At 46.4% G+C, this 70,003-nt stretch overlaps 3 protein-coding genes and 2 long non-coding RNA genes across 16 annotated transcripts; 1 reads left to right on the forward strand and 4 right to left on the reverse strand.

Moving 5' to 3' along the window:
• Window positions 1–618: 618 nt before the first annotated feature.
• CCDC122 (coiled-coil domain containing 122) lies at window positions 619–32,600 on the reverse strand. Of its 9 annotated transcripts, none has more exons than XM_079950014.1 (5): window positions 32,583–32,600; window positions 8,281–8,396; window positions 4,706–5,086; window positions 3,202–3,318; window positions 619–1,563 (listed from the first exon to the last, which is right to left on the reverse strand). In XM_079950014.1, exons 2-5 carry the CDS (start codon window positions 8,392–8,394, stop codon window positions 1,414–1,416), a joined length of 762 nt encoding a protein of 253 aa, XP_079806140.1. In that variant the 5' UTR covers window positions 8,395–8,396; window positions 32,583–32,600; the 3' UTR covers window positions 619–1,413. The 9 variants fall into 9 exon arrangements, with proteins under 9 accessions (XP_079806140.1, XP_079806139.1, XP_079806137.1 ...); XM_079950013.1 differs by lacking the exon at window positions 32,583–32,600 and adding an exon at window positions 10,585–10,628; XM_079950011.1 differs by lacking the exon at window positions 32,583–32,600 and adding an exon at window positions 10,362–10,525.
• LACC1 (laccase domain containing 1) lies at window positions 11,684–24,800 on the forward strand. Of its 2 annotated transcripts, none has more exons than XM_079949827.1 (6): window positions 11,684–12,032; window positions 15,206–15,809; window positions 17,310–17,491; window positions 20,380–20,545; window positions 22,626–22,851; window positions 24,429–24,800. In XM_079949827.1, the coding sequence occupies exons 2-6, from the start codon at window positions 15,254–15,256 to the stop codon at window positions 24,601–24,603; spliced, it is 1,305 nt and encodes a 434-aa protein (XP_079805953.1). In that variant the 5' UTR covers window positions 11,684–12,032; window positions 15,206–15,253; the 3' UTR covers window positions 24,604–24,800. The 2 variants fall into 2 exon arrangements, with proteins under 2 accessions (XP_079805953.1, XP_079805954.1); XM_079949828.1 differs by lacking the exon at window positions 11,684–12,032 and adding an exon at window positions 14,059–14,169.
• A 2,084-nt stretch (window positions 32,601–34,684) lies between the features above and the next one.
• On the reverse strand, window positions 34,685–38,703 carry LOC307201091. 2 transcript variants are annotated; one of them, XR_013832520.1, is made up of 3 exons: window positions 37,988–38,703; window positions 36,897–37,367; window positions 34,685–36,812 (listed from the first exon to the last, which is right to left on the reverse strand). It is a non-coding gene; the product is annotated as an uncharacterized lncRNA (long non-coding RNA). The 2 variants fall into 2 exon arrangements; XR_013832521.1 differs by having other exon boundaries at window positions 36,897–36,973; window positions 37,072–38,703.
• Window positions 38,704–48,453: 9,750 nt separating this feature from the next.
• On the reverse strand, window positions 48,454–50,234 carry LOC307201350. Of its 2 annotated transcripts, XR_013832683.1 has the most exons (5): window positions 49,972–50,234; window positions 49,390–49,837; window positions 49,209–49,285; window positions 48,977–49,031; window positions 48,454–48,761 (listed from the first exon to the last, which is right to left on the reverse strand). It is a non-coding gene; the product is annotated as an uncharacterized lncRNA (long non-coding RNA). The 2 variants fall into 2 exon arrangements; XR_013832684.1 differs by having other exon boundaries at window positions 49,390–50,234.
• A 7,511-nt stretch (window positions 50,235–57,745) lies between these two features.
• Window positions 57,746–64,193, reverse strand: CCR10 (C-C motif chemokine receptor 10). The gene is made up of 2 exons (XM_079949915.1): window positions 64,127–64,193; window positions 57,746–58,881 (listed from the first exon to the last, which is right to left on the reverse strand). The coding sequence occupies exons 1-2, from the start codon at window positions 64,157–64,159 to the stop codon at window positions 57,814–57,816; spliced, it is 1,101 nt and encodes a 366-aa protein (XP_079806041.1). The 5' UTR covers window positions 64,160–64,193; the 3' UTR covers window positions 57,746–57,813.
• Window positions 64,194–70,003: the final 5,810 nt, after the last annotated feature.

The raw sequence follows: 70,003 nt of genomic DNA on the forward strand, positions 1-70,003 counted from the left end.
TTCACTGCCTGCCTCTTCCATGCAGGAGAGATTGCATGCAGTGGCATGAAATCCTTGGAGATCCTTTCTGCTTTGAACTAGTATGATTGACAGTCTAAAGATGCAGTGAAGTTGCTGCTAGGTCAAGTGGCTTTAAAAAGAGGCAAGAGGCATGCAGACATGGTGGTGGGTTGCGGGGAGGGGGGGCGGTCCTAGCAAGAGCTGTTAGATGGCCCTAACTGAAATAGAGTCCCCAACTTCAGGGGCAGTCTACCTCTGAATACCAGATGGGGGCACCATTTTCTGGTTCACCTCAGGTGGCAGAATGTCTTGGGCCAGTCGTGCCTTGGAAGAAAAACCCTTTCAAAAAACCCTGCGTAGCTTGGAAGAAAAACCCTTTCAAAATTTTTATTCCACTTTTTAAAGGTTCTTTGGCATTTAGTTAGCCCTTACATAGAAAGTAGTGCAAAACTTCACAGTCCAGGCAGCATCTCTCAAACAGCCTCTGCTATACAGGGCCTAAAACTTATGTGGTTGAAAAATATGTTTGATAGACTGAACCACATGAAAAATATTTTACAGACAGAGAGGGCACATGAGTGTCCCAGCTACAGTAATGAAACAGGGAACCCCCTCATATTCCATTCTGCTTAAGTCTTCTTTTAATACTGGAATAGCAAAGAAACAGGTACTGTAGTAACAATTCAGTCCCTCAGAAGGGAAACAGAAAGTAACAGATTGTTCAGAGATACTGGAACCCCAAATATTTAAGTGCAGGTCCTCCTATCTAATGCCTATAACACCACCTCTGTCCTCTTTTTCTTCAGAGAAGGGGCAAGTTTGAGTACCAAACGGTAGTACTACCATGCACCAGTTTGTCCCATAGTGTTCCAAACATATAATAACCCTCATGGTTCAGTTACATGCATTTGTGTATAACCTGTATTTAGGCCCCCAATTTCAGTGATTTTGCTGAGATTTAAGGTAAACATCCTTAGCATTGCAGCCATGCACTTCACCTTTTTTGTCCATCTGGATGAATTCAATATTTTGCTTTATGGATTTCCCAGATTCAGACTAGGTATAGCTTTGCATGTCACAGAATTACCCCAGAATCAGATCTATCTGGTGGTGTCTTTAAACTATATTTGTGGGGCCTAAATTCAATTAGCACAACCAAATTTTATAAGAACAGCAAATCAGAGAGTAAAATCAGAGAGTGGTGTGAACTTCTGTTTTCCCCCTAGTTCAATGCTTCTCTGCATCACAGTGACTCCTGTGTAGGTAACAAGTGCATTTGTAACTGGGGAAAAGACAGTATCAGAAAGAAAACGTTGAGGAGATAGGAAAGCTCCATGAACGGTAAGTATAAGACAAACTTAATGGTTTATTACATAAAGACCATATCCTTAAAATGAGCATATAGTCAGTCTATCAATCAGTTGCTTCGAGGAGATTCCGTAGTTCTGCCACTTTTTCTTCCATTTGCTGAAGGTTACAGTGCCGCTGTCTTTTGCTGGATTGAAATTTGTTCACTTGACAATGCAAACGCTTTAGTATAGCTTCATATCTTTTATTCTGCACCTGTTACAATAAGAATACACACAGCTGAGAAATGCTTGAGCACAACAGACGTATAGCAAACAGATATAAGGTCACAAAGGTTTTTTAGGATGCAGTTCTCTCCCACAGTGGGTTTTATTTCTGAGTTGACATGTATGGGATTAAATACTGCCCCTTCCATCATCTCTAACCATTGGTCATTCTGACTGTGTAGAGAGAAAGACCATGAGGCCAGAAGAGAGTTAGAGTGGGTGTTGTCAGCATATTGCTAGCAGACTACTCCAAAACTTCACACCAGAGTGGACAAGGAAGACTCCTGTTGGACTTCACAGGGAGATCTTGAGATACCTACCACAACTTTTTTGAGCTTCATTAAAATCTCTTTGCATGCAGTTATTAAACCCTCATTTGCATTGCTCATGTTATCTATTACAGTGGTACCTCAGGTTACATACGCTTCAGGTTACATACGCTTCAGGTTACAGACTCCGCTAACCCAGAAATAGTGCTTCAGGTTAAGAACTTTGCTTCAGGATGAGAACAGAAATCAGGCTTCAGCGGCATGGCAGCAGCAGCAGGAGGCCCCATTAGCGAAAGTGGTGCTTCAGGTTAAGAACAGTTTCAGGTTAAGTACGGACCTCTGGAACGAATTAAGTACTTAACCTGAGGTACCACTGTATTATTATTTCCTGCCCTTCCCCAGAAGGTCTCAGGGCAGGTCACAGTGCTATAACCAGTGTGGAGAGGACCCACACACAAGGTTTGTTTGACTCACGGATGTACCATTTTAGGAATCAATATGTTGTAGTCATTTGCGCAAAGATCAATTAGCTCCTCTGTCAGGGAACTGCCATCAGCTCAGAGGCGAGAGGTGGAAGGGCAGTTGGGTTACAGGGAGCCTCCGAAGATGAAGATCGATGCAGGGCTCGGAGAATGCAAGAGCCTGAGCAAAGTGGGGGGCGGGGGGAGGCAGGTCCCCCTTTGCCCACGCCCTCTCTGCGCAGTCGGTTTACGCGCAGAGAGGGGAGGCGTAGGATGGGGGTCAAAAGACTGCTCTGCTGGAGAAAGTTTAAGGACCGCCCACTCCCAGATTCTGCTAGTGACTGAGCAGACATGGAATTGGGACGTTCTGCACTGTGAAAGTTTTGCACCGATAATAAAGCTTTGAAAAGACCAGTGGGGGTCTTGCCTGTTCGCTCTCGAGCAACCACGCCGGCACACATAACATCCTCTATGTGCTGGTCTATAGTACACAGTGAAACAGAGGACACAACCATCAGAGTCTATGTTGAGAGTCAATAACACCCAAATATTCACAACATTGGTACCCAACATTTGATTCTGTAACATAGCAATATTTTTCCAGCTCATCATGTGCTTCTGATACAAATTGTCAAGCAAGTGGTTCATGTGACAAATAAATAACAATAAACAGACTATCATAACTATTCCACATTGCAATAAAGTAAAATACCAGCTTTTGTTGTTCTGTGATTGTGGAATGGAGGTGGGAGAGAACCCCAGGAATACTGATTTGTTTTTATTCATATTCCTGGACTACTGGGATTTTTCAAAAATGTATAAGCTTTAGAATTAAGAGTTCTTTTTCTAGAAGACATGAACCACAACACATATTCTATTCTAATGAATGAAAATCACCTGAATTTCTTTTTGAAGCCTAGAGTGCACATTTCTTTCATCTCTAAGTGCATTTTCCTTTCCACTGATAGCTTCTTTCAACGCATTAATTTCAGCTTCCAAATATGCGATGTCATCCTACAGATAGATAAAAGAATACGAAAATATTTTTATGTTCACAGATCTTTTTGGAATTTAAATGACAATTGGGATTGTTTCAAGATTCAGTGCTAGAAGATTTAAGTAAATGCCAAAATGGAATCTAAATAGTAATTGGCAAATGAACGACAACAAAAGGAGAAATGAAAAACAAAATAAACATAGAATGGGTAGGATACATGATCCTCACATGATCTCCCGAGATCAACTGGCTCTTAAAAGTAATATCCAAATTTGTTGAATACCCAAATTTCATCAGAAACAGAACTTTGGCTTTTCAAGCATGCAATAATGTGCTTAGCAACTAATGTGGTTTTCCATGTCCAAGCATGTTGATTCTTAGACCCAAATTAGATGTGATAGAGGAGAAACATAATTGGACCTCCCAATATTTTCTCTTTGTTTTAAAGCAGTTATGGGATGCTCCTGATCTCATAAGCTAAGCAGCTCTGAGGGGCATTTAATCCTAATTCATTTCCTGATCGAAATGACACCCAAAGCTGCTACTACAGAAAGTGTCATCACTTGAGGTCAGATTGCAGAAACAGGACATTATAAGTATGTACAGTTACTACTTCTCACTGCTGAAGCCATGGGTACTGTTGCTATTCTTGATTTCTTCATGGACTTGGACATGTCTGTGATACCCATGTAGGACATGTATATTGAAATTAGTTAAGCAGTTTTAATTTTTGCTTTAGATATGCTCTGTATAGTTCATACTTTGTTCCTACTGTGTATTCTACATTGCTAAGTCAAAAGGTTGCCAGCCACCAGTTGGCTATTCACTTTTGCTGTTGTTTTGGGCTACTTCTACAACATCCAAACACATACACTGACATACACAGAGAAGTGTCCAGGGCAGCTGTCTACTAGCTCTACCTGCTATTCCAGCTGAGACCCTACCTGCCTGTACACTGTCTCGCCAGAGTGGTACACTCTTGGACTACTGCAATGTGCTCTACATGGGGCTACCTTTGAAGGTGAGTCAGAAACTACAACGAATCCAGAATGCGGCAGCTGGACTGGTGACTGGGAGCGGCCACCAGGACCATATAATTCCAGTCCTGAAAGACCTACGCTGGCTCCCAGTACGTTTCTGAGCACAATTCTAAGTGTTGGTGCTGACCTTTAAAGCCCTAAATGACCTCAGCCCAGTATGCCTGAAGGAATGTCTCCACCTCCATCCCAGACCCTGAGGTTCAGCTCCCAGGGCTTTCTGGTGGCTCCCTCACTGTGTAAAGTTACAGGGGACGAGGCAGAGGGCCTTCTCAGTGGTGGTGCCCACCCTGTGGAATGCCCTCCCCCCCAGATGTCAAGGAGAATTGCCAATTAATTGGACCTGAGACTGGTTTGTAGTATTTACCGGTACTTCAGGATTCTGAAGAACAGACATTAATTCCTCCTTGTTTGTAATCATCTCTTTGACCGCAGCTCTTTTCTTAGTGAGCTCAGTCATGAGTGGCAATTTGTTTTCTGCCTCCACAAAGTGGTCTCTATGAGCAGCCATTTTTGCATAGTAGGCACTGTTTCTTTGAAGCATCAGTTTATACTCTTCTTGCAGTGTTTCCGTATCAAATGCAAGCTTTAGATTCTCAACATACAAGGCTGTGATCTGAACCTCCAGATTTTCACAGTGATCTTTTGTACTTATTATGGCTTCATCTTGATGATACATTTGCCTTTCTGTTGCCTTTCTGTCTGCCATAACAAGTTTCATTTGTGCCTCAAGATCCTGAAGCTGAGTCTATGGGAAAATATAGTAATATACAGTGAAAAGTTAATACTTTTGGTGGATAGCATTAAATTATTTATACAATGGTGTAATTGCTTGAGGTTTAGTTAACTAGTTATTTTCATTTATTTAAAAGAAAACAAAATTGTGAAAGCATTATAATTAGTAGTATAAAAATTTATAGCACTGTAAAAAAGTACATATGACTCTGCTTTATCTCGAAATTTGGCTTTCTAATTTATTAAATTGAAAAGAATAATTTTATTGTTTTGCTGTTGGCCTTTCCTGATTAAAATGAGCTGTGATGTCACAATACCCAATCAACATGACTAGTTCTGTACATTCAAGGGAAGCTTGGAATTGTCATCCTCAAACAGCATCTGCTTCCCCTCCCCTACCACATGACAGACTTCTTTTCTAGGTAGCCTAAATGACTCTAGAACAGCAAGGAAGGCAATTTATTCCAGTCCTTGGCTCAGAAGCCACAAAATGTGTGTGCACACATGCCGGTAGGAGAAAAAACTATCTTCACCTGCCCACATTTGTTCAAATTGACTTTTATACTGCAGATCATGGGACGCAGGTGGCGCTGTGGGTTAAAGCCTCAGCGCCTAGGACTTGCCGATCGAAAGGTCGGCGGTTCGAATCCCTGCGGCGGGGTGCGCTCCCGCTGCTCGGTCCCAGCGCCTGCCAACCTAGCAGTTCGAAAGCACCTCCAGGTGCAAGTAGATAAATAGGGACCGCTTACCAGCGGGAAGGTAAACGGCGTTTCCGTGTGCGGCTCTGGCTCGCCAGAGCAGCGATGTCACGCTGGCCACGTGACCCGGAAGTGTCTCCGGACAGCGCTGGCCCCTGGCCTCTTAAGTGAGATGGGCGCACAACCCCAGAGTCTGTCAAGACTGGCCCGTATGGGCAGGGGTACCTTTACCTTTACCTTTACTGCAGATCATCTAATTGTTATTACTTTAATAACTAAAAACTTTCCACCAATTTGCTGTATTTCAAGTCTTCTTCTAGGGTGCTGGGGCAAGGAGACTGCAGGAAATCATACGACTTTTCCCACTTGTCATTAGGGCAGAAGACATAGGACATATCCTTGTGCCTGAACTAATGTACGCAGGAAGAGAGAGAGTCCAAGGAACTGGGGCAAATAGTGTTGACAAGAGGTGAGGTTCCAGGCCTTAATGGCAAAAGAAATCTGACAAGTTGGTGGGTCCAAGTAGCATCCACCCAATAATTCTTAAAGAACTCAAATGTGAAATTGCTGCTCTTCTAAGAAAAAAATATGTAACTTGTCCCTAAAATCATCCTCCATATGGTACAGACAACTCTGTTGTTGTTGTTTAGTCATGTCCGACTCTTCGTGACTCCATGGACCAGAGCACGCCAGGCACTCCTGTCTTCCACTGTCTCCCACAGTTTGGTCAAACTCATGTTTATAGCTTCAAGAACACTATCCAACCATCTCGTCCTCTGTCGTCCCCTTCCCCTTGTGCCCTCAATCTTTCCCAACATCAGGGTCTTTTCCAGGGGGTCTTCTCTTCCCATGAGGTGGCCAACGTATTGGAGCCACAGCTTCAGGATCTGTCCTTCCAGTGAGCACTCAGGGCTGATTTCCTTAAGAATGGATCGGTTTGATCTTCTTGCAGTCCATGGGGCTCTCAAGAGTCTCCTCCAGCACCATAACTGAAAAGCATCAATTCTTCGGTGATCAGCCTACTTTATGGTCCAGTTCTCACTTCCATACATCACTACTAGGAAGACCATAGCTTCAACTATAAGGACCTTTGTTGGCAAGGTGATGTCTCTGAGGTAAATACTGTAGTGCTATATAGCCTTGGCAGAGCCGTCTTTCCCATAGGGCTTAGTGGTGCGTTGCGCCAGGGCGCAGGCCTCTCAGGGGCGCCCCAGCAAGTGGGGGAGCTATGCAGCTTTGCCAGCAGCCTCCCCTTTCCTTGCATGCCTGCCAGCTGCGCCCCGCCAACCATAAGGCTGGCGGGTGTGCAGCTTCCCTCTGAAGCCTCCTCGGGAGGAGAGTGATCCCTGCAGAGGCTTAGGATGGAAGCTGCGCCCCGCTGGTGGGCACGCAGCTTCCCTCCCAATCCGCGGAGGCTCGGGAGGGGCGCAACTTCACACCGAAGCCTCTGCAGGGATCACTCTCCCGCAGCGGCATGGGGGAGAGTTGCGTCCCAACCCCAGATGGCTGGCAGTGCGCAGCTACGGCCACCCCAACACTATCCATGGTAATTTGGGGGTACTGGGCAGATATTTGCACCCCTGCATTGCATCTGCTAAAGACGGCCCTGAGCCTTGGGCCTTGCATGCATCCTAAGGGCATCTGCTTGGCCACTTTGAGAACAGGATGCTGGCTTGATCCAGGAGGCTCTTCTTACGAGCTTATGTTAATTCCCCATTTATGGTTGGGTTTGACACAACCAGATCAAAGTGTGTTTGATCATACAGAACTACAGTGGTACCTCTGGTTACGTACTTAATTCGTTACAGAGGTCCGTTCTTAACCTGAAACTGTTCTTAACCTGAAGCACCACTTTAGCTAATGGGGCCTCCCGCTGCCGCCACACAATTTCTGTTCTCATCCTGAAGCAAAGTTCTTAATCCGAGGTACTATTTCTGCGTTAGCGGAGTCTGTAACCTGAAGCGTATATAAACTGAAGCGTATGTAACCCGAGGTACCACTGTAATTTCAATTGGATGAGTCCTAAAAACTGCCCTCTCACACAATTCTTGACTAAGCCATGTATTTGAACTGAAACTGAGCAGAGTTTCAGGATGGCATTTCCTTTTATGCAAGTGTTATTTTCTAAAAGTCATATTAAAGGTAAAGGTAAAGAGAGCCCTGACCATTAGCTCCAGTCGTGACCGACTCTGGGGTTGCAGCGCTCATCTTGCTTTATTGGCCAAGGGAGCCAGTGTACAGCTTCTGGGTCATGTGGCCAGCATGATTAAGCTGCTTCTGGTGAACCAGAGCAGCGCACGGAAACACCATTTACCTTCTCGCCGGAGCGGTACCTATTTATCTACTTGCACTTTGACATGCTTTCGAACTGCTAGGTTGGCAGGAGCAGGGACCGAGCAACGGGAGCTCACCCCGTCGCGGGGATTCGAACCACCGACCTTCTGATCGGCAAGTCCTAGGCTCTGTGGTTTAACCCACAGTGCCACCCACGTCCAAAAAGTCATACTACCTGCAACCTAATAAGGACAGCCTTGTTGCTTTCTATTTCAGAGGCTTGGGCATGTTGTTGTTCTGCTATTTGCTGCACAGCTTCATCTAACAACGATGAACTTGGATTAGCCATGCCTAAAAGAAGAAGACAGAAAGAGTTGGAGAGAAGCAGCTTTGAAAACTATATCTAACATAAAAAGGTAAAGGTAAAGGACCCCTGACAGTTAAGTCCAGTCGTGAATGACTCTGGGGTTGCGGCGCTCATCTCGCTTTACTGGCCGAGGGAGCCGATGTTTGTCCGCAGAAAGTTTTTCCAGGTCATGTGGCCAGAATGACTAAGCCAGCGAAACCAGAGCAGCGCACGGAAACACTGTTTACCTTCCCGCCGGAGCAGTACCTATTTTTCTACTTGCACTGGTGTGCTTTCGAACTGCTAGGTTGGCAGGAGCTGGTGCTGAGCACTGGGAGCTCACCCTGTCGCAGGGATTCGAACTGCCGACCTTCCGACCAGCAAGCCCTAGGCTCAGTGGTTTACACCACAGCGCCACCCGCGTCCCTACATGTAACATAAGTCCTGCTATTTGAAGAGCTGCTTTGAAAGTTGAGTTCATACAAGTAGGGTCCTGTGAATAAATGTTAAATATTCACATATTTTAGTATGATATGGAAAGTATGTTCTATTGTATCCAAAAAGCAACTTGCCCAACTCATCTTTCTCTTCCTGTCCGCCTACCTGTAGCCCTACATTCTGAAAACCCTCTCCAGAAGAAATCCATTTGCAGAGAGAAGATGCTAAAGCATGTCTGTATACACACTAGACATTGTGCACATTCAGCGCACATTTTCCCTTCAGAGGATTCTGGGCACTGTAGTTTGTTAAGGTTTGCTGGTAATTGTACCTCTTTGAGGGTTTAACTACAGTACCCAGAATTCTTTGAGATAGAGAAATGAGCTTCAAACAAGCTTTAAAGCATATGCACACAAAGATGGGTTTGGCAAGTTGCCTTTTCCTTGAAGAAACCTTAGGAACACATTATTTTTCTTGAAAATATTGGCTTGGATCCCAAAGTGCACATTTCTATAAAGTGCACATTTTTAGAGGCTCCTTTGATTGCTTATCCCGTCCTCCATTTTGTTCTGAAACTTTCCAGGATCATCTCTATCAAATAAATTGCATTATTATTTTGCCATTGTTTTGTCTTTTAAATGTTAATTTCATAATTTTATATTATCAAGCTAGCTATAATAGCAAATATAATGATAGAAGGACATGCAATGATGAGGGCACTGAGAGATTCAAAATAATGAATGCAAATAGAAATTACTTATCAACATTAAATAGATTTTCAATGCCTTTCCGAGACTATTTGAACCAGACCTTAGCTGAGATAGTTCACAATCTGTATGACAGCAGAAGTATTATGTGTGTGAGTTTTCTTCAGTTTTTGTGTGGGAATATGATTCCCTCACAACAGAATAGTACTTGGCAAGAACTTCTCTGTAAACTGAAAAATAGCTTATCATCGAAAACTGATGGACTGAGGGGAAGGAAAAAAGAATTTATTCCACAAAGACTTCCTCAAGTCAGGTATTGAGGAGACCGGACAGGAAAAAACGGTGGCAAAACCACAGAAAAGGGTTGACTCAGTTTAGAAATAAAATCGCATGCCATTTATTTCAGAGGCAAAAGCGGTTCAGCCAATGCAGTGTCAAAAAACCTGACAATTTTATCTGTCTTTTGGTGACCACATGTTATACATGCTTACTCTTATCCTCATAAAATGAAGCCCTCGATAAATGTAAAGAGCAGCCAATTGAGGCCTGTGGCGGTTTAAATTTAATCACAAAACCTCGTATTTTCTCCTCTTTTCCTCCCCTTTTTCTTGGGCCTATAGGCTCAGTTAATATCTTTTCTTTTTTCAAAATTTTGGCTCAGTTAATATCTTAACATGTTCCTCTTCCACCCCAAATTCAGCAAAAAATCAGTAATATGTCGCCACGGCTGTTCAAAAGATGCCACTTCAAATGGGCCCAGGTGGGTCCGTTTCAACAGATTAACGGCTCGCCTTTTCGGCGATCAGTTAAAATGGTGTTTTTTACCTCAGGCTGTTACTTAGTGGCTTGCTTATTTATTTATTTATTTATTTATTTAACTGGATTTATATACCACCCTAGACCAGGAGGTCTCAGGGCGCTTCAACAGAACAAAATCAGAATATAAAACCACAAAATATGTAATAATAATAAAAAAACACCCAATAACCTCCCACTCCCCACAAGAATGTTTTAGGGAGCAGGCTAGCAGGCAGGGTCCATGAATTACATCATAGGAGCCTACACAACACAAAACACGGATGCTGTAGGTAGGTTTTATTTTATTTGTTTTTGTTATGTACTGAGTTGAATAGGATCCAAACTGCAGCAGTCTGATTGGTCCTAGAACAATAGGATCCAAACTGCAGCAGTCTGATTGGTCCTAGAACAATAGGATCCAAACTGCAGCAGTCTGATTGGTCCTAGAACAATAGGATTCAGAATGCAGCAGTCTGATTGGTCCTAGAACAATGCAGCAGTATGATTGGTTGGCAGGAACCACCCAATCATGCTCCAGATATAAGTGAATCCACAACCTGATTGGCTTACAGTAGAATTAGCCAATCATGTGCAGCCCATTGTGTAAATAATGTATATAAAGCAGATACTTTGAGGGGACATTCATTCATTCCTCCTCACCACTATGAGCTGAATAAAGAGCATGAAATCACTTTGCGACTCTGAGTATATTTCAGTTTTTTTATCTTATATTTTGGAAATGTACACCCAGGGTTTTTTTCCTCCCCTTTAATTTTTTTTGGGGGCCCCCAAAAGAGTGGGGTGCTAAAGTATAGCTTGTCTAGCTTATATGTAAAACCCGGCACTGGACAACAAACCAACAAGCCCTATTGAATTAATTTCCGCATTTCCTGGGAAGCCCAGCCAGATGGGCGGGGTAATAATAATAATAATAATAATAATAATAATAATACCCCGCCCATATACCCCAGTCGTCGGAGGGCGCCCCCAGTTGCTCCTCGAGGAGTTGCGCCAATAATAATAATAATAATAATAATAATAATAATAATAAATATTATAATCATTATATTATTATAATATTAATAAGTAATAATGTATAATATTAATACTTAATAATATATGATATTAATAATAATATAATATTATAATTATTATTATTATTATTATTATTGGCGCAGCTCCTCGAGGAGCCGCTGGGGGCGCCCTCCGACCGGGACGCCCCGCTGGGAAGGAGAGGGGCTGGCCCTCCTTCTCCAGCTGAGCGCCCGGGGGCGCCAGCATTTGCAGAGCAGTTGTTCCAGGCTTCAAAAACGAAAAGGGTGTGTTTTTTTCCCCTGGTTTTTTTTTTCTCTGTGTGTGTCTTTTGCCCGAATTGCACAAGATCCCCGAGGCTCCCTCCTTTTTGCAGCTCTCTTCCCGGCGGGCTGCAGCTCTGCCTTCCTCTCCGGGGAGAAGCGCGGATCCTGACCCGCTCTGCTCGCCGCCCTGTTGGGAAGCGAAGTCCTGCTCTTCTGGTCCAGCCGCTTGGCGGAAATTAATTGGGTTAGCGCCTCCCTGCGCAAACTTTGGAATTCCCCCGGGCCTTTGCAATCTGGCATTTTCAGGAAGTGGCTTTTGCATTCTCACGTTATACCAAGCGAAGTGGACGCAGCTTGCAGTGGATACTTCGGGGAAGTGCAAACTGTTTTCTCCCGATCGGTAAGTAAATGCATCAGTTTCCTATCGGGGGCTGTATCTCACGGGGGGGGGCGCGTATAATGTCTTTATTTATATACTCTTTTCAGTTCTAAGTTCCCTTGAACGTGCCCTTGATACTGAGATCCTAGTGTGTTTAAGATTGCAGCCATGCATCCTATCTTCTTTTTTTAAAATATATTTTTATTGAACGATTTTAACAAACAAATCAATCAACATAACCATTTACATTCCCCCCTTTTTTTTCTCCCTCCCTCCCCCCCCCCAGGACTTCCCTCAGCTCCCCTCCCTGGTTTCTTTGCCCATATTAAAGGTAAAGGTAAAGGTACCCCTGCCCGTACGGGCCAGTCTTGACAGACTCTGGGGTTGTGCGCCCATCTCACTTAAGAGGCCAGGGGCCAGCGCTGTCCGGAGACACTTCCGGGTCACGTGGCCAGCGTGACATCGCTGCTCTGGCGAGCCAGAGCCGCACACGGAAACGCCGTTTACCTTCCCACTGGTAAGCGGTCCCTATTTATCTACTTGCACCCGGAGGTGCTTTCGAACTGCTAGGTTGGCAGGCGCTGGGACCGAGCAGCGGGAGTGCACCCTGCCGCAGGGATTCGAACCGCCGACCTTTCGATCGGCAAGCCCTAGGCGCTGAGGCTTTAACCCACAGCACCACCTGCGTCCCATAACCATTTACATTCCCCCTTTTTTTTTCTCCCTCCCCCCCCCCCCCAGGACTTCCCTCAGCTCCCCTCCCTGGTTTCTTTGCCCATATTATCCTCTGCCTATTATAAAATTGTACAGATCGTTGCCTTATCTATCATTTAGTCAGCTGATAACTTTGTGGATGTTTCTTCAAAACCTGCCAAGGAAGTCCAATTCGTGTTGTTGTCTTTTTAGATCATTTGTAAAAAGGTCCCAATTCTTCCTTGAAGTCTTTATTACGCAGTTTGTATGTCAACTTAGCCAATTCCGCATAGCTCATCAGTTTTTCTTGCCACTGTTCTTTCGTTGGGATTTCCTCATTTTTCCATCTTTGCACTAACAAGACTCTTGCCGCTGTTGCAGCATACATAAATAGATTATCCCCCCCCATTTGCTTTATTGATTTGCCATATTTATTATTATTCCATATTTATAAACAAACAGACAGACAAACAAACAAACAAAAATCTTAAGTGTAATAATTCTACTTTTCTTTACATTCTTTACATTGTTAGATGACCTCGACTTCCCCCAAGCTGAGTTTCAATGTATATTATTGTAACAGTTTTCCAAAACTATTTTCACATATAATTTACTTAGTCAATTAACATATTTCTTTCTTTTCATTTTTACTTTAGACATATTATTCTATAGCATCACATATTTAAATCCTAGGCCTATCTGGTACAGCGGTACCTCGAGTTACATACACTTCAGGTTACATGCGCTTCAGGTTACAGACTCCGCTAACCCAGAAATATTACCTCGGGTTAAGAACTTTGCTTCAGGATGAGAACAGAAACCGCACACCAGTGGCGCGGCGGCAGCAGGAGGCCCCATTCGCTAAAGTGGTGCTTCAAGTTAAGAACAGTTTCAGGTTAAGAACGGACCTCCGGAACGAATTAAGTACTTAACCAGAGGTACCACTGTACTTGCAAGTATTTCTATTTAGATTATCTTAGCATATTTAGCTAAATAGTCTTTAAATTTCTTCCATTCCTCCTGATACTCCTCCTTCTTCTGGTCACGGACTCTTCCGGTCAGGTCAGCTAACTCCCAAAAGTCCATCATCTTCATCTGCCATTCCTCCACTGTTGGCACTTCTTGTGTTTTCCAATTTTTAGCCAGCAAGATTCTTAGGGGGTTTTTTTGGCAGGTCTTGTCCGCAACTATGCATCCTATCTATCCCCCTCCCCCCCCCCGCCTGGTTGTTTCCGGTGGGAGCGGGATCTTATAATGCACATATGATGACAGCCCTAGTAGACTTCACGTAATAATTTCTTAAAAATTAGATTCTGTTCAAGTTAGGTCTGCTTCAGCTTTTTGAATTTTTCTATTCCTTTCCACAGTAGAAAAGGGTCTTATCCTAGCAAATATGCACACAGCTTGATCACATCATGTATCCCTGCAAGTAAGCCCCGCTGAAATTAATGGGATCTACTCCCAGGTAAGCAGCAGGCATGGGGCGCGGGTGGCGCTGTGGGTTAAACCATAGAGCCTAGGATTTGCCGATCAGAACGTCGGCAGTTCGAATCCCTGCGACAGGGTGAGCTCCCGTTGCTCGTTCCCTGCTCCTGCCAACCTAGCAGTTCGAAAGCACGTCAAAGTGCAAGTAGATAAATAGGTACCGCTCCGGTGGGAAGGTAAACAGCGTTTCTGTGTGCTGCTCTGGTTCGCCAGAAGCAGCTTAGTCATGTTGGCCACATGATTGGGAAGCTGTACGCTGGCTCCCTCGGCCAGCAAAGCAAGATGAGCGCTGCAACCCCAGTTGGCCATGACTGGACCTAATGGTCAGGGGTCCCTTTACCTTTAAGCAGCAGGCATACTATTCAGCCTCTGATTTTTCATTTTATTCTTCATTTACAAAAAAAAAAAAAATGTACTGGTTGATTGTAACAAAACCTCTCAGACATTTACCGAAAATATTAAAATTACCAATAAAAACAGTTAAAACCTAGTAATTAAAAACATTTTAAAGACAAAATCTGCCATAAACTAAAAATAGATTGAAATGCTTCAACATCCGCATGTCTGGATAAGGTTGCCTAAACAAAAAGTTTTAATCACAAACCTCTGCATTAACAATATCTGTTCCTTTTATTAAGCTTCGTAAGGGAGTCCTTCAGTGTAATGGTTCTAGGGGGTTGCTCGTGTGTAAGTTGGCGCCACACCTGGCTGAGTTACCTGGGTGAACCCTTTCTGTCCGGACAGCCACCCATCCTCTGGCTCCGATGGCAGTTCCCTGACATTCAGTGTAGTTGAAGGAGCTGAAACCTTGATTCAGACTTTTCCCTTGTGAAGTCCCTGGTGGGTCTCGAAATATGATAAAACTTTGCTCTGGACTCAGTGATTGACTGCTGCTGTTTTCTGTGTCATCGGACTGTGAATCCCTTTCTGGATTGTTCATTTTATCTGCTTGATCCGCCAGAATAAAGGATAATTCTCTTTGATAATGCATTCTCTTACTCTTTTCCCTCCACCAGCCAGCCGATCACCCCACGTTTGACATCATCAAGTGTTGTCCATAGAATATGGCGAAAGCAGTCTTGATTGATTTGTGCATCTTCGGACCCAGGTCGTGGAATAACTGGACCCAGGCATCGGTGATCAGAACATTAGAAACTCTTGGGGATGATTACCCTGTTTACCTTATGTGTTGCCAAACCTTTGGAAGTGAAGGGAATTGTGGAGATATATTTCATACAGCAATACGAGGCTTTCATGGCCCAGGGAAACAACTTGAAGTTGTGTGTGCCAAAAATACAGTTGCTGTCTTATACACCATTAAACAAAAACTTGATGAAAAAGACATCGACACTGTTAAAGTAATCGTGCCGGCGCAAAGAAAACCGTTAATGAGAGAGTACGTGAATCAGCTTTTTACTAGTGTTTACCAGTTTGAGTTTAAAGATTTTCAGATGAACTGTGAAGAAAACAACCTCAGAAAATCTGCAGAACTGCAAGGTGAATTAATGCCACTTACAGACCAAGACAGAGAAACGATCCAAACTGAGATAACGATATTTTTGAAGAGCCTTCCTAGTCTGAAAGGGGAACTTACAATTCTCAAATCTTCATTGATCCCAGGTAACAAAAATATGTGCAAGAATCCTATTATTAGTACTGCAGTCCTTTTCTTTTTTTTTCAAATGTCCCTTTTTCTTGTTCAGTACCTGGTATGATCCTGGTTGTGCTTGGGGGGGGGCAGACTTCTGAATGTTAAAGGTAAAGGTAAAGGTAAAGGTACCCCTGCCCATACGGGCCAGTCTTGACAGACTCTGGGGTTGTGCGCCCATCTCACTTAAGAGGCCAGGGGCCAGCGCTGTCTGGAGACACTTCCGGGTCACGTGGCCAGCGTGACATCGCTGCTCTGGCAAGCCAGAGCCGCACACGGAAACGCCGTTTACCTTCCCGCTGGTAAGCGGTCCCTATTTATCTACTTGCACCCGGAGGTGCTTTCGAACTGCTAGGTTGGCAGGCGCTGGGACCGAGCAGCGGGAGCGCACCCCGCCGCAGGGATTCGAACCGCCGACCTTTCGATCGGCAAGTCCTAGGCGCTGAGGCTTTAACCCACAGCGCCACCTGCGTCCCCTTCTGAATGTTAGGCTCCCCCCAAAAAAGCAAGCATGTCTACTTAGTTGAAGTATTCAATAAAAAATAATAATAATCGTTTGGTTCTTAAATGCACATTCATTAGAAAACAGCTTTTGTTCATATTCATGACTGTGCGTGCACTTCAATCTATCCTCAACCACCAGGACTTTCTGCAGCAAGAAAAATCAGATTGCCCCAGTAATCGTACATTTTGCCTACTATTCTTAGCAATAGTTAGGATTTTTGCATAATTTTCTGTGTTTGGGCAAAAACTGCTATGGATAGAGATAAAATGCAACAGGAGGCACTAAGTTCTGAGTATACAAAGAGGGTGGCAAAGGTCATGAGAAGAAGCCTGATTCAAAATTTTGCATTTTCTTTAGTCTTCCATCTGGACAAAATAATGGAGAGTGATGTGTGAATTTTGAGCTGGAGGGATTTTTCGCTGGAATTTTTACTGGCAGGTTGGAGTTACAGTGGTACCTCATACGCTTCAGGTTACATACGCTTCAGTTTACAGACTCCGCTAACCCAGAAATATTGCTTCAGGTTAAGAACTTTGCTTCAGGATGAGAACAGAACTTGTGCTCTGGCGGCGCGGCAGCAGCAGCAGGCCCCATTAGCTAAAGTGGTGCTTCAGGTTAAGAACAGTTTCAGGTTAAGTATGGACCTCCGGAACGAATTAAGTACTTAACCCGAGGTACCACTGTATCTGTAACTGGTTTTAAACCAGATTGTGTGTTAGAGAGATGGGAAGAGATTTGGAGACTTAAGATCTGCTGCAGGTTTGGGTTCAGTGAATCTCAGGAGGTTCCCAGTGCAGCCAGACCATACTTGCTTAATTCCCTCCTCCTCAGCTCATCCAGAGTTATGCCAGCCTATCTCCCCCATCCCAGCTTTATGCCAAATTCTTACTCCCCTGAAGCATATTTTGGGTGACACTAGGCCTGCATAACCATGATTTCCCTCCCCACTTCTTGTTCTTTTCGCTAGATCCTATCTTCCTCCATGGATTCACTACAAGAACGGGCGGCATCTCCTATATACCGACGTTGAGCTCTTTCAATCTCTTCAGTAGTTCCAAAAGACGTGACCCACCCATTGTGGTTAAGGAAAACCTTCGCAGGCTAGCTGCTGCTGCTGGATTCAACCCTGATGCATATCATAGGGTAAAGGTAAAGCTAATAAAACTGAAACTGGGGGAGGACTTTTAAGGGGGAAATACTCAGTTTGACTTCTTCTTAAAGGCAAAGGCATTCAGGGTCACAACAACCCATGACACGGCTTTTTAAGATCTCCACCAAGAGCCTCAAACATCTGATTTAATCCTTTTTCAGAAATTTTTCCTGGTTATCAAACCCTTAGAGTTCTAAATGAGTGATGGGAAGCAGTCTCTCTTCAGGGTGGGGCATTTATCCCTGCAGGATGCAATTTAGGAGGTCATCGCTGCCCCTCAGATACATGCCATTCACAGCATTTGTATGAGAATCAAATAATTGTTGAGTTGGAAGGGACACTCGGGGGTCATCTAGTCCAACCCCTTGCATTGCAGGAATCTTTTGCCCAACGTTGGGCTCAAACCCACAACCCTGAGATTAAGCGTCTCATGCTCTACCACCTGAGCTATCCCAGGTATTTGACACAGTTAACACAAAATAACCCACATGTAATCATGGTAATAACATTGATAAAGCGGAATGGTTCTTTAGACTTCTCGTGAAACGGAAAAAAACGATAATGCCCCAGACTGCTTCTTGCCTGGTAAGGATTTATCCTTCTGCCTCATCTTTGACAAAGCCTTTAAAAGATCTGAGAACTCATTATCCTGTCTCGGTGACAGCAGTCCTTGTGTTGAAACGCCCTTCTGCCTAGGATGCCACTGAGCAGAACTACAGTGGTGCCCCGCAAGACGAATGCCTCACAAGACGAAAAACCCACTAGACGAAAGGGTTTTTCCGTTTTTCGAGGCGCTTCGCAAGACGAATTTCCCTATGGGCTTGCTTCGCAAGACGAAAACGTCTTGCGAGTCTTGTGATTTTTTTCACTTTTTTCTCCCTTTTTCTAAGCCGCTAATAGCCGCTAATAGCCGCTAATAGCGCTAATCCGCTAAGCCGCTAATAGGGTTGCTTTGCAAGACGGAAAAACCGCAAGACGAAGAGACTCGCGGAACGGATTCTTTTTGTCTTACGAGGCACCACTGTATTTTTTTTTTTTAATTGATTTTTATTCGTTTTTCAGACAAATAGTAAAAACACAACAGAACAAACAAAAGAAAAACAAAAAACAAACAAGGCACACAAAACAATTAAACCCATGTAACTTCAGATTCGTCATTTCATACTCTTCTTTCTTTTGACTTCCCCATACCTCCCCATCCCTGCATCCTTGTTTAATGATTCTTTAGCAACCCTTAAGTCCATTGTCTTAATTCCCTTTCATAAAGTTTCCTTTAGTTTTTTAGTTACTGCTGCAATTCTTTACCTCTTACCCCCTGACATCTTAACATTCCTCAATTTTACAATTGTTTTTAAGATATATTTTAAATTTCTTCCAGTCCTCTTCCACTGTCTCTTTCCCCTGGTCACGGATTCTGCCCGTCATCTCGGCCAGTCCCATAAAGTCCATCACCTTTGTTTGCCATTCTTCCAGAGTAGGTAGTTCTTGCATCTTCCAATACTTTGCCAGTAGAATTCTTGCTGCTGTAGTGGCATACATAAAGAAAATCCTATCCTTCTTTAACACCAATTGGCCAACCATGCCCAAGAGAAAAGCCTCTGGTTTCTTAGGAAAAGTCCACCTAAGGACCTTCTTAATTTCATTATAGATCATTTCCCAGAAAGCTTTAACCTTTGGGCAGGTCCACCAAAGGTGGTAAAAGGTGCCTTCAGTCTCATTACATTTCCAACACTTATTATTAGGCAAGTGGTAAATTTTTGCAAGCTTGACTGGAGTCATGTACCACCGATAGATCATTTTCATAATATTTTCTTTTAAAGCATTACATGCAGTAAATTTAATACCGGTGGTCCATAACTGTTCCCAGTCAGCAAACATAATATCATGACCAATATCTTGTGCCCATTTAATCATTGCTGATTTCACCGTTTCATCCTGTGTATTCCATTTCAACAGCAAGTTATACATTTTTGATAAGTTCTTAGTATTGGGTTCCAACAATTCTGTTTCTAGTTTTGACCTCTCTTTCTGAAATCCTATTTTCCTGTCCTGTTTAAATGTCTCATTTATCTGATGATAGTGCAACCAATCTCGAACCTTGGGCTTTAGTTTCTCATAACTCTGAAGTTTCACCCTTTCACCATCATATTCTAAAATTTCATAATATTTTGGCCATTTAGAGTCCATATTAAGCTTTTTTACTTCTCTAGCTTCCATTGGTGACACCCACCTAGGGGTTTTACTTTCCAACAAATCTTTGTATCTAATCCAAACATTATACAATGCTTTCCTTACAATATGGTTTTTAAAGCCTTTATACACCTTTGCCTTGTCGTACCATAAGTATGCATGCCAACCAAAGTTATTGTCATACCCTTCCAAATCCAAAATGTCTGTGTTCTCAAGAAGTAGCCAGTGTTTCAACCAGCAAAAGGCTGCTGATTCATAATAAAGTCTTAAGTCCGGCAGGGCAAACCCCCCTCTATCCTTTGCATCAGTTAAAATCTTAAATTTAATTCACGAGGCACCACTGTAAATGGGTTTAGTAAATAAATGGCTGGCTGCCCCTGAAAGGGTTAATTTATTGATTAAAATCGAAAGTGGAGAAGCTAAGCAAATCTCCTCAGGGAAGGAATTTCAAAGTATTGACACCACCACCATACCTGAGATGGTGGTGGTTCAACACAGAAGGACTTCCGAAGAATAGCCAGTAAGCAGTCCTAGAAATATCCTGGCTGCAGACCATTCGAGGCTTCGGAAGTCAATTGTGTCACTTTGACTTGAGCAATATTGCTAGGCAGAAGTGTCGCCTCAGGAAATACAGGAGCAAAAGAGCACTCCTAACTTCAGTTTTTCAGATTGCCTTGCCTTCTCTTGGTGTCAACAGGTCAACCACGCCAGTGATGTTTGGGTCATGGGAAAGGCCGAGCCGGATAACTACGATGGGATAGTAACTAACCAGAAAGGTGTTACACTCGCTGCCCCTGGAGCAGACTGCATCCCTGTGCTTTTCGCTGATCCTGTCAAGAAAGCATGTGGTGCTGCTCATTCAGGTAACACGACTCCTTTTTTTGCTTTGCAAAGGTCAAGAAACCCACTGGACAACCGTCATTCCTTTTATGCATTTCTCTGTTTCTACTCTGGCCCTGCCCTGGGTGTGCTTTCTTGCTCTGAATTTTCCCGTCAATCTCCACCCCATCCTTCATTCCATATAAATACAGGTATGGCTATCCTTGAGTTGGTACCTTTTTGGTTTCAGTTCACTGTTTAATCCTGAATCTCTATTTATAGCATAACGTTTATACAGTTTACAGATGCTTCGGGTTTGCGATTTCGGGTTGAGAAGTACTGGAATGGGTTACTTCCAGGTTTCGGTGCATGCGCAGAAGCGCTAGATCGCGCTATGCGCAGAAGTGCCGAATCGCGACCCGTGTGTGCATAGACGCGGCGCTGCGGGTTGTGGACATGCTTCCCGCACAGATCACGTTCGCAACCCGAGCGTCCACTGTAGTGGTATTTTCTAATGGACTGATGCAGCCACAGATAAGACCCTTTGACTTTTCTGGGATTTAAAAATTATTTATCGCTGGATTGTGTCATATCTTTAACCTGTTCAACTGAAGAATCAAAATATAATCATTTTATTTGTTAAATTTATATTCCACTGCGCAGAATGACATGGGATGTGGGTCTACTCTTGGCAGTTTCCCATACATATGACATAGCTGAGGTGCAACTGGGAATGTTGTGTGAATAAAAAACACTGACTTAAAAGTGCCGAAATTTATATGCTTCTTTAGATGTTTGTCAGCAATTCAGACCATAGCGCCTAGCTTTCTATTCTGTTGATTGCTGCTAGTTCCTGGCTTCATCATATATAAATGTGGCAGAGACACTTAAAGAACAAATACTGTTGCTTCTGAAGAAACCAGAGGCCTTTCTCCTGGGCATGGTCGGCCAATTGGTGTTAAAGAAAGATAGAACTTTCTTTATGTACGCCACAACAGCAGCAAGAATACTTATTGCATAGTATTGGAAGACACAAGATTTACCCACCCGGGAAGAATGGCAGATGAAGGTGATGGACTACATGGAACTGGCGGAAATGACTGGCAGAATCCGAGACCAGGGAGAAGAGTCAGTGGAAGAAGATTGGAAAAAATTTAAAGTTTATCTACAGAAACATTGTAAAATTAAGGAATGTTAGAAGGATGTTGGAATGAAGCTATGTGGTTTTAGCAGAAATGTTATAAAGGATTAAGTAAAAATGGATTGGTAATTAGTGAAAGAGGAGAATGTAAAATTATAGTATATCAAGATAAATTTTTAGGATAAAAACAAAGATGGAAAGGATTTGCTGAAATATCTAATTGAACTAGAATACAAAAAAGGGAGGTGTGAGGAGGTCAAGGAAATAAGCAAAGGAAAGAAAGTTATGTAAAGGTTGGATTTGGGGTTTTGGGGTTTTTTTTTGTTTTTTGTTGTTGTTTGTTTTTGTGCTTTGTTTAACTCTTTCTACTTTTCTTTCTGTAACCTTTAAAACTTTAATAAAATCTATTAAAAAAAAAAGAACAAATACTGTTGCTTCCATCATGCCTACTTTGACACATCACCCCATATTTCCATGCCCTATTTTGCATGCTTAAAGGTAAAGGTAAAGGTAAAGGTACCCCTGCCCGTAGGGGCCAGTCTTGACAGACTCTGGGGTTGTGCGCCCATCTCACTTAAAAGGCCAGGGGCCAGCGCTGTCCGGAGACACTTCCGGGTCACATGGCCAGCGTGACATCGCTGCTCTGGCGAGCCAGAGCCGCACACGGAAACGCCGTTTACCTTCCCGCTGGTAAGCGGTCCCTATTTATCTACTTGCACCCGGAGGTGCTTTCGAACTGCTAGGTTGGCAGGCGCTGGGACCGAGCAGCGGGAGCGCACCCCGCCGCAGGGATTCGAACCGCCGACCTTTCGATCGGCAAGTCCTAGGCGCTGAGGCTTTAACCCACAGCGCCACCTGCGTCCCTTTTGCATGCTTACACCTATTTAAAAGTTCACATACATTGAATGCAACTTTTGTAGGTTGGGTTTTCTTTTGCTTTTCAATTTTAAAAGCTGGAAGATTTCCTTTTCTTTCCTTCTAAGGTTGGCAAGGCACGTTGTCAGGAGTATCAATGGCTGTCATTAACGCGATGGTAACTGAATACGGTTGCAACGTGAAGGATATCCTTGTGGTCCTGGGGCCGTCGGTTGGGCCCTGTTGCTTTAAACTGCCTCGGGAATCGGCAAAAAGTTTTCTTAGGATTGATCCCAAGTGCGTAAGACTTTATGAATCATCAACCCCGTACGTTGACATCAGAAGAGCAACACGGTGAGCTTGGTTCTGTTTATTCTTAATTGGGAGAGTTCTTGGTGTTTGGCATATCACAAATGTGGGGCTGTGAAAAATTCACTCTGTGTGTTTTGCTCCCTTTTGGTTAGTTATTCCCCTTGCAGAAGAAGAGGAGGGTAGGGCTTTTGGTCTCCCTGCCCATCCCTTTTTTAAAAAAAGTAATATTTATTAAAATTTCCACAAGAAAAAGTTACAAAAAAGATAAAAAGAAAACACAAAAAATACAAATACTAAAAACCCCCAAAAACAATTAAAAACAAATCCCTCTTTCTACATCTTAGAGTTCATTTACTTATTTTCATGACTTCCTCACACCTCCCTTTTTTGTATTCCAATTCAAATATTTAATTCAGCAAATCCATACCCTCTCTATTTTCTCTTAATTCTTTGTCTTCACATATTATATTTTCAAATTTTCATCTAATATCAATCCCTTTTTACATATTCCTTATATTCTGTTATTCAATTTACCGTTGATTTCTTTAACCTTACCTTAAAAACCATAAAATTTCAAAATTTAAACCATATTTATGCATACCTCCTTCAAACCTTTCCATCCCTTTCCCCACAGAAGCAGCCTTCTACTTTCCTTTCACTCGGCTGAATCAGGCCCCACAGGTTTAATCAGATGTGCATCCAAGGGCCAATTCTGACTAGCTGTACGATGTGCACCCAGTTTACTGTACGGCCCTCTAAGGAGGCCTTTCCCATCCACTGTCCTGTTTTCCAAAGGGTGTTGTTGGTAGCGATGGTCTTGGATATCCATGCCAATGAGCCATGGATAGTACAGTGGTACCTCAGGTTACAGACGCTTCAGGTTACAGACACCGCTAACCCAGAAATAGTACCTCGGGTTAAGAACTTTGCTTCAGGATGAGAACAGAAATCGTGCTCTGGCTGCGTGGCAGCAGCAGGAGGCCCCATTAGCTAAAGTGGTACCTCAGGTTAAGAACAGTTTCAGGTTAAGAACAGACCTCTTGAACGAATTAAGTTCTTAACCCGAGGTACCACTCTATGTCATAGCAGAAGGGGTGCTGCTGCCGCTATGGAGCTTGTGGCAGAGCTTAGGTTTTTAACTCTTCTTTAGCATTATAGAATTGTAGAGCTGGGAGGGACCACAAGGACAATCCAGCCCCCTGCAGTGCAGGAATCTTTCAGCCAAAGTGGGGCTCGAACCCACAATCATGAGATTAAGTCAGGCTCTACTAACTGAGCTATGATTGGTGGTCAGCCTTAAATCTTGGCCTCTCTGGTAGTGAGGAGCATTGCACCCCTTTGCCGCATTTGGGGGTGTTTTTGGAAGAAGCTGTAGGCCCCCACTATATACTCTCCCATATTACATGTTTAAGGTTACATGTTATCTTATGATCCCCAGTTATAAATCAGAACTTCCCAATCTTAAACACACTATAGGCGGAAGAAGGTCTTGGGGCTTAGTGCCATATGAAAAGATTTTAACCCTAAGATATTGGAAGTAATATCTTGTGTATACATAATAAGTACCCTCTAATAACTGTCCATTTAATAACCCATCATCCATTTTTTTTCTTTATTAGTATTCTTCTGGAAACTGGAGGGGTTCTGCCTCAGAACATCCAGGATGACTCTGTAACAGACCAGAACCAAAATGTAACTGTCTGCACATCATGTTGCCCTGATAAATTCTATTCTCATGTCCGTGATGGTGAGAACTTTGGAACACAGATTGGTTTCATATCAATTAGAGCCTGAGGGTTTATCTTCATATTTATGCAATAATCTGGTAGAAACTGTCGGGGCAAATTGATTATATTTACTGATACTGAGCTCTTCCTGTGGTCAACTATAGTTCCAAGCTGTCTATATAATATAGTTACTTAGAAAAGGAGTCCTATTTATTTCTATAGGGCTTAATTCCATCTAAGTGTTCTTAATCTTACACTACTAGTACAAGTTACAGATAGGTAGCCGTGTTGGTCTGCCATAGTCAAAACAAAATAAAAAAATTCCTTCCAGTAGCACCTTAAAGACCAACTAAGTTAGTTCTTGGTAGTTCTTGGTATGAGCTTTCGTGTGCATGCACACGAAAGCTCATACCAAGAACTAACTTAGTTGGTCTTTAAGGTGCTACTGGAAGGAATTTTTTTATTTTGTTTTGACTACTAGTACAAAACATTGCAAATATCAGGGATACGTAAGTGTTTATAGTGTTGTATTTTTGCTTTGATGAACTTGTTTCTATGATGCACACTTGGAGATTTTAAAAAAATCAAAAAGTTTACAAATGCTTTTAAATATATTTAAATTAATAAATAAATATGTGGCCTAAATGATACAGAAAACTCGTTTGGCTTTTAGTGTTTAGGTAAAGTTTGTGAGTTGTTTTTTACAGCTGTTTTCAGTATTCTTTGTCTGTTAGCACTTTGTTGTGTTTGTGTGTGTTGTGAATACACTGCACACAGCCTAGTACTGTATTATCATAGGCAGTCAGGTCCACAGCTATATTTTTTCTGACATTATTATTTATTGTTCCCAACTGCTTAAGCAGCCACCAGTCAGCAAGCAATACAACAATCTACCATATTTTTCGCTCCATAAGACAGACTTTTTTCCTCCTAAAAGGGGAAATGTGAGTGCATCTTATGGAGCGAATGGCGCTGCACAGAGAGGGAGAGCTGCACAGCGCCCCTTCAGCGAAGCGGGAGGAAGAGCTGAGCCCCTTCCGTTCCTCCTCCCGCTTCGCAGGAGAGGCGCTGCACGGAGACAGTGGCCAGCACTGTGGCCACACAGTGGCCAGCTTGATGCCTGTGAGAAGCCCACAAGCAGTACATGAGCATCATAGCACCTCTAAAAACTAGGTGCATCTTATGGTTGGGTGCATCTTATAGAGCGAAAAATACGGTAGTTGTGTGGTACACAATTTTATTCTTTTCTTATTGCAAAAACAACAACAACAAAACTACTATTGTTGCCACTGAAACCTTGTGGGCTTATTAGTCAGCCTTCTGAATTCAGTGTGATGTAAAAATTGGAAAGTATTGGAAGACACAAGATCTACCTACCCGGGAAGAATGGCAGACGAAGGTGATGGAATATATGGAATTGGCTGAGATGACTGGCAGAATCCGGGACCAAGGAGAAGAGTCGGTGGAAGAAGATTGGAAAAAATTAAAGTATATCTTCAAAAATATTGTAAAATTAAGGATTGTTAGAAAGATGTTGGAAAAAGAAAATTATGTGGTTTTGGTAGAAATGATATAAAGGATTAAGTAAAAATGAATTGATGAAATTGATGAAAGAGAGAACGTAAAATTACAATATATTAAAACAAATTATTAAGATAAAAACAAGGTTGGAAGGATTTGCTGAAATAACAATTTGAACTAGAATACAAAAATGGGAGGTGTGAGGAGGTCAAGGAAATAAGTAAAGGAAGAAAGTTATGTAAAGGTCTAATCTGTTCTTTTTCTTTTTCTAAATGATTGTATTTTTTTGTATTTTTTCTGTCTTTTGTATTTTTCTTTTTTCTTTTTGTAATCTTCAAAATTCTGAATAAATATTATTTTAAAAAAAAATGGGGTTTGGCTTTTGCTGCCCAACTCCCCATGGGACCCTAAGTCCATGATCAGTCAGAGAAGAATGGATGGAAGCAGGATCCAGTGGAAAGCAAGGCAGATCTTTTATTGTTTTGCTGCAACAGAGTACCCTCCCCTCCTTCCAAGGTGTGAGAGACCCTGAACCAAAGTGTGCAGGAACCTTGAAAGACTTTTGACATTGCCCAACCCCTTAGCCAAAGACCACCCCAAAATCATCATACATACATCACAGGAGGCAGTTTACAGCAGAAACCTCTGTATATAAGAAACCTCCAAAGAAGGAGAGTCCACCACCTTCTGAGGGCGTCTGAATTGATATCCCATCTTTTTCTCCAAGGAGCTCAAGATGACATACATAGTTCTCACCTTCTCGTTTAATCCCCACAACCTGGCTCCAGGTCACCCAGTTAGCTTCACAGCTTAATAAGGAGGTATTTGAACCCCAGTCTCTCCCAGGGTTTCCCCTTCTGAGAAACAGCCCTTCAGTTCACTCACAGAAGCTGCTGAGTTCTGCTCCTGATGAGCAGGTGCTGGTGGGTTTTGGAAAACAACAACACTGCAAGCATCCTATGATGTCACAGTAGGGGGCTTGCAGGCGCTGGACAACAGATGTTGGCATGAGTGTTACAGAAATCTTAAGGTGCACACATAGCAGACAAGCACCCTAGAGAAAAACCAATTCTTCAGCATTCAAAAATTATACAGTGGTGCCCCGCAAAACGAATGCCTCGCAAGATGGAAAACTCGCTAGACGAAAGAGTTTTCCGTTTTGGAGGCGCTTCACAAAACGAATTTCCTATGGGCTTGCTTCGCAAGACGAAAATGTCTTGCGAGTACCTGCGGGTTTTTTCCCCTTCCCCCCCCCTTTTGCTAAGCCGCTTATCCGCTAAGCTGATAAGCCGCTAAACCACTAATAGCGCTAATCCGCTAATCCGTCAATGGGCTTGCTTTGCAAGACGAAAAAACCGCTAGACGAAGAGACTCACGGAACGGATTCTTTTCGTCTTGCGAGGCACCACTGTAAACTATTCCCTGAAAAAAGAGACACTTTCTTTGAGTTCACAGAGCAATCCCGAAGCCATCTTGACCCTCTTAATGACCACAGATATTTACTCTGCAGTTGAAGAAATACCTTTCCCAACAGTTCTTTTCACCTACAAATCCTTCCAAAGCTATAATCCTCTCACATAAATAGGGGTAGATCTGTGACAACTGATTCAAGAGGTATTTACCACTTCAAGGAAACGGCTCAGACTGGCCAGGAAAGGGCAACCAGCAAGCATTGCCAGGTATCATGACAAGAGACAAGCCAGGAGACAAGACTGCCTCTTTCTGTGATGTATGTCTGATGCTTGTTGGGTGGGCAGTGGTTTTCAACCAGGGTGCTGTGGCACCCTTTGGTGCCTTGAATGATGGTCAAGGGTGCTGCAAGCAACACTGGCCTCTGTCACTCTTTCTCCCCCCCCCCTTGATGCCTTCTTGCGTCTCTGCCTCCCAAAGTCCTGCACTGCTGTTTATTGTAGCAGCCCTGGGTACAAGCTCCCCAGGCAAATGGTGCCTCTGGAGCTGGCCTGGGGGTGCTGCCCAGGCCCCTGTGGGGCAGTGTGAGAAGGCACCTCTCTTTAGGGAAGGGGCAGCAGCTGCTGTTGTCCAGAGGAGAACCATTCTCCAAAGCCATTCTCCAAAGGAGAGGGGAGAGGAGAAGAGTAGAGAAGAGAAGAGAAGAGAAGAGAAGAGAAGAGAAGAGAAGAGGGAACACTCCATAAGGGAAGGAGTTTGAAAAAGGACGAGAGGCTGCCAGCTCTGCTGGCAAGGGGTGACATAGCTGGGCTCCTGAGCCTCGCAGGGCTGCCGCAGAAAGAATGTACAGTGGTACCTCGGGATGCGAACGGGATCCGTTCCAGAGCCCCGTTTGCATCCCGAACGGAACGCAAGACGTGACGGCGCGTCTGCTCGTGCGCGGGTCACGTTTTGCCGCTTCCGCGCATGTGTGTGACGTCATTTTTGAGCATCTGCGCATGTGCGAGCAGTGAAACCCGGAAGTAACGCGCTCCGTTACTTCCGGGTTGCCGCGGAGCGCAACTCGAACGTGCTCAACCCGAAGCACATTCAACTCGAGGTATGACTGCAGTTGGTCAAGGGAGCCGTGAACTCAAAAAAGTCAAAGACCTCTGGGCTATTATTATTACAGTGGCACCTTAGGTTAAGTACTTAATTCGTTCCGGAGGTCCGTACTTAACCTGAAACTGTTCTTAACCTGAAGCACCACTTTAGCTAATGGGGCCTTCTGCTTCCGCTGCTTCCGCTGGAGCACGATTTCTGTTCTCATCCTGAAGTAAAGTTCTTAACCTGAAGCACTGTTTCTGGGTTCACGGAGTCTGTAACCTGAAGCGTATGTAACCTGAGGTAATACTGTATTATTATTATTATTATTATACTCACACATCTGACTGGGTTGCCCCAGCTACTCTGGGCTGTTTTCAACATATATAGAAACATAATAAAACATTAAACACTAAACAACTTAACCTATACAGGGCTGCCTTCAGATGTCCTGTAAAGGCTGTATAGTTACCGGTACTTTGCTCTGTGGCTCAGGAGTCACATAATTCCATACCCTCCAACATTTTTCTGATGAAAATAGGGGCATCCTAAGGGAAAGTGGGGCATTCTGGGGTCAAATCAGGAACCGAGACGGTTTCTGTAAATCCAGGACAGTCCCTGCAAAAGAGGGGCACTTGGAGAGTCTACGCCCCAGGAAGAAGCTGTGCAGAGACGGAGGAAGGCTCTGCCACATCCTGGGGGGCTCCAGCTGAGGTGCCAAGGCCCAGGCAGCTGAGGATGGAGAACCAGCCTCTCTCAGAAGAAGGCCAGAAGGGAGGCTGGAGCTCCTCCTGGGGAATCGGGCTGCGCAAGGTGTGCCCCTTCAGCCGTTCCATTATTGTATTGTATTGTAAGGAACAGTAGCGACGTCTTCATGCGGAAGGACAGCCTGGGCGATTTCGAATGTCTCCTCTCCGCAGACGCTGAAGAATATCGCCCTCTTCTTGGTGTCTTCTTCATTGGTGACCCCTTCGGCTTCTAAGAGGAAGGTGAAACGGGAGGCGTACGCTTCCCAGTCTCCGGATGCTGGGTTGAACGGCGAGAAGCTGCTGTCGGTTGCCATTCTGAGTTCCTTGGGTCCCGGAGCTGAAGCCTGGATACACGGTGCAAAGCAGCGGTGCGGCAGGTGGCGGTGCTGCGGTGCTGTGTGTGGCGGTCAGCTCAGCGGGATCCCATCCTTGTCGCCAGTGAAATATACTTGGGGTTGAGAGTAGATTTCGTGCTCTTTATTCAGCTCCTAGTGGTGAGGAGGAATGGAAGTTCCCCCAGAATGTCTGCTTTATATACATTATTTACACAATGGGCCCCACGTGATTGGCTAATTCCGGGATTCTCCTGTAGGCCAATCAGGTTGCGGATTTCCTTCCACCTGGAGCTGGATTGGGTGGCTCCTGTGGACCAATCAGACTGCTGCATTCTGGCTCCTATTGTTCTAGGACCAATCAGGCTGCTGCCTTTTGGATCCTATTCAACTCAGTACATAACACCTTCCAAAGACGGAATGGTTCCCTTTTGGGGGTACAGAGTCCCCTGCTCCCTTTGCGATGCCTTTGGTCACGTTCTTGAAGGCAGAAGTAATAAAATGCAAAAGTTATTCCCCTCACCCTAACCTGCTTGTCTTGCTCAGCCTACCTGGCTAGGCACCTCGCAAGTTGAGCCGGCCCTCCCTCCCTAGCTGGCTGATTGACGCTCCAGGGCTAGCCAATAGCGCTCACCAGCCTGCAGGCTCTTCTGGGGTGGACGGAGCTGCTGCCAATGGCTCCCACAGAAGCAGCCAGACCTTTCCAGGAGCAGCAGCCTCTGCTTGCAAAGCTCTGTCTCCCTCGGCTTCTCGCTGGGCGTCTAAGGGGTCTCTGGGCTCCTTTCCACCTTTAGAATGGAGGCTGCAAAGGAGGCCTTCGGACCTGGAGGGTTCTGTCCCTGAAACGGCCGGCATGAAGGGGGGCAGAGAAATTTAATAAATCATCACCTCCACCTGCCATTCCCTGGGCATGAAAGAACCATTACCTTCCCATATTGGAGCTCCCAGGGGTTGAGGGGTTATGCGAAATATGTTGAGATGTTGGAGGCGAAGCTCCATGAGGAAGAGAAGCAGAATTTCTTCTTATCTCTCCTTCCTTCCTTCCTTCCTTCCTTCCTTCCTTCCTTCCTTCCTTCCTTCTATTTTGGTTTCTAAATTTACCATCCTTCTGGCAGGCTTAACCCTTTCAAAGCCAGATTTGGGTTAATCAGTAGGGAAACCTCATACTTGAACTGGCACAGTAGGATGAAGAAGCTTTTCCTTTGGTGCTCAGAATCGGAGGCACTCCATGCAAAATATCAGCTCCCACATCAGCTCCCAAAGTCACCTTCTCACCCTCCTGCACAGGGAGGACAAATGCTGCCGCTGCTGCTCAAAGGCATGTTGGCCATCATTGGGCTGCAGAATCAAGATTCTCCACTGTCCTCCAATGGGGGTTCTCCTCTCTGTACCAACACTCCCCATCCCACAGCCTTCACTTCAGGCTGACATCCGCGGGGCCTGCAGAGTCCTGGAGCCAGTGGCATAGCGTGGGGGGTGCAGGGGGGCCCGGCCGCACCGGGCGCAACATCTGGGGGTTAGGGTTAGGGGGCGCAAATCCACAGGTTAGGGGGCGCAAATCCACGGGTTAGGGGGCGCAAATTACTTGCCTTGCCCCGGGTGCTGACAACCCACGCTACGCCACTGCCTGGAGCCAAGCCTCAACATCCGCGGACCCTACGGAGCTCTCTGAGGCCTCCACGAATGCCGGGAGCCAAGCCGATTGTGATTGTGGAAGAGGACCCTCAGCCCCCTTCCAAACATCAGCGCAGGTAAGGCAAAAAACACATTTTCATTTTGTACTGTTTTATTGGGGACGCGGGAGTCCGCTTCAGGTTAAGAAGGCTTCAGCTTAAGAACGGACTTCTGGAACCAATTAAGTACATAACCTGAGGTACCACTGTAAAAACAGAGGAAGTTACCAACCAGTTATTCACAACAGAAAATATCATTTGGGGACCGTAGCTGAGGACCTGCCAAGCTATCAACAACTGTGGACAAGGCAAGCCAGGGACAGGTGATGCCAATAATAATAATAATAATAATAATAATAATAATGCTATTTCTTCATGCGAAAGGCTGGGCTGGATGAATCCCTAGCCGGAATTAAGATTGCCGGAAGAAATATCAACAACCTCAGATATGCAGATGACACAACCTTGATGGCAGAAAGTGAGGAGGAATTAAAGAACCTTTTATTGAGGGTGAAAGAGGAGAGTGCAAAATATGGTCTGAAGCTCAACATCAAAAAAACGAAGATCATGGCTACTGGTCCCATCACCTCCTGGCAAATAGAAGGGGAAGAAATGGAGGCAGTGAGAGATTTTACTTTCTTGGGCTCCATGATCACTGCAGATGGTGACAGCAGCCACGAAATTAAAAGACGCCTGCTTCTTGGGAGAAGGGCAATGACAGGCCTAGACAGCATCTTGAGAAGTAGAGACATCACCTTGCCAACAAAGGTCCGTATAGTTAAAGCTATGGTTTTCCCAGTAGTGATGTATGGAAGTGAGAGCTGTACCATAAAGAAGGCTGATCGCCGAAGAATTGATGCTTTTGAATTATGGTGCTGGAGGAGACTCTTGAGAGTCCCATGGACTGCAAGAAGATCAAACCTCTCCATTCTGAAGGAAATCAGCCCTGAGTGCTCACTGGAAGGACAGATTGTGAAGCTGAGGCTCCAGTACTTTGGCCACCTCATGAGAAGAGAAGACTCCCTGGAGAAGACCCTGATGTTGGGAAAGATGGAGGGCACAAGGAGAAGGGGGCGACAGAGGACGAGATGGTTGGATAGTGTTTTCGAGGTTACCAGCATGAGTCTGACCAAGCTGCGGGGGGCAGTGGAGGACAGGAGTGCCTGGCGTTCTCTGGTCCATGGGGTCACGAAGAGTCGGACACGACTAAACGACTAAACAACAACAAATGCTATTTCTATGCCACTCCTCTCCTCTGGGCCTCAGAGCTCCTCTTACCTTCAGAGTTCCCTCTCATAATTGTTGATGGGAACACTTGGCTTGCCAAGTGTCTCACCGTCACCTGACAGGCATCCCTCTTGCAGGGGAATATAAGGCTTGCTTGCAAAGCAGCACTTTGTGACATCAGCTGGCAAACAGGGGCCAGGCTGCTGGGTTGCCAGGCAGCTGATTTAAGAAAAATAAAATCAGGGGGTCAATGTGCTTGGCCTCCACCATGGATCAGGCCAGAGGGGGCTGTTGGGGTGTGTGGTTGTGCATCCCCTGGTTCTGCATCTTGCTCCCCCGCCCCTTCCTTTGGCTGCTTGATGGTAGAGTTGGAAGGGATCCCAAGGGTCAACTAGTCTAACCCCCAGCAATTCCAGGATCCTGCCCACAGCCAGCCCTGGATGGGCTCCAAACTCTGACCATCTTCTTACCAGCCAGATGCACTGACCCCTTGCAATTCTGCATGGGCTGGAGAAAGGGGAGAGAGAAACGTTTTGCTCTCTGTCCCTCAGGACATGGATATGAGAGCCACACCATGCAGCCCTGACCATATCTCAAGGGCCGTCACAGGGAGGAAGCTTGTTTTCTCCTGCTCCAGAAGCCCTTAGGACCTGAAGCCATGGCTTCAAGCTACAAAAAGGAGATGCCAACTCAACTTCAGGAAGAACTTTCTGACAGCAAGAGGTGTTTGACAGTGGGAAGAAATTCCTCAGGAGGCAGTAGACTCTCCTTCCTTGGAGGTTTTTCAGCAGAGGTGGGATGGCCATCTGCCATTGATGATTTAGCTGAGACTCCTGCATTGAAGGGGGCTGGTCTAGATGACCCTCAGGGTCCCTCCCAACTCGGCAATTCCATGTTGAAAAGGGCATCCAATGAGCCTTTAAAGCACATGATGTTCCACAAACGATCTGGGGCATTGCAGCTTCCCACTCACGGACCTACAATCCCCAGAACCCCTGACAAACTACAATTCCCAGGATCGTTTGGGGGAAGACACCTGCTTTTTAGAACAGGGATGAGGAACCTGCAGCTTTCTTTCCCTGGTTTCCTAGGAACGAAGAACGGAAAGCTCAAGTACTTCAAACAGGGTGGGACACTGAGACATGGCAGAGACTGTCCTTGCTTTAAGAAATACGCTTTATTCACCTGTTTACATCTTCAGTCTGCATGGAGGGGGTCCAGATCTTACAGCAGGAGGGAATTGACCCCCACAGCAGGGCAGCCAGTTTCCCAAGTCAGATTCCAGACTGTCTTCCTCCTCTTCCTCTTCCTCCTCCTCCTCCTCCTCGTTCTTCTTCTGCCACCTCACACCAAGACAGAGTTTTCTGGCATTTCCAGTTAGGCTCTCCAAGGCCTTGAATTGCGTGGCAAGTCCCCTCCCCCATGTGAAATGAAGACACTGGACACATTATTTAAGGTCAGTGGGCATAAAAAGGCCACAACTTTATTGATTACAGAATTGAAAGGTATTGGCCTTAGGCATTGGCTCCTATCGACTACCCGGCATGGAGACTGGGAAGGGTTATCCACAAGCCATGGGAGTCCTGTTGAAGTACGCCAACTAGGATCCCATGGGTGTCACCGCTCGGGGGCGTTCCGGAGGCCCTTACCTCCCTAGGTTTTGGACAAGGCAACGCCCCCTGGAGTCCTCTACCGGACTACCCTTTCCATTGGGGGAAGGTGATGGCGCTTCCTTCCCCCCATTCATTTGCATAACAATTAACCCCCTGCCAATGCCTAACCGCCAATACTGCGGAAGTTGTGACGTTTGCTACGAGGCAGGCGAAAAAACCAAAAGGCTCGAAGTGCACCAAATTGGAAAAATTCCTACCAGGCCCCTTGCGGCGACCAACCGAAGTCCATAGCAAGGTCATAGCTAGCTAAGCCTAAAGGGTGGGTGGGATGGGAAAACCGCTCGGCTGGAAAGGGGAAAGAGGGCGGTCCCCGGGCGTGCCTGGCCTTAAATAGGCTAGGCCCTGCCTCCCCGGCAGGGCTGGGTCGAAGGCACACCCGGGGATTCCCTGTTCACACGGGGGCAAAGGGCCAGCCCCCGCGTGTGTGGGAGGGATTAGCCCGCAACCCCCTCTCCTCCCAGGTCGGAAATGGCTTTGTTTCCTAAGGACCCTTGCTTGGCCAGGTCCTTTTGCAAAGGCTAGCCTAGGAATTCCTCTGTAGCTTGTATTTCTCCCTTCACAGCCCAAATAATCCCAAATCCTACCATCTATCAATTTCTAGCTTTTGGTTGGATCCCCCCATAACCTGTAACGATATTGTGTGCAATTCAGGTGATGCTATTAAGGTGATGCTATTAGAATTCTCAAGGGAATGTCAAGCAGGGAGGGAGGGGGGAAAAGAGAGAGAGGAATTCTGGTGGAGAGAGAAGATTGGAGGAGGCTTGGAAAGGGAGAGTGAGTGTTGGGGGGGAGGCAGTTGAGAGTCGGTTGAGAGCGGTGGGTTCTAGAAGGGGGCACTTGGTGAAGAACCTGAAGCTGGGCTGGGCAGCTCTTCAGATTAGGATCAGAAGTCCAGCCGCCATTGCCCTCGTTTGAAGGTGGCCCAAAAGGAACAGAGATGAAGAGGGACTGTGAGTCTCCTGTGGAGGCCGGGGCATGTGGCAGTCCCATGCCCAGCGAAGAGGGGCTCTGCCAGCTGCCCAGAAACAAAATTCCCTCCATTTAGGTGAGCCACAGAGCCAGGGCTTGGCTTGTACTGCTAAGGCCCAGGTGCCTCGCACCACCCCCTCCAAGCGCATTGGAAGCAGCTTACAGACCTGGGCTATGCCTGATTCCCGTCTTCCCAAGCAACTTGGAAAGGGAGAGTGAATGTTGGGGCTTTGGCAATCTGCCCAGAAACAGAATTTCCTCGATTTTGGTGGGCAACAGAGCCAGGGCTTGGCTAGCATTGCTAATTTCCAGATGCCTCACACAAACCTCTCCAAGGACCTGGTTGTGTCCACCACCCATTGTAACACCTCCAGAGAAACCAGCCTTACAGACCTGGGCTATAATAGAAAGAAATTGTGGGCTACGGCCAATTTCATGGACATGGACTTCATAGAAAATCCTCATGGGAAGATGTCCATGCCTCCCCTCCCCCCGGTTGGTCCAACACTTCCACCATCTTGCTCCCCTAAAGTTGGCACCCAACTGGCATGAGTAGGGGCTCCTTGGGGCAGCGAATAGTGTCATGGGTCAGGAATCAGCTTCACCTGCCGAACAGCAGCCTGAAGGGGGAGACGGTGGAGAGACTTCACCTGCAGCTTCAAGGACACAAAGGAGCTTTTGAGAACCAGCTGGCTTCAGCCTTCTTAAGCAGAGCTCCCAGCAGCAGGCAGAGAAGGCAGAGAAGGAAATAAAACTGCTCATTATTTTTTTCATTTTAACAATATTTATTAATAAATATTATTTGATCCTCGGCATATCAAAAGCAACAATTTCCTCCAATTTCTTCATTGAAAGAATGCCAGTGATGCCATTCACCTCATCAGGGACTGGCACATTGAGACATCATGCGTGGCATCCCTGGAGACATGCAAGGTACCGAGCAGCATAGATTCCTCCAGCGACTTGGAAGGACTTTACAATCCAGAAAGGCCGGACTGGAACGCCATGGATGACAAAATTTTGCTCTTGTCTTTCAGCTTGGGAAGTGGCAACGGACAACAATCTCTTGAAGCGTGGCCCTATGGAGGAAGGAGGACTTGGGATCCTCTTGGCAGACGTGGGGAACGGATGCCCAATGCCCCTGCCCTGACATTGCTCCCAAAGAAAGCTTGGCCCACCCACTTCCGGACGAGACCATCTCCTTTCTGCTCTGATACAGGAGGGTTCTTCTCCCATTCCCCGTTGACGCTCAACGTGTACTGTGTCCCTCTTTAAAAGAGGATTCGACGACTTAATGGAGGAGAGGACAAGCGTGTAAAGGCTGCTGAGCCTGTAGAGTCAGGGTCATCATGGTCCTTGCAAAGTCCGGAAGGGGATTCTGCAGGCCTTGGTGCCAGCGCATGTCTTGGCCTATAGGGATGGGTACAGTGACCTGGAATCCACAAAGGACCTGAGGAAGTAAGAACAGTAGAGTAGGGCATCCCTGCCCCAGGTGATCAAAGGAACAGGTCCCTCTCACTGTGGGTTGGGGAGCTGCTGGTATGTCACTAGAGGGCGTTCCAGAGGTACCTCTTTCCTACAATGGTCTTCTTCTGGGGCGAGGCTTGGGCAGCAGCCACAGTAGTGCAGGGGGGAGATCCTGCAAGAAAGAAGGGATCTTTAAAGCAGAGGATCTTTAAAGGGATCTCTAAACACTAAAGGTTGCTTCCCCCTGTCCCATTACCTCCGAGGCAGGTATCCTCCACCTGGGCTTCAGTCCCTCCCGGGATGCAGCGGCTCCGAGGCTGAGTCGTTCCCTCGCTGCAAAGCAAAGGAGACATCAGCCGGCGCTCCCAGCCAGGCTAGCCCCAGTCTGGGGCAGGAGGGTGGGGACCTGGGAAGGGGGCATTTCCTCCTACCTGATCTTACAAGTTCCCCAAACCTGGCCTCCGCCTCCGTATGGGCATCTTGGCTCCGCCCCGGCCGGCCTAGCTCGGAAGCAGCAGCCAAGGTTTCCTCCCTCTCTAAAATAACTCGAGATGTTCTTCGAATTGGAGGAAACCTTGTCTGCTGCTTCTGTGGCAGGCAGGGCCGGGGAGGAGCCATGCCCGCACAGAGACGGGGCAGTGGGGAACTGGTGCGAGGGTCCTCAGCCAGGAACCGCCAGGGTGGTATCTTGCTCTTCATCCCGTGAGCCGGATCTGAAGCCTCATCCCTGGAGAAATTAAGAGAAATATGGGCTAAGAAGGCAAAGAAAGAACCTGAAATGCAATATATTTCTGCCAACTGTATGCCTAAACTGAAGCCCAAACATGGAGAACTATCGTATTTCCCAAAATATTTAGGTATGGACTAGTAGGTATAGATTCATGGAGTTCTGAAGCCATAGTCATAGAGTCAGTTCTGGGGGGTGGGGGGCTGTTCCCCAAGGCAATAGCCGGGGGGAAGAGAAGTGGATCACAAAGAAACACTTCCCGTAAAACTACAGGACTATCTAAATCAGGCCTTCCTCCTCTAGCTGGCTGTCCCATTGCTGGCATGAGGAAATGGCAATCGCCATCCCCAGCAATGGGAGAGGCACTTCTTCCCCTGGTCCACTTCCACACACCATGTCCGCCTCTGTCTGAAGGAAGGAAGGAAGGACGTATGGGGTGGGGAGAATTCTGGGATGCATCTCCACAGAAGCCTTCCCAAGCAGAGCCAGATTGCCCAATGGGCAGAGCAGGCACCGGCCCTCGGCCCCTGCAACAACGGATCGCCATAAATATTCTTGGTTTTGCGTAATAAAACTGGATTATTAATATTGCTGGTTGGTAAAATCAAATCACAGCATACCTGCACATTCGGAGTTTCCCCCTTGCACCGCTGGGCTGTTGGTGGTGGGGGTGGGCCGGAGCCTTTGGCTTTCCTCCCAAACCATGGCCCTGGGAGAGACAAAGGACATTGTATTTTCCTGGCATAAGCATCCACTCTAGGGCACCGGGGTCCCCTGGGCCCTCCCCAATTATTGGGGGCTGGGGTGAGGCGGGACTGCTCCCCACCCCCAGCCCAACCCTATATGGCACATGTGGGGAGTGGGTTCCCCATGGAATTAACATACCTTGACTTGCAGCGCTTCCCCACGGTGCCACAGCCGCTGCACCCGCCTTCCATTTTGAAAAGCTGTGAGACAGAAAGGAAAATAAAAACAGAGGAAGTTACCAACCAGTTATTCATAACAAAATCTCATCTGGGGACCACAGCTGAGGACCTGCCAAGCTATCGACAGCTGTGGACAAGGCAAGCCAGGGAGCCAGGCCACACGAATCAGTGACGGGTGAGGCTAATAATAATAATAATAATGTTTTTATTTAATACTTTTATTTTGCTTTAAACCAATATAGATAAATATAATCAACCAAAATTACAAAAGAAAAATCCTTAAGAATAATAATAATGAAAAAAGTTTTAAAAAACTACAAAAAATATCAAAGTACATGGCATAGAACATAAGCCATTATGGGAAATAAAAAAGAAAAAGGAAAGAAGAAGGAGGAGGAAGGAAAAAAAGAAAAAAGGGGGGGGGAGGAAAGGGAGGGGAGAGGGGGAAAAAAAATGAGCCCAAACACAAGAAGGCTTGTCTATTGTACGCTTCCGTCAAGGTCACAACAGATCATTATTCTTATCAATTCTCTCTATCTGCATTCCATAGAATCCCTCATCTTGGTATCAGGGAACATTTCCCTATGCGGTATCATTCTAAACATAACCTTGATGAACCCTTATACCCTAGATAATTATTTAGACATTCCCATTCTTCTTTCACCATCTTTTTAGGTTTATCTCTTATTGCATCTGTCAGTTTGCGAGCTCCAAGTACTCGCACAATTTGACTACCCATTCATCTTTAGTGGGTGTTTGTTATCTTTCCAGTGTTTTGCCACTATAACCCTTGCTGCTGATGTTGCTTACACAAATAACCTGGTTTTATTTTTGCGAATATTATCTGAAACCATTCCTAGCAAAAATTCTTCCGGTTTCTTGTTAAATGTAGTTTCTATCAATCACTTTATCTCTTCATAAATCATATTCCAAAATCTTTGTATCTCTAGACAGGACCACCACATATAGTAGTAATTATAACATTATTTCTATGGGCCTCGGAGCTCCCCTTACCTTCAGAATTCATCTCTCTCCACCTTGTTGAGAGTCTATCACCAACATCTGACAGGCATCCCTCTTGCAGGGCAATTATAAGGCTTGCTTGCAAAGCAGCACTTTGTGACATCAGCTGGCAAACAGGGGCCAGGCTGCTGGGTTGTCAGGCAGCTGAAGTAAGAAAAATAAAATCAGGGGGGTCAAAGTGTGGTGGGATGAGGCCACCATGGGTCAGGCCAGAGGGGGCTGTTGGGGTGTGTGGTTGTGCCTCCCCTGCTTCTGCATCTTGCTCCCCCGCCCCTTCCTTTAGCTGCTTGAGGGTAGAGTTGGAAGGGATGCCAAGGGTCATCTAGCCCAACCCCCGGCAATGCCAGGATCCTGCCCACTGCCAGCCCTGGCTGGGCTCCAAACTCCAACCATCTTCTTCCCAGCCAGATGCACTGACCCCTTGCAATTCTGCCTGGGCTGGAGAAAGGGGAGAGAGAAACGTTTTGCTCTCTGTCCCTCAGGACATGGATATTAGAGCCACGCCATTCCTGTGGAGGAAGCGGGATCCAGTATGAGCTCTCGTGTGAATGGGAAAGTCAGCAAGGTTAACGGCAGTCTTGAGGGGACAATCAGATCAAAAATTAATAAAAGAATGGGACTATGTTAAAGAGTACATGAAAAAGCATTGTTCTGGAATAAATATATTGATATGTAATGGATGACTTTTGCAGGGTTAGTGAAATGAAGAAACCGCTGTAAAAGGCATAAAAGCAGAAGTAACATATATGTAAATAAAATAACACAACAAATAAGATAAATGGGAAATTTGAAGTCTAAGAAGGGTGGAAGGATGTCAAAATGTATGTATGTATTGTTATGTATTGTTGTTGATACTGTTTTTCTTTATTTTTATTTTTCCTTTGATTTTTCTTATTTAGGCTTTATTTTTGTATTTTATATTGTAATTATGCATTGAAAATAAAATTAAAAAGAAAGAAAGAAACCATAAGCTAAGCTGTGTACCCACCATACCTTTGGGGCTCATCCCCACTTCCCCTTGGGTCGTGTGCCCAGAAAGCTCAGGTGTGTTAACAGATTTGCTCTTTGCTAGACCGGCCAGCCTGGTTTGCAAAAGTCAACCCAGGGATTCCCTGTCTGGCACAGTTCTGCAAGCCTATACTTTCATTGATATCCCAATTAATCAAAATCCTACCATTTATCAATTTCTTGTCTTTAGGGTCTCCTGCAAATGTATAACAGTATTTTTCCTGTACAGTTTTTAATGCCTATTTTGTTGTGAACCGATGCATGATTATAAAGTAAGTAAAGCTTATTTTTAAAGTTCCCAGGTTGATACCAGATTCTTTATTAAGTGGGGCAAAGGGGGGGGGGGGGAGGCAGCTAGCTTCATGGCTGGACTTGCTCAACACAAGCTTTTGCAGCCTGATTTCTATCCTTTTAAGTTTGCTGCCAGAGGGACGCGGGTGGCGCTGTGGGTAAAAGCCTCAGCGCCTAGGGCTTGCCGATCGAAAGGTCGGCGGTTCGAATCCCCGCGGCGGGGTGCGCTCCCGCTGCTCGGTCCCAGCGCCTGCCAACCTAGCAGTTCGAAAGCACCCCCGGGTGCAAGTAGATAAATAGGGACCACTTACTGGTGGGAAGGTAAACGGCGTTTCCGTGTGCTGCGCTGGCTCGCCAGATGCAGCTTTGTCACGCTGGCCACGTTGACCCGGAAGTGTCTCTGGACAGCGCTGGCCCCCGGCCTCTTGAGTGAGATGGGCGCACAACCCCAGAGTCTGTCAAGACTGGCCCGTACGGGCAGGGGTACCTTTACCTTTACCTTTAAGTTTGCTGCCAAGGATGGGATTTTAAAACTCTGTTTTTTAAGGACCAGGTGGCAACCCTACTTCAGGTATACAGAACCCACACTTTGAATTGTGCTCGCAAACATACTGGGAGCCACCGTACATCCTTTAGGACCGGTGTTCTATGGTCCCGGTGGCATTCCAGCACCTTAATTCCCCCCCCCCCTTTTGCACTGCTTTTCCCCTGTTGGCTGGGAAAAGAGTCTCCCCACCTGTCAACGCAACTAAGATGGCTCTCTGCTGCATGCCCAGGGAAGGGCTGCCCTTGCCCGCTGCAGAGGGCACCTTGTGTGTAAAGAGAGGGATTCTGATTGGGAAGCCAGGCAAGAAGAAGCAGGCAGCTTCTGGGATGCTGATTCCTGGATGTCCTTGCAGCTGTGTGGATGCAGGAATGGCTGGGCATGAGCCCTGGTCCATTTGTGGGAAAGAAATAAAGCTGCCATTCAGGGATGTCTTTGACAGCACCACCTGCAAAGTCACAGTGGGGTGAATAAGATTTGGGAATACCAAGAAATGTTACTCGGAGTCAACTGGAGGGGAAGCAGAGTAACAGGGTGGGGTGCAGTGGGGATGGAAAGTGGGCATGATGGAAAAGTTCAAAATTGATGCAGGACTGCAGGAGCTATCATGCAGACTTAAGACGAGTATCGTTTTATGGAATTCAATGTGTAATACAATACAATAAAATACAATATATAAGAAACAAAGGTAGCAATTTGGGCACCATTTGGGGGGAAATGGTTGTTTCCAATCCTGAACGGGAGGCTGCCTTCTGCTTGGAAATAAATCCCAACAGTTCCGTGGGGTTTACTCCCAAGTAAAACGTGCATGGATTGAACCTCAGATTGCTCCATCTACCTCAGAGCGGCTGGGACAACCTCAATGGCTAATACAATTTGTGTGTGTGGAAACAATTTCTGTGTGTGGAAACAATTTGTGTGTGTGTGTAACTACTGCTGCCCTGAGACCTTCCAGAGCAATTGCTGGTCAGTGTAGGCATATATATTGTTGTTGTTGTTGTTGTTTAGTCGTTTAGTCGTGTCCGACTCTTCGTGACCCCCTGGACCAGAGCACGCCAGGCACTCCTGTCTTCCACTGCCTCCCGCAGTTTGGTCAGATTCATGTTTGTGGCTTCGAGAACACTGTCCAACCATCTCATCCTCTGTCGTCCCCTTTTCCTTGTGCCCTCCATCTTTCCCAACATCAGGGTCTTTTCCAGGGAGTCCTCTCTTCTCATGAGGTGGCCAATGTATTGGATTCTCAGCTTCAGGATCTGTCCTTCCAGTGAGCACTCAGGGCTGATTTCCTTCAGAATGGAGAGGTTTGATCTTCTTGCAGTCCATGGGACTCTCAAGAGTCTCCTCCAGCACCATAATTCAAAAGCATCAATTCTGCGGCAATCAGCCTTCTTTATGGTCCAGTTCTCACTTCCATACATCACTACTGGGAAAACCAGAGCTTTAACTATATGGACCTTTGTCGGCAAGGTGATGTCTCTGCTTTTTAAGATGCTGTCTAGGTTTGTCATTGGCTGATTTCCTTATGAATGAATAGGTTTGATCTTCTTGCATATATATATATATATATATATATATATATATATATATACACACAGTGGTGCCTCGCAAGACGAAATTAATCCGTTCCGTGAGGCTCTTCATATAGCGGTTTTTTCGTCTTGCGAAGCAAGCCCATTGACAGCCTAGCGGATTAGCGCTATTAGCGGTTTAGTGGCTTTTAGCGGATCAGCTGATAAGCGGCTTAGGGCTTAGGAAAAGGGGGGAAAAGGGAAAAAACCCCGCAGGAACTCGCAAGACATTTTCGTCTTGCGAAGCAAGCCCATAGGGAAATTCGTTTTGCGAAGTGCCTCCAAAATGGAAAACCCTTTCGTCTAGCGGGTTTTCCGTCTTGCGAGGCGTTCGTTTTGCGGGGCACCACTGTATGTACACACACACACACACACACACACACTGTATTTTTCGCTCTATAGGACGCACTTTCCCCCCTCCAAAAACTAAGGGGAAATGTGTGTGCGTCCTATGGAGCGAATGCAGGCTCCTTGGCTTCAGCGATAGCAACGCGAAGCCTCCGAAGCGCAGAGGGAGCGCTCCCTCCACGCTCCAGAGGCTACGCGTTGCTTTCGCTGAAGCCTGGAGAGCGAGAGGGGTCGGTGCGCACCGACCCCTCTCGCTCTCCAGGCTTCAGGGATAGCCGCCTGAAGCCTTTGGAGCACAGCGGGACCTCACGCTGCGCTCCAAAGGCTTCAGGGTTAGCTGCGCAAAGCCTCCGCAGGACAGCGGGGTGAAGGCACCCCTCTGCCCTGCGGAGGCTTGAAAGGCTGTCCCCAAAGCCAGAACAGCGAGACTGAGCACTGTGCAGCCCTCTGTCTCGCTCTTCTAGTTTGGGGATGCCGGGGCTTTATGGGAAAACCCCGGGCTTCCCCCTTCAGCCCCGACACTGATTTGATTCAAAATATCTTTTACTTGTTTTCCTCCAAAACCTAGGTGCGTCCTTTGCTCGGGTGCGCCCTATAGAGCGAAAAATACGGTGTGTGTGTGTGTTCCGCCCATCTAACTTGGTTGCCCCAGCCGCTCTGAGGTGGACGGAGCAATCTAAGGCCTAAATCCCCTTCCAGCGGCATAGCGTGGGTTGTCAGCACCCGGGGCAAGGCAAGTAATTTGCGCCCCTAACCCGGGGCAAGGCAAGTAATTTGCGCCCCCTAACCCAGGGCAAGGCAAGTAATTTGCGCCCCTAACCCCTAACCTGCCGCCGCTGCCAGCTTCTTCTTGCTGCTGCCTGGGCTGGGGTATTTACGGTAAGGTAGCCATGGCGGTGGCGGCGGGTCCGTGTCAGGTGATCTGAGGCGAGTTGCCGCTGGCGCTGCCGCCCAAACGACGCCGCTTGCCCGGAGGAGGAGGAAGAGGGCAGAGAGGCGAGGAAAATGCAACATGGCCCAGCAGCTGCAGCGGCGGGGCTGTGAGGAGCGGCGAGTGCTGAGAGCCGCTGCCTGCTGGACGCCTTCAGCCCGGACGCGCGCACAGCTCGTCGGTTCCGTGAGACATGGGGCTCTGCTACAGCCTGTGCCCGAGGCTCTTCGGCGACTCCGGAGCTGTTGCGCCCGGTGCGGCCAGCCCTCCCTGCACCCCCCACGCTACGCCACTGTCGCCTTCCTGTGTTTCTGTTTCCAAGGGGTTGGACTAGATGACCCTCAAGGTACCTTCCAACTCCACAATTCTTTGATTCTAAGGATGCTGGAAGCATTGGCACTCCTGCTGTGTGAACCCAACACAGGCGCAGAGAGAGACAGATTGAAGCTCAGCCACGGAGGGTTCTGTCGCCAGAGGTGAATATGCAGGAAAGCGGCTGGCCCTTTGCCTGGCAGAAGACCTCACCCACTGGGCTGCAAAGACAGCTTCCTCAGGAGCCTGGTCCCGGGTCCCGGGAGCTCCAGACTGCCTTCCTCTGGCCTGGCTGGCAGCAGCTCACCTGGGGATCAGAGTTTCCCCAAGCCTCACCTTGGGATGCTGAGGACCGACCCTGTGGCCTTCCACAGGTGCTGAGCTATGGCCTAAAATGGTGGGTCCATCCTTTGTATATCTAGGCAAGGCTGGGAGCAACTTCTACCTGCCACCCTTTGGAGAACCATGGCCAGGCAGTTGACAGCTGGGTTGAGGAACTGAGGCCCACAACCTGATTCTATGCACCCTAGAGATGGCACAGAGAGAGAGAGGCAGAGACTGTCTCTTGTGGGGAGGGGACTCTGCAATCTTGCAGTGCAGCAAACATGGCCCACTTTGGCTTGACCGTATTTACCATATTTTCCCGTTGGGACTAGAAATTTGCCTTCTTAAATCTTTCCTTCCTCTTACCTGGTCTTTTCACGAGGCAGCAGCAGTTTTCTCAGAATTCTTTTAAATCCTATTCCTCCACTTAAAAGGGAAGAAAAAGAATCTTGCAGTTTTATCAAACTGTCTTCCAAGCCATAATGTCAAGGGTGTGAGTGTACTTAGGGGGAAGCCTCATAACAACTACACATCCACACACCCCTCACTGTGGGTTAAACCACAGAGCCTAGGACTTGCTGATCGGAAGGTCGGCGGTTCGAATCCCCGCGACGGGGTGAGCTCCCGTTGCTCGGTCCCTGCTCCTGCCAACCTAGCAGTTCAAAAGCACGTCAAAGTGCAAGTAGATAAATAGGTACCACTCCGGCGGGAAGGTAAACTGTGTTTCTGTGTGCTGCTCTGGTTCGCCAGAAGCGGCTTGGTCATGCTGGCCACATGACCCGGAAGCTGTACGCCGGCTCCCTCGGCCAATAAAGCGAGATGAGCGCCGCAACCCCAGAGTCGGCCACGACTGGACCTAATGGTCAGGGGTGCCTTTACCTTTACCTATTGTGAAGGCGACGGTTCCTACGTTTCGGGGGAACTGAAGCCATAGGGGAGAGGCATGCCTTATGCTGCCACCTCATAGGGAACCTAACTACTATGTTCCTCCTTTATAAGTGGCTCCATGGTAGAGCGTCTCCCTTGCAGAGAGAAGGGCCCAGATTTAATCCTTATTTGCAGTGAATTAGGTGCAGCCATGGCAGATACCTGTATCTCCACCAGCTGGCATTCTGCGTCACCTTTTTAGTTGTGCTGGGGGTTAAACACAGAGCCTAGGACTTGCCAATCAGAAGGTCGGCGGTTCGAATCCCCGCGGCGGGGTGAGCTCCCGTTGCTCGTTCCCTGCTCCTGCCAACCTAGCAATTTGAAAGCATGTCAAAGTGCAAGTAGATAAATAGGTACCGCTCTGGCGGGAAGGTAAACGGCGTTTCCGTGCGCTGCTCTGGTTCACCAGAAGCGGCTTAGTCATGTTGGCCACATGACCCGGAAGCTGTACGCTGGCTCCCTCAGCCAGGAAAGCGAGATGAGCGCCACAACCTCAGAGTCGGTCACGACTAGACGTAATGGTCAGGGCTCCCTTTACCTTTAGGTGGAGCCATGGCAGATGCCTTAACCTCCACCAGCTGGCATTCTGCGCCTCCTTTTTAGTTGTTTTCTCCTTTAGTTGTTTTCTCGCTGCTGCATCATTCATCCGTCTAGACTTCCAAGTAACATCAACAGCGATAAGCCAAGTCAGGAAAGCAGGGAGGGGAAGAGAGATCAAGGATTCGGAAGGAAGAGGGACCTCAAGCAGTTGCGGAAGTTGTGCTGGGACCCGTTGGGTTGCCTCCCGAGTCTGGATAATACATTATTGTTGAAGAGAATACCTGGATTATAAGTATGCCAAAAGAACACTGACCTGACGTGTTATTATCAAGCTGCGTTCTTGCTGGACACCAAGCTGCTTTCAAAAAATCACTGAGGTGAGTAGCATAGCATCTTGGATCAGGGAGTCAAAATCTCAGAAGCGTCAATTTGGAAAGCTGAATTCAAGGGATGCAATAGCTGAAACCAGCTCTGGCCACGTGGGGGCAGCAAAATACAATTTTTGAAAGCATCTGTGTTACATCCTTAGGTGTATTGTCGCTAACTAAATGAATACTTGTCATTGGGAAGTCTATAGAAGGGCAAGAAGCAGGTTTGAATTTGTGTTGGGGATCTATCAATACCAGCCTTGGATTATATTAAATAAAAATTTTAGCTGGACATGTGCCGAGCTCCATTTTCAGCATTACCAGAACAATTATCCTGGATAGCTCAGTAGAGCACGAGACCCTTAATCTCCAGGTTGTGGGTTCAAGCCCCATGTGGGGCAAAATGATTCCTGCACTGCAGGGGGTTGGACTAGATGTCCTCAAGGTCTCTTCCAACTCCACAATTCTGTGATTTATTCTATGTCCATATACTCTGAGACTAAAGGTTTAGCTGTACCACCAGACACTTTTCAATAATTCTGTCTTCTTATTTGGAATTAATTTGGGAAGTTTTCTTGCTTTGGTGAGAGTCTTAGAGGCTGCTTGCCGGTGAGCTGATGTCTCCCTCTAGTGCCACAAGCTCATTTCCCAAATTGTGACAGCCCGAAGACTTCAGAGCTTGCATTGCTCTGGCGAGGAGCTCATTTTTGTTTTGGGGTTTTTTGCACATATATATATATATATTCATTGTTTTTTAAAGATGGCAGGTGAAGTCATCAAGCACAAGGAAATAAAGATTAAACAGCAAATACGTGGGTTGTATGGATGCGGGTGGCGCTGTGGGTTAAACCACAGAGCCTAGCACTTGCTGATCAGAAGGTCGGCAGTTCGAATCCCCACGACAGGGTGAGCTCCTGTTGCTCGGTCCCTGCTCCTGCCAACCTAGCAGTTCGAAAGCACATCAAAGTGCAAGTAGATAAATAGGTACCACTGCGGCAGGAAGGTAAACAGCGTTTCCGTGTGCTGCTCTGGTTCACCAGAAGCGGCTTAGTCATGCTGGCCACAAGACCCGGAAGCTGTACGCCGGCTCCCTCGGCCAATAAAGCGAGATGAGTGCCGCAACCCCAGAGTCAGTCACGACTGGACCTAATGGTCAGGGGTCCCTTTACCTTTACAGTGGTGCGCCGCAAGACGAATGCCTCGCAAGACGAAAAACCCGCTAGACGAAAGGGTTTTCCGTTTTTCAAGGCGCTTCGCAAGACGAATTTCCGTATGGGCTTGCTTCGCAAGACGAAAACGTATTGCAAGTCTTGCGAGTTTCCCCCCTTTTTTCCTCCTTTTTCTAAGCCGCTAAGCCGCTAATAGCCGCTAAGCCGCTAATAGCGCTAATTCGCTAAGCCGCTAATAGGGATGCTTCGCAAGACGAAAAAACCGCTAGACGAAGAGACTCGCGGAACGGATTATTTTCGTCTTGCGAGGCACCACTGTACCTTTACCTGGGTTATATATGGCAAAGAACAAGAACATTCAATCTAAAATGTCCTTTTTCTATAAACTTTTTAATATCTACAGTTCCACAGTTGCAGACACAAAACAGTAACTGCCCTGAATAGAGATTTATTTCCTTTTTTTTTTTAAATACCCAATTACAAGAGATTTGTACTGACAGTAAACACAGAACAAAAGTAATATATTTAAGTATTTAATGTGCCTTTTTTTCATCAAGGTTGGTGAGAGATTACGTGTATCAAAACAAGTGCTGTACAACTACTGTTTATATGGTTTACTTGAAGCCACAGAGACACAGTAAGAAACATTTTCATGAACAGAAGGATGGAGGATGTGCGCATTATAAGAAACCAAGTTTGTGTTCAACCAAAAGATGAGGATCTCCCATTCCTTCACTGTGTGCCGGGTTGTTCAGAATATCCTCAAAACCGATGCAGTCACAGTTGCCTTTCCAGATATCCAGGGACAAGTTAGAACTAGGAAGGAAAGGAAGATGCTGGACCTGCTTCGCTGCTTGGAATTCCATCTGCAGTTTCAGCGGTGCATGCAGCCCCGGAATATTTCTCAGAGTAGAAAAAATCATCTTATCTTGATTTAGCAACAACAACAACAACAAAATTATCCGGTGTGTCCAAAGGATGAACAGGGAAAAGTTCGCTCTTCACATTTGTAAAGCTTTCAAATGCTTCAGGAGCTGAAAAATCAGAAACCGGAATACAGTCCTTCATCTGAGATCCAAACGCTCTGGAGTTCGTCAAGCTGTGGAATCCTCAAGCTGTGGTTTCTTTTATAAAAAAAAGAAGGGGAGAAAGGACAGTCGTCAAGGACAATGGGAGCTGTAGTCAAGCAACCCCTGTACAAAGGCCCCCAGTCCCCAAACCCGCCTTATCAGTGCATGCCTTTTTTCAGAAATGCACCCAGAGCATAAACACGTACACTCAACTTGGAGGGTGTTTTCCCCGCCCCATGCAGAGGTTCCCTTCCTCTTACCTGGTCTTTTGGGGGGAGGCTTGGGCAGCAGCCACAGCGGTGCACGATCGAGATCCTGCAAGAAAGAAGGGATCTTTGAAGCACTGCTTCTTGGGCTCAAATCCTGTTGGCTGCTTTCGCAGTGGCATCTGGGTGGCCCCTGGGAGGCTGGACCAGACGGGCCCTTGGCCTGATCCCGCAGGCCCTCCTTGTGTGTTTTCTAAGGCCCCCCTCCTCCCCACTGTCCCATTACCTCAGGGGCAAGAGGCCGTCGTCTGGCCTCCAGTCCCTCCAGGAATGCGGCGGTTCCACGGCTGAACTTCTCCCTCGCTGCAAAACAAACAGAGACATCATCAGGCGCCTGTCTCCCAGCCACACTAGTCCCAGTCTGGGGCGGGGGGTGGGGGACCTGGGAAGGGGGCATTTCCACTTACCTGATCTTAGAAGGGCTCCCTACTTCTCCACCGTACGGGCATCCGACCGGCCTAGCACAGAAGCAACAGCCAAAGTCTCCTCCCTCTCCTGAGAAGCTGTTTTAATGGGAGGAAACTTTGGCTGCTGCTTCTGTGCCAAACCGGGCCGGGATGGAGCCATGCCCGTACGGAGGAGGGGCAGTGGGGACGCGCCGCGAGGGACGACAGCCGGGAACCGCCGGGATGTTGTTCGGTTCTTCATCCCTGGAGCCGGATCTGGAGCCTCATCCCTGGAGGCGTGGCTCTGTGGAGGAAGAAGGACATCACATGAGAATGGAAGCCACAGTGGGACTCCCAAAAGATGTTTCACAAGGATCCCTTCATTCCCTCTGCCCTCGTACCTGATGTTCGCCACGTCTCTCCAGGGATTTGGCCAGAACAAAATACGTGTTGGCGAAAGGCTCCCACACTGCAAAGAAAAAAGAAACATGAGCAGGCGCCTGGCTTCCTGCCATGCTAGACCCAGTCTGGGGCATGAGGGTGGGGGACAAGGGAAGGAAGCATTCCTAAAATATGGGGCACCCTATTGGCATTTCCACTTACCTGAGCTGGGAGCCTTTCCCCCTTTGTTCTGGCTGGCCTCTTGCCTAAGGAAGAAACAAGTTCAGTTAGTATGATTGGTTGGAGGAGTTCCAGATAAATATATAGGTAATAACAGGTATCTCTTTTATTCTAAGGTTCATTATGGTAACTGAGACCACCAGTTGAGCTTGGCTAGAATCTTAAGAAGGACATTTGCATGGGATACAGAAATTAGAGAAATATATGGGCTAAGAAGGCAAGGAGAGCCACTTCTTCTTTTGTCTGAAGGAAGGAATGACCGGGGGGCGGGGGGGGGGGAGAATTCTGGGACTGATTTCCACAGAAGCATTTCCCACCGGAGCCAGATTACCCAATGGACAGAGCAGGCAGCAGCCTATGGGCCAGGCAACAACGGATCAGAATAAATACTGTTTGTTTTGCCTATTAATTATTGGTAAAATGAAAAATGTATCAGGATATGATTTGCAAGGAGCCCAGGAATATTTTGACTGCCTGGGGGCCTCCACAGGTTTTAATCTGGAACTGTGCCCAACCAAGGGCCAACTTTGGGCTCTCATATGTCAAGGGAGCCCTGTACGCAGAGCCATAGCTGGGTGATCTTGCGCCCCTGGAGAACCGTCCACAGACAAATGAGCTCTTCTGCCCGCCTCTCCTCCACCCATTCAATTCACCCTCTATTAAAAACCTTTCCTTATGAGGCAATAATCAATATTTATGGACATATTTTTAGCCGATTTGGTGCCCCTCCTCTGCTGTGCCCCTGCTGGGGGCCCACCTCACCACCCCCTAACTACGGCCCTGCCTGTACAACCCTACAACTTGGCACCCCTCCCTCTTGTTCTTCCGCCTTCTTTGGGCCCCCTCTGCCATGTGGGGCCCAGTGTGAGCGCACCGGCCGTGCCCTCCTCAGACTGCCCCACCCCTGCCACAGAAGGGCACAGCATACCTGCAGATGTTGGTTTGGGACGGGGCACCGCTGGGCTGCTGCGTGGCCGGAGCCTTGACTGGCGCTCCCAAACCACGGCCCTGCGAAGGAAGAAGGGCATTTTACTCTCCTGCCATAGGCACCCGCTCTAGGGGACAGGGGTCCCAGGGGCCCTCCCCAAAGATTTTCTTTCCCCCCCAAAAAATGTTTTATTAATTTTCCAAAACAAACAAACAAACAAACAAACATAAATCTCAACTGTATTTAAACCAAACTTAGTAACATTGTTAAGTGACTTCCTCGTATCCCCCTGGTTGAATTTCCGTGTATATCATTTTAACAGTTTTCCAAAACCTATATTCTTAAAAAATTAACTTAAATCACTTAACATCTTTCTTTCTTTACAATTCAGCATTAAACATATTAATTCATCACATTATGTATTTAAATCCTAAGGCTATCTGGTGTTTGCAAGCTTTTCCAATTATTTTCTTCTGGGGCAGATCGCCCTCCATATTGTCTCTCCCCCCAGCCACATCAGGGGGCGGCCAGCCAGCGGAGGGACATAGGGGGCAGGTGGGAGGGCGAAGGCCGCTCCCTGCAAGGCCCTTTCCACCTGGCCTGGGGGGCGAGGCCCAGACCCACCAACCAGCCCTACTGAAGAGGCTCCTCCTGAGGCCGGAGGAACATCGCCCAGCTAGTGTTTGATTGATTTATGATGCTGTAAACTGTTTTGAGATTTTTATTAAAAATATAAAGCGGTATAGAAATTAAAATAAATAAATAAATATGCGGGAAATGGATTCCCCATGGAATTAACATACCACGACTTCCAGTCGTTCCCCACGGCGCCAGAGCAGCGGTTGTGGCCTTCCTTTCCGAGAACCTGTGAGACAGAAAGGAAAATAAAAACAGAGGAAGTTACCAACCAGTTATTCACAGCAGAAAATATCTTCTGGGGACCACGGCTGAGGACCTGCCAAGCTATCAACATCTGTGGACAAGGCAAACCAGGGAGCCAAGCCACATGCATCAGTGATGGGTGACACTAAAAATAATAATAATAATAATGCCACTCATCTCCTCTGGGCCATCTACCATCAGCATTCATTTTTCTCTACAATTCTATAATCCTATGATTTAAAGTGCATCTAAAGAGCATTTAAAGCACATGATGTCCCCAAAATGATCCTGGGCATTGCAGCTTCCAGGCTCTCACCTTTGCGAAACTCAGCCATAGTGGAGCAGTAGAGCAGGGTCAGGTTCTGAAAGCAAGTCTGAATGTTGGGGGGGGGGGGGCGGGGGGGAGGTTGAGAGTTGGTTGAGAGTGGCAGGTTCTAGAAGGGGGGGGGGGCAAGGGGCGGCTTCCGATTGGCTGCAGGAGCTTCCTGCACTCAGAAGGAAGCCATGTTGGACGCTGGGCTTCCAAAGAACGTCTGCAAGCCAGACACTCACTTATAATTATTTTATTTGTTGAATTTATATTGCACTCTTTCTCCCGAAGGAGGCCAGAATGACATGGGATGTGGGTCTATTCTTGGCAGTTTCCTGTAGATATGACACAGCTGAGGCGCAACTGGGAACATTGTGTGAATAAAAACCACTGACTAAGTGCCAACACTTACCTGCTTCTTTAGATGTGTGTCAGCAGTGCAGACCATAGTGGCTAGCTTTCTTATTCTCTTGCTTGTTTGCTAGTTTCTGGCTTCCTCACATATAAATGTGGCAGACACACTTAAAGAACAAATACTGTTCCTTCCATCATGCCTTCTGATTTCATGCTCTTTATTCAGCTCACCCAGCCTTATGAAAGAGGCTCCCCCTGAGGCCGGAGGAACATCGCCCAGCTATTGTTTTATTGATTTAATGTGCTGTAAACCACCGGGACGCAGGTGGCGCTGTGGGTTAAAGCCTCAGCGCCTAGGGCTTGCCGATCGAAAGGTCGGCGGTTCGAATCCCTGCGGCGGGGTGCGCTCCCACTGCTCGGTCCCAGCGCCTGCCAACCTAGCAGCTCGAAAGCACCTCCGGGTGCAAGTAGATAAATAGGGACCGCTTACCAGCGGGAAGGTAAACGGCGTTTCCGTGTGCGGCTCTGGCTCGCCAGAGCAGCGATGTCACGCTGGCCACGTGACCCGGAAGTGTCTCCGGACAGCGCTGGCCCCTGGCCTCTTAAGTGAGATGGGCGCACAACCCCAGAGTCTGTCAAGACTGGCCCGTACGGGCAGGGGTACCTTTACCTTTACCTTTATTCAGCTCATAGTGGTGAGGAGGAATGAATGAATGTCCCCTCAAAGTATCTGCTTTATATACATTATTTACACAATGGGCTGCACATGATTGGCTAATTCTGGAATTCTACTGTAAGCCAATCTGGTTGTGGATTCACTTATATCTGGAGCATGATTGGGTGGTTCCTGCCAACCAATCATACTGCTGCATTGTTCTAGGACCAATCAGACTGCTGCAATTTGGATCCTATTGTTCTAGGACCAATCAGACTGCTGCAGTTTGGATCCTATTCAACTCAGTACATAACACCTTCTTGGACCCATCAGTTCCCCCATGGAATAAACATACCACAACTTCAAGGTTGCCATGTTTAGACATCTGCGCCCGACGGAACAGGAGCCGCTTAGGTCCTGGGAGACAGAAAGGAAAACACAAACAGAGGAAGAGGTTACAGGTGGGAAATGTCTGGGAATCTCAAAGTCTAAACTCAGAGACCTTGGCTTATGTCTCGCAGGAGGACTCAGGATCCAGCCTGGACCTCAACCTTTCTCTGTTCCGTCCCTCTGTCCAATTAAAGATTGTAAGCGCTGTGGGTTAAAGCCTCAGCGCCTAGGACTTGCCGATCGAAAGGTCGGCGGTTCGAATCCCTGCGGCGGGGTGCGCTCCCGCTGCTCGGTCCCAGCGCCTGCCAACCTAGCAGTTCGAAAGCACCTCTGGGTGCAAGTAGATAAATAGGGACCGCTTACCAGCGGGAAGGTAAACGGCGTTTCCGTGTGCGGCTCTGGCTCTGGCTCTGGCTCTGGCCAGATGCAGCTTTGTCACGCTGGCCACGTGACCCGGAAGTGTCTCCGGACAGCGCTGGCCCCTGGCCTCTTAAGTGAGATGGGCGCACAACCCCAGAGTCTGTCAAGACTGGCCCGTACGGGCAGGGGTACCTTTACCTTTACCTTTAAGCCCCCTCGGGGCAGGAACCTTTTGGTCAAGGGTCAGCCCTGAGTGCTCACTGGAAGGACAGATCCTGAAGCTGAGGCTCCAATACTTGGGCCACCTCATGAGAAGAGAAGACTCCCTGGAAAAGACCTTGATGATGGGAAGGATGGAGGGCACAAGGAGAAGGGGGCGACAGAGGACAAGATGGTTGGATAGTGTTCTCGAAGCTACCAGCATGAGTTTGACCAAACTGCGGGAGGCCGTGGAAGACAGGAGTGCCTGGCGTGCTCTGGTCCATGGGGTCACGAAGAGTCGGACACGACTAAACGACTAAGCAACAACAACAAAGATAAATATCAGAGAAGCAGTTGGAGATGAAGACTTGGAGTGGGGAAAGGTTTGGGGTAGAGAAGTGGAGTTGAATGTCATAAACATACAGGTGATGCAGAAATCCATGCATACAGTGGTACCTTGCGTTACATACGCTTCAGGTTACAGACTCCGCTAACCCAGAAATAGTACCTCAGGTTAAGAACTTTGCTTCAGGATGAGAACAGAAATCGTGCAGCGACAACAGGAGGCCCCATTAGCTAAAGTGGTGCTTCAGGTTAAGAATAGTTTCAGGTTAAGTACAGACCTCCGGAACGAATTAAGTACTTAACCTGAGGTACCACTGTATTACAAAGTCACCCCAGGACAGTGTGTAGAAAGGTAATTGAGGGCCAAGTACATAGCCCTGAAGCAACATCAACAGAGGGAGGAAAAGAATTAAGTAGAGCTCTCCCCCTATGGAAACATTAAAATAATTTATACAGATGGACTGAGAAGACTTTAATAAACCCAGCACTGTTTGGTTTCAGATGTGAAGAAAAGGACAAATAGCAAGTGAAATACTTGCCTTTGCTGACCCCTGCAGGGCACTATGGAAAACCACAATGCTTATACAGTGGTACCTTGGTTCTCAAATGCCAAAAACCCAGAAGTAAGTGTTCTGGTTTTCAAACGTTTTTCGGAAGCCGAACATCCGATGTGTCTGTTGGCTTTTTTTCCCCGGGGCCCCTGCACCAATCAGAAGCTGCGCCTTGGTTTTTGAACATTTTGGAAGTCAAACGGACTTCCGGAACGGATTAAGTTTGGCGTTTTTGTTTTTGCTATTTATTTTGCCTTTTTGTCTTTGAGGCTTTTTCAGTTAATTTCTTTTTGTGACTGTGTCGAACCCAGTTCAGCTACTGATTGATTGATTGATTGATTGATCGTGTGACTGCGGAAATGGATAAAAGCCCACCATCCAAATAATGACTATTATCAGTGAAAGTAAGAAAAAAAAAATTCAATTTTTATCATCTACAATACTGTCTTATTTATTTTATAGTACAGCACATTGATTATTGCTTTCATTTTATGGATCCATAGTCTCGTTAGATTGTAAAAATTATGTTAAATTGCTGTCTTAGGGGTTGTTTTTAAAAGTCTGGAACGGATTAATCCATTTTGCATTACTTTGTATAGGAAAGCACGCCTTGGTTTTGGAATGCTTTGGTTTTGGAACAGACTTTTGGAACGGATTAAGTTTGAGAACCAAGGTACCACTGTAGAGCATTCCACACACAAACACACACATAAATATGAGAGAGATTTGCTCTGCTGTAATGGTCCTAGGGACTCAGGAAGCGACAGGCAGCAATAATTATTATTATTATTATTATTATTATTTTGAAAAGGAAAGTCAATTCTAAAGCTATAAACTAAAACCCAGCATCGCCCATCTGTGAGGCATGAAGGCCGCACCCTGCAAGGCCCTTTCTACCTGGCCTGTGGGGCGAGGCCCAGACTCACCCAGCCTTATGAAAGAGGCTCCCCCTGAGGCCGGAGGAACATCGCCCGGCTATTGTTTTATTGATTTAATGTGCTGTAAACCACCGGGACACAGGTGGCGCTGTGGGTTAAAGCCTCAGCGCCTAGGACTTGCCGATCGAAAGGTCGGCGGTTCGAATCCCTGCGGCGGGGTGCGCTCCCGCTGCTCGGTCCCAGCGCCTGCCAACCTAGCAGTTCGAAAGCACCTCCGGGTGCAAGTAGATAAATAGGGACCGCTTACCAGCGGGAAGGTAAACGGCGTTTCCGTGTGCGGCTCTGGCTCTGGCTCTGGCTCTGGCTCTGGCTCTGGCCAGAGCAGCGATGTCACGCTGGCCACGTGACCCGGAAGTGTCTCCGGACAGCGCTGGCCCCTGGCCTCTTAAGTGAGATGGGCGCACAACCCCAGAGTCTGTCAAGACTGGCCCGTACGGGCAGGGGTACCTTTACCTTTACCTTTACCTTTAAACCACTTTGAGATTATTAGTAAAAATATAAAGCAGTATAGAAATTTAAAAATAATAAAATAAAAAATATTACCAAATGCTAGATAAAGTGCGCATAAACATGCATATGTTAGTGAAGATCACACACACACACACACACACACATTGTACTAGCACCGATTGCTTGTAACAATGTGTATGCTAAGGAAAATTCCATACAAAAAATGGGTATGTCGGGAGAAATCTGCTCTAGAATGCTGACAAATGTTCATGAGGACTAAAAAATAATTGCAGACTGATGCAGAACTGTGGTGAACTGAACTTCATATTGGCAAAATGGGAAATTGATGAAGCTGGCAGATTTGCCCATCCTTATTTGTGTGGCAGGTTGGTGCGCTGTCCGGGGCTGATGACGGGACACTTCAAGGCTCTTTCTCTCTCTTCTTCAAGGTCCCTCCTGCCCCCCTTTCTGACAGTGCTTTATCTTTAAGGTAGACTTGGACTGGACAGACCTCCAAGCAGAGAACTGTCTTCTGGAAAGCAGGACTTTGCATGGTGTTATAAGACTTTTAAGGTCCCAAATATAAAATAAACGTTCATAAATGTACAAGGCAAACACCTACATAAGTATATAAACCACGTGTCTGAAATAGTACAGGAGAGCAATCCTGAAGTCATTTTGACTCTCCCAAATTGACCTCAATATATTTCTCTGTACAGGAGGGAAGACATGGGAAAGCCTTCTCTTTGTCTTTCTGCTTATAAACCCTGTCTTAAGGGCATATTTGTGTATGAATAGGGTGAACCTGTGACCTGGATTCAGGAATTAAAGTATTTAGCATCACAAGAGAATGGTCAGACTGCCCAGGTAAAGCAATCAGTGACCATTATCAGGTATCCTGGCCAACAGGATTTCTGCTGTAGACCGCCTCCTGTGATGTATTTCTGCTGTAGACCTGCCTCCTTCTGTGATGTATGTATGTATGTATGTATGTATGATTTTTTTTTGGGGGGGTGTCTTGAGCTACAGGGCGGGCAGTTTCAAAAGTCTATATAAGGGCTTGCGCACCATTGCTCTGAGTTCCTCCTCCCTCCTGCATGTGGTGAGTGGGGACCCTGTTGAATAAAGATCAGGCTTACTAGCTGCTTTGCTTCTCAGTATTCTCTGGCTGGCCTCTGTCATTTTCTCCTACCAATAGGGAACCTACTTAAGGACTCTATATGGGCCCATAAGGGAAAAGGACCAGGTTTTTTCTAGATCACGTGGGTACCCAACACATTGCACACAATACAGGGCCCGTGTGGTCCTCACAGCTTACAGTGAAATGAAGAACAACAATGCATCATCCTAAAATAAAGGCTTTATTGCCCAAAAATGCAGGAAACGGGTGTGTGTTTGCATGTGGGTTTTGCAAGATGCCAAGACTCTTCCTGGGTGGGTGGCACTTGGGTGCTGCTCTTTCACGGTGCCACTCCTGAGATTCCTTCCAGATGGGTGGTGAATGATGCTTGCTGCCTGAAACCGCCAGGCTTTTCACTGCAGCATGCCCAGTGCCTCAGGCAGCCCATATCCCGGCTCAGCCGTTGCAGGTCCTTACGGAACCGCATGCCCAGGAAGCTGAGGAGCACAGGGTTCAGACAGCAGCGGGCAAAGGCCAAGGCACTAGTGATGAGAAGGGCCAAGTCCCGGCGGAGGATGACTTTGCAGCTCGACGCCTGGTGTCCCATCAAATCAGCTGTGTCCAGTGCGGTGAGCAGCGCGTAGGGCAATTGCAAAGCCAGGAAGACCAAGACCAGGGCCAAAATCAAGCGCAGGGCCTTAAGAGACTGGACACATGGGGAGGCCAGGAGAGTGCGGGCGATAGCTGTGTAACAGGCCGCCATGACTGCGAACGGGAGCACAAAACCCAAGGCCACTTGCACCAGGCTGATGGCCGCTGTGACGTCCGCCACCCTGCAGAGGCTCACGCCCCCGTAGTCCTCAACACGGGCGTACAAGAAGTGGGGCAGCGCCAGAGCCGCGGAGAGCAGCCACACCAGTCCTGAGCAAAGCCGACCCCAGCAGGTGGCGGAGGAGTGCAGGCGATGGGCGACGGGTGCCCCCACGATGGCCACGTAGCGGTCCACGGTGAGGCCCATGAGGGACAGGAAGCCGCTGTAGAAGTTGAGAGCGTGGAGGCCCTGCAAGGCCTGGCACGTGCCGGTGCCCGGGCTCCAGCTGCCCACCATCCCAGCCACGCCCACGGGCAGCGTCAGGAGGAGCAGCAAGTCGGAGATGGCCAGGTGCAAGAGCAGGAAGTCCCCGAGGGACTGGGCCGTGTGATAGCGGGTACGCACCAGCAACAGGATCCCGTTGCCCAGGACGCCCAGCACACAAAAGAGGACGGCCACGACGGGGAGGTAGATGTGAGCCACAGCACGGAGGGCCTTCTTCTCGCACAACTCAGGCAGGTCTGGCGGCGATGCGTTGTATTCCCATGGGTACCACTCGGTGGTGACCGCTGGCTCATTCATCCAAGCAATCAGCTCCTGCAAAGCAGGGGGTGCTTATTATCATGCTTTATTATTATGGTGGTACCTCAGGTTACATACACTTCAGGTTACATACGCTTCAGGTTACAGACTCTGCTAACCCAGAAATAGTGCTTCAGGTTAAGAACTTTGCTTCAGGATGAGAACAGAAATCGTGCTCCGACGGCGCGGCAGCAGCAGGAGGCCCCATTAGCTAAAGTGGTGCTTCAGGTTAAGAACAGTTTCAGGTTAAGAATGGACCTCTGGAATGAATTAAGTACCGTATTTTTTGCTCTATAAGACTCACTTTTTCCCTCCTAAAAAGTAAGGGGAAATGTGTGTGTGTCTTATGGAGCGAATGCAGGCTGCGCAGCTATCCCAGAAGCCAGAACAGCAAGAGGGATTGCTGCTTTCACTGCGCAGCGATCCCTCTTGCTGTTCTGGCTTCTAAGATTCAGAATAAATTTTTTCTTGTTTTCCTCCTCCAAAAACTAGGTGCGTCTTGTGGTCTGGTGCGTCTTTTAGAGCGAAAAATACGGTACTTTTACCCAAGGTTCCACCGTATTACCTTACTGGCCTGAATCTGAGCTTCGCTTTTCTCCCAAATTCCAACCGTAAAAAGTTAAAAGTGTCTCTTATATTCACAACCCTACGGTATGCAGCCAGGAGCGCAGGGAAAATAGCGCCAGCAAAGCAGTGGCCGCCCCGCGTGTAGTCCCCCGTCCTCTGAACCAAGGCTGGGAAGCAAGGAAGGGAAAAGGCCGCCGTCAACACAGCCCCGCCCCCCAGTGTGCAGCCAGGAACAGAGAAGCTTATACAGCGGACGCTCGGGTTGCGAACGTGATCCGTGCGGGAGGCACGTTCGCAACCCGCAGCATTCACAACCTTCACAACCTGCCCACGCACGGGTCATGCTTCTGCGCATGCACAAAGTGTGATTTAGCGATTCTGCGCATGTGCAAGCGCTGAAACCCGGAAATAACCCCTTCTGGTACTTCCGGGTTCCGGCGCGTCTGTAACCCGAAAACGTTCAACCTAAACGTATGTAAACCGAGGTATGACTGTATTCAGGTATTTTTGCTTCCTCCACCCTCTAATTTTAAAGGTGTGGCTTATATTTGGGTGCAGCTTATATTTGGGCCAATTAATAATAATAATAATAATAATAATAATAATAATAATAATAGAATTTTATTCCGCCCTATACCTGTGAATCTCAGGGCGGTTCACAAAATAAAATCAAGATATAAAACCACAAAATACATAATAACAACAAAAACAACCCAACAGCCCACTCCCCACAAAAAAATGAGCACGGCAACTCCAGAGTCGTCCACAACGGGACCTAACGGGACCTTTACCTTTTAAGGGCCTGGTTAAAAAGGAACGTTTTTGCCTGGCGCCTAAAGGTATATAATGAAGGCGCCAGGCAAACTTCCCATGGGAGAGCATTCCACAGATGGGGAGCCACTGCAGAGAAGGCCCTGTTCTCGTGTTGCCACCCTCTGGACCTCTTGAGGGGGAGGCACATGAAGAAGGGTCTCGGAAGATGATTTCAGGGTCCAGGTAGGTTCATATGAATATAGGCAATCCTTGAGGTACAGTGGTACCTCAGGTTAAGAACTTAATTCATTCTGGAGTTCCGTACTTAACCTGAAACTGTTCTTAACCTGAGGTACCACTTTAGCTAATGGGGCATCGTGCTGCTGCCACACAATTTCTGTTCTCATCCTGAAACAAAGTTCTTAACCTGAGGTACTATTTCTGGGTTAGCGGAGTCTGTAACCTGAAGCATCTGTGTTATGTACTGAAGTTCTCACCCTGGGCTAGCAGGGGGATACTATAGATAGTTTTCACTCAGGTCCACATATGCAAATAAGGGATTGAAAGTGACGTTCAGTGATTGGATAGTTACAGAAAATGGTTACTGTTGCGTTGTAGTGGAGTTCTATATAAGCAGGCTGGCTGAACCCTTCAGTTCAGTTCTGTTCTGACCTGTGAATAAACAAGAGCTGTTTGGAGAATCGCTGTGTCGTCTGATATGTTCACCCACAACTTAACAGTCTGTAACCTGAGGTACCACTGTATTGTGGTCCAGAGCCATTTAAGGCTTTAGAGGTCAAAACCAGCACTTTGAATTGGGCCCGGAAACTAATTGGTAGCCAATACAGTCGGATCAGGATCGGTGTAATATGCACAAACCGTCCTGCTCCAGTGAGCATCCTGGTCACTCAATTATTCACTCTGCTTTATGAATTCTGAATTCTGCTTTATGGGATGGGTGACATGGAGAAAGTGGGCAGTGACATGTGGCATGCATGCGGAGCGTGGCTTAGACATAGGCGCACCTTTTAGTTCTCAAAACAGATGAAGATGTGCACACCGAACAAATGCTCCCAGAAAATGCTCCGTCTCCACCTTTGCCTCCACCCCCCTCCCTGCAATAAAAGGGTTAACTTTGGATGCCATGGTGGGCCAGGATTGATCCTGGGGGTGGGGGTTCTCCGTCCCTGGTGTCACCCCCCTTTAAAGCTATCTAAGCTGCTGGTCACCACCTCATCTTTGGGTAGCAAATTGCAAAGTGTAACTATGTGATGTATGAATCTGTTCTGAATTTCTACAATTCGACTTTACTGGATGATTCCAGTTTCTAGTATTATGAGAGAGAGAGCGAAACATCCCTTCCATTCACTTTCTCCACAATATGCATCATTTTAGATGCCTCTTCATGTAGTTATACATTGCTTTACAGACACCTGCAAGTAACGACAAGTACAGACTAACAGGATGCTTAATCTCAACTGCTAGTAGATTTCTTTCCCCCTTTTTGCAAGTCACTGGGTGGTGGGGCTGCTATCCCTCTCCTCCCCACTGCCTACCAATAACAACCTCTTTCAAAGTAATTCCGGTATGTTTGCGCTGATGATTATTATTTCACTATTTAATAAATTTATACGTCACCTTTCATCCAAGGACCACTCAGCATTTCACAATATAAAAACACAAAAATGCACACTATACAGTGGTACCTCAGGTTACATACACTTCAGGTTACAGACTCCGCTAATCCAGAAATAGTGCTTCAGGTTAAGAACTTTGCTTCAGGATGAGAACAGAAATCGTGCTCCTGCGGCGCGGCAGCAGCAGGAGGCCCCATTAGCTAAAGTGGTGCTTCAGGTTAAGAACAGTTTCAGGTTAAGAACGGACCTCCGGAACGAATTAAGTACTTAACCCGAGGTACCACTGTAGTTACAAACAGATAGTCACACACACAAGTATTATGATGGCAGGGAAGATCTCAAGGAATAAACTGGTGGGGTTAATCTAGAATAATCCTGCGCTTGTCCCTTGGGATTCCATAGGAACATAATAGGTAAAGGTAAAAGGTAAAGGACCCCTGGATGGTTAAGTGTAATCAGGTGACTACGGGATTGTGACGCTCTTCTCGCTTTCAGGCCGAGGGAGCCGCCATTTGTCCACAGACAGCTTTCTGGGTCATGTGGCCAGCAGGACTAAGCCGCTTCTGGCACAACGGGACACCGTGACAGAAATCTGGGCCAAAACAAACAAGAACTTCTGGGCCAAAACAAATTAGAGAACTGGGCCAAAACAAACAAGATGAATTTTAATAGGGAGAAATGTAAAGTATTGCACTTGGGCAAAAAAAATGAGAGGCACAAATACAAGATGGGTGACACCTGGCTTGAGAGCAGTACATGTGAAAAGGATCTAGGAGTCTTGGTTGACCACAAACTTGACATGAGCCAACAGTGTGACGTGGCAGCTAAAAAAGCCAATGCAATTCTGGGCTGCATCAATAGGAGTATAGCATCTAGATCAAGGGAAGTAATAGTGCCACTGTATTCTGCTCTGGTCAGACCTCACCTGGAGTACTGTGTCCAGTTCTGGGCACCACAGTTCAAGAAGGACACTGACAAACTGGAACGTGTCCAGAGGAGGGCAACCAAAATGGTCAAAGGCCTGGAAACGATGCCTTATGAAGAACGGCTAAGGGAGCTGGGCATGTTTAGCCTGGAGAAGAGGAGGTTAAGGGGTGATATGATAGCCATGTTCAAATATATAAAAGGATGTCACATATAGGAGGGAGAAAGGTTGTTTTCTGCTGCTCCAGAGAAGCGGACATGGAGCAATGGATCCAAACTACAAGAAAAAAGATTCCACCTAAACATTAGGAAGAACTTCCTGACAGTAAGAGCTGTTTGACAGTGGAATTTGCTGCCAAGGAGTGTGGTGGAGTCTCCTTCTTTGGAGGTCTTTAAGCAGAGGCTTGACAACCATATGTCAGGAGTGCTCTGATGGTGTTTCCTGCTTGGCAGGGGGTTGGACTCGATGGCCCTTGTGGTCTCTTCCAACTCTATGATTCTATGATTCTATGAAATCAGAGCGCACGGAAACACCATTTACCTTCCTGCCATAGCAGTACCTATTTATCTACTTGCACTGGCATGCTTTCAAACTGCTAGGTTGGCAGGAGCTGGGACAGAGCAACGGGAGCTCACCCCACCGTGGGGATTCGAACCGCTGACCTTCTGATCGGCAAGCCCAAGAGGCTCAGTGGTTTAGACCACAGCGCCACTCGCTGCATAATAATAGCCTGCTGGATCAAGGCAATGGTCCATCTCGTCTAGCATCTTGTTCTCACAGTGGCAAAACCAGATGCCTGTGGGAAACTAGAAAGCAGGATTCGAACACCCTCCCTTCCCATCGCTTCCAGTAACTGGTATTCGAAAGAATTGCTGCCTCCAGCAATGGAGACAGAGCATAACCATCATGGCTAGCACAGTTTGTCTAATCCTCTTTTAAAGCCATCGAAGTCGCGGACAGACGTGGTCAAGCCAGTCCCATAGTTGGACTACACACACTGTGAATAAGTTATTTTTATCTGTCCTAAATCTTCCGTCGTTCAGCTTCACTGGATATCCACGGATTCCACGGTTGTGAGAGGGGAGGAAAACATTTCTCTACCCACTATCTCGTAATTTCATCTGTATGTGTATCTATCTGTGTATCTGAAGAAGTGTGCATGCACACGAAAGCTCGTACCAAGAACTAACTTAGTTGGTCTTTAAGGTGCTACTGGAAGGAATTTTTTTATTTTGTTTTAACTATGGCAGACCAACACGGCTACCTATCTGTAATCGTAATTTCATGAACTTCTCCTCCTGCTCGTCTCTTCTCAAAAGGGGGGTTGCAAGGAGTGTACACCCCAGTCGCTCTTGAGAGCAATTCCTCTCCCACTTACCTCAACTTCAACGTGCTCTTTGCCCTCCATCATGCCGCAGTCACATCCTTGAAGGCTGTCTCGTTTTTTTTATACGCCGGCTGCTCTGCCGAGCGATTTTGTGGCTGATTCTGAAAGGGCTCGCCCCCTCCTTGATACTGAGATAAACACGCTAAGAATAAGCGCTGCATTAACCACATCTAAACCTAGCAAGCCTGGGCTTACTTTGCAGATACGACACGGTGCGTGCGATGGAGATAATTTGCAAAAGTGTTGTGAATCCCACATAGTTTAAAAGTGTGTGTGTGGGGGGGTTTCCACCTGTTCGGGGCATGCTTGTAAGTAAAGTTATGAAATCTGTTTTGAGTGTTTCTGGGTGCAGAATGATGGGGTGGAATTTCCCTCTCCTCAGGGCCGATTAATGAAAGTGTGATGTTGTATAGAAGACACAACTTCATTTTTTTATTTTTTAAAAAAATAATATTTATTAAGAGTTTAAAGATTACTAAAAGAAGAAAGAAAAAAAGAATTAAACATGACAATATAATAAAAAACAAAAACAAAAACACTACATGAAACATTGAATTAACAAAACAAAACAAAAACAATTAAAAACACTTCCAATATTTTCAATCTTAACTTTCATTCACTTGTTTCATTGACTTCCTCACGCCTCCCTTTTTGTATTCCACTTCAATTAACTGTTTCAGCAATTCCTTTCCATCTTCATCTGTTTTCTGTCCTGTGATTAATCTTAACATATTCTAACCTTATTTTTCCCCTGTAATACATTAACAATCTATATGTACCTAGTTCCTTATAACATTTCTGCCAAAGCCATATAACTTCATTCCACCATTTTTCTATAGCTCATTGATTTTACAATATTTCTGTAAATAATCTTTAATTTTTTTCCAATCTTCTTCCACCAACTCTAGAAGACACAACTTCAAACCCATCACATCGTGTCTCTTTCCAGTGAAAAATGACGCCAGTGGTCCATTTAGTCTGGCATTCTGTTGTCACACTGGCTGACCTGTGAGAAGCCCAAAGGCAGGATCCGAGCACAAAGGCACTGTCCTCTCCTGCGGTTTTCAGCAACTGTCATTCAGAGGCGTGGCTGCTTCTCACTATGAGATGTCAGAGGAATGTGTTCTGGTTGAACATATATGCTCCCTGTTCTCACCCACCACAGAGCAAAAAAGCCAGCCCTGAAACAGATCCCTTTAGAACTACAGTGGTACCTCGGGTTACATACGCTTCAGGTTACAGTCTCCGCTAACCCAGAAATAGTACCTCAGGTTAAGAACCTTTCTTCAGGATCAGAACAGAAATTGTGCTCCGGCGGCACAGCAGCAGCGGGAGGCCCCATTAGCTAAAGTGGTATCTCAGGTTAAGAACAGTTTCAGGTTAAGAACGGACCTCCGGAACGAATTAAGGACATAACCAGAGGTACCACTGTATGTAGAACAGTGACAAAGACAAAAACCACCACCAACAAAAAAACGTTCTCTTTTTTAAAAAGTCATTTTTATTTGATTTTACAAATATAAATTTACAACAAAACCAAATACATATGCATATACAATGGTACCTCAGGTTATAGACGCTTCAGGTTACAGACTCCGTTCACCCAGAAATAGTACCTCAGGTTAAGAACTTTTCTTCAGGATGAGAACAGAAATTGTGCTCCGGCGGCGCAGCAGCAGCAGGAGGCCCCATTAGCTAAAGTGGTGCTTCAGGTTAAGAACAGTTTCAGGTTAAGAACAGACCTCCGGAACGAATTAAGTTCATAACCAGAGGTACCACTGTAAAGAGATTCCTCTATTTCTCCAGACTCACCCCCCAATCCCCTCCATAGGTCCTATTGTCTACTTTTTCAACTGCATATCATTTCATAATCTACATTTTATATATCTCCATATTGTCCATAGTATTTGTTACATTACAAGTGAGATTAAAATCCTGCTAATGTTTTCATCTGCTTACAGTGGTCTCCTAAATAAATTATAAATTTCCCCCATTCTTTTTTGAAGTTTTTGTCATCTTGGTCCCTGAGCTTTCCGGTAAATTTTGCCATTTCGGCGTAGTCTAACAGCTTGGTTTGCCATTCCTCTCTGGTAGGGACTATTTCTTCTTTACATCTCTGGGCTAATAGCATCTGTGCTGCTGTTGTCACATACATGAAGAGCCTTATCTGTTCCTTTGGGATGTCGGTACCTACAATTCCTAATAAGAAGGCTTCTGGTGTCGTTTTTTTTTTTATTTTAAACATTTTTTTCCAAATAATGTGCAAAACAGGCTCAAGCATGTGTTGGAGATGTAAGGAAAAAGAAGGGACTTTTTATCATAAGTGGTGGGATTGCAGTAAGATCAGAAAATTTTGGGAAATGATATATAATGAGTTGAAGAAAATGTTCCAATTAACATTTGTTTAAAAAACCGGAAGCATTTTTGTTAGGGATTGTTGGGAAAGACCTGCCAAGGAAATTTAAGAATTTCTTTATGTATGCGACAACTGTGGCAAGAGTCTTAATAGCACAAAGATGGAAGAATTAAGAAACCCCGACTAAAGAACTGTGGCAAGACAAAGACAGCAGCAAGAATACTCATCGCGAAGTATTGGAAGACACAAGATTTACCCACCCGGGAAGAATGGCAGATGAAACTGATGGACTATATGGAACTGGCGGAAATGACTGGCAGAATCCGAGACCAAGGTGAAGAGTTGGTGGAAGAAGACTGGAAAAAATTTAAAGTCTATCTACAGAAACATTGCAAAATTAAGGAATGTTAGAAGGTTGTTGGAATGAGGTAATGTGGTTTTAGCAGAAATGATATAAAGGAATAGGCTAAAATTGATTTTTTAATTGGTGAAAGACGAGAATTACAGTATATTAAGATAAATTATTAGGATAAAAACAAAGCTGGAAAGTATTTGCTGAAACATCTAATTGAACTAGAATACAAAAAAGGGAGGTGTGAGGAGGTCAAGGAAATAGGTAAAGGAAAGAAAATTATGTAAAGGTTTGATTTGTTTTTCTTTTTTAACTGTTTGTATTTTTTTTAAATTGTATTTTTTCTGTCTTTTTTTACTTTTTTTCCCTTCTGTATTTCTTTTTTCTTTTTTCTTTTTGTAATCTTTAAAATTTGAATAAATACTTTTTTTAAAAAAAAGAGAGAAACTGATGGATTACGTGGAACTGGCGAAACTGACACACAAATTGCGGGACAAGGACAACTGTGACTTTAAAGAAGAATGGGAACCTTTTACGAAGTACTTAAAGAAACAACAAAATGAATTGGACTACTTGGCAGGTTTTGAATAAACACTCTCAAATTTATTATGAATGATACATAGACAGATAAGTTAAGGATCTTTACAATTTTACAATATACAGAGAATTATAAGTACGGAAAACCAGAGGGAGGAGCTGAGGGAAGTCCGGGGGGGAGGGGAGGGGGGGTTGGGGGGGAGGGGGGAGGAAAAAAATTAGGGAATTTTTTTTTGAAGATATGTTTTATTGTTAAAATATTATATTGTTGTTATGTTCAATAAAACGCTTTAAAAAACAAACAAACAAACTTTTTTTCCAGTTCATTATATATCCTTTCCTAAAAAAAACGCCCCAATGTTCTCACTGAGCTTCAAACAGCACTGTAAACCTTTTGTTTCAAGCTGTCTGGAGCTGTGAACCACAATATTTTTATTCAGGGACTGCAATATTTGTTTCCATTTGTCTAATGTTGACCTCCTAATTCTGGGTGATTATTCCTCATCTAAACCCTGACACCAGAGCAAAACAAAGAAAGAGGGTCACAGAGGTGAGGAAGTGTCCCATATTTTCCCTATGTGGGGCAGATGTAAATCCTATATTTCAGATTTCACTATAGATTGGTTGTGTTTCGCTTGTGGGGGGAGCGCATCATTACCTTTCCCCAGCAAACAGTCACAAAGACATCAAAAATCCATTGCCATTAACAAGCAGATTAAACAGCAGTGGGGAGGAGCCCTCCTTTTCTCTCGATGTCGGCTGAAAAATCAATTTGGTTTTAATTTTAATAGGCTTTTGGATTTGGGAAATTATAATCCGGACGGGCTTTCCCCCATTCTCCAGGCCCCGAAGAGCTCATCCCTGCTTGGCCTTCATAAGAGGCATGAACCCCACCCCACTCTTGCCACCCTTGCCCTCCTTTCTTAAAAGAACAGCTTCACAAAGGGGGAGGAACCAGCTAGCTCCCTGCTTTGGCAACAGAGCGACACATGGGGCCCCCTTTGTTGCCGAAAGAGAAAACAATACCAACAATTGTCTGAGTGCGGATTGCCAGTAGCAACAAAACAGGTTTGCCACCTTTTATTTCTGGCATTTTCCCAGTAGTGATGTATGGAAGTGAGAGCTGGACCATAAAGAAGGCTGATCGTCAAAGAATTGATGCTTTTGAATTATGGTGCTGGAGGAGACTCTTGAGAGTCCCATGGACTGCAAGAAGATCAAACGAAGGAAATCAGCCCTGAGTGCTCACTGGAAGGACAGATCCTGAAGCTGAGGCTCCAATACTTTGGCCACCTCATGAGAAGAGAAGACTCCCTGGAAAAGTCCCTGATGTTGGGAAAGATGGAGGGCACAAGGAGAAGGGGACGACAGAGGACGAGATGGTTGGACAGTGTTCTCGAAGCTACCAGCATGAGTTTGACCAAACTGCGGGAGGCAGTGGAAGACAGGGGGGCCTGGTGTGCTCTGGTCCAGGGGGTCACGAAGAGTCGGACGTGACTAAAAAACAACAACAACATTTCTGGCATGCCTCCTCTGCTTGAGAGCTTTACATACCATCCAACATTTCTCCAATGAAAATAGGGATGTCCTATTGCATTATTAAGGACACGGGTGGCACTGTGGGTTAAACCACAGAGCCTAGGACTTGCCGATCAGAAGGTCGGTGGTTCAAATCCCCGCGACGGGGTGAGCCCCATTGTTTGGGCCCTGCTCCTTCCAACCTAAAGCAAGATGAGCGCCTCAACACCAGAGTCGGCCACAACTGGACCTAATGGTCAGGGGTCCCTTTACCTTTAATAATAATAATAATAATAATAATAATAATAATAATGGAATAAAGGTAAAGGGACTCCTGACCATTCGGTCCAGTCGTGGCCGACTCTGGGGTTGCGGCGCTCATCTCGCTTTACTGGCGAGGGAGCCGGCGTGCAGCTTCCAGGTCATGTGGCCAGCATGACTAAGCCGCTTCTGGTGAACCAGAGCAGCGCACAGAAACGCCGTTTACCTTCCCGCCGGAGCGGTACCTATTTATCTACTTACACTTTGACATGCTTTTGAACTGCTAGGTTGGCAGGAGCTGGGACCGAGCAGCGGGAGCTCACCCCGTCTCGGGGATTCGAACCACCGACCTTCTGATCAGCAAGTCCTAGGCTCTGTGGTTTAACCCACAGTGCCACCCGTGTACCCCATTGAAAATAGGGACATCCTATTCCATCATCATCATCATCATCATCATCATCATCATTATTATTATGCGCCACCCATCTGATTGGGTTGCCCCATCCACTCTGGGGCTAGATCTACACAGCTATAAAAAAATGTTGTGAAAACTATCTGCAAAAAAAGTTCTAAAGCTCACAACTGAAAATATACAGTGGCACCTCGGTTTTTGAACAGCTTAGTTCCCAAACAACTCGGAACTCAAACGCTGCAAACCCGAAAGTAGGTGTTCTGGTTTTCGAACTTTGCATCGGAAGCCAAACGTGCTCCTGAGCTTCCATTTTTACTGTTCCGCAGCAAATTTAACTCCCCCCACATGGTAATAAGCTTTCCTCCCCACCACCCCGTTTTTACCCTTAAGCAGCAAAATTAAGTCCTCCCATCATAATTAAAGCCTTCCGTT

The sequence above is a fragment of the Podarcis cretensis genome, assembly GCF_951804945.1.
Source record: "Podarcis cretensis genome assembly, chromosome: 13".
NCBI lineage: Eukaryota > Metazoa > Chordata > Lepidosauria > Squamata > Lacertidae > Podarcis > Podarcis cretensis.

Coding starts and splice junctions, on each gene's coding strand:
- CCDC122 (XM_079950007.1), bottom strand. CDS start 9,103: ATGTGCGCTGAATGTGCACAATGTCTAGTGTGTATACAGACATGCTTT. Junction 8,397..8,994: donor TTCAGAATGTAGGGCTACAG/GTAGGCGGACAG, acceptor TTCTTCTTTTAG/GCATGGCTAATCCAAGTTCA. Junction 3,319..4,705: donor TTCAGAATCCTGAAGTACCG/GTAAATACTACA, acceptor ATCTATCTGTAG/GATGACATCGCATATTTGGA.
- LACC1 (XM_079949827.1), top strand. CDS start 15,254: ATGGCGAAAGCAGTCTTGATTGATTTGTGCATCTTCGGACCCAGGTCG. Junction 17,492..20,379: donor ATGCATATCATAGGGTAAAG/GTAAAGCTAATA, acceptor TGGTGTCAACAG/GTCAACCACGCCAGTGATGT. Junction 22,852..24,428: donor GACATCAGAAGAGCAACACG/GTGAGCTTGGTT, acceptor TTTCTTTATTAG/TATTCTTCTGGAAACTGGAG.
- CCR10 (XM_079949915.1), bottom strand. CDS start 64,159: ATGATGGAGGGCAAAGAGCACGTTGAAGTTGAG. Junction 58,882..64,126: donor AAGAGCACGTTGAAGTTGAG/GTAAGTGGGAGA, acceptor CCTGCTTTGCAG/GAGCTGATTGCTTGGATGAA.